This window comes from Beta vulgaris, chromosome 5 (genome assembly GCF_026745355.1).
Source record: "Beta vulgaris subsp. vulgaris cultivar EL10 chromosome 5, EL10.2, whole genome shotgun sequence".
Taxonomy (NCBI): Eukaryota; Viridiplantae; Streptophyta; class Magnoliopsida; order Caryophyllales; family Amaranthaceae; genus Beta; species Beta vulgaris.
The window spans coordinates 11,776,870-11,848,958 of record NC_079206.1 but is presented as its reverse complement, the minus strand read 5'-3'; the positions used below and the strand labels follow the sequence as shown (position 1 = coordinate 11,848,958).

Here is a 72,089-nt window from a genome sequence, read left to right as displayed (position 1 = left end):
AAACTTTTCTTCATCATCCATACCTTTCATAAAATCATAGCTTAGATACATTTGTAATTCAGAAACATCACTTTGAGTTCTTCGGGATGATTCACTACCAGAAAATTTAGACATCATATTAGCAGCTTGTGCAAGATAAACCTTTTGACCGTTTACTTACGCTCTTGGATGATTGAGAAGGAGCAAATCGAGTAACTACCATATTTAATTTCATAAATTCTAAATAGTTCGAAAAATCGAGTGCTCACATTAGTTTTAAAAGCTCCAACATCACTTTCAAGTAGCATGCATTGAAAATAAATATCAAGTAACAAAAAGTACCATCATATTTTTGCCTTGGATCTAAATAGAAGCAAAAACATAAATAATAGGAAGCTCCGTATAATATTTGCGCCATTTCACCTCCATTGCTGGAAGATAGTCATCATAAGTTTCTTCGCCACGATGCTCATAAAAAAGTTGAGCAAGTAAACATGCATTACTAAGAAAAGATTGAGAACATGGATTATAAACAGAAGAAAAGCAATGGGTCATGCTATATAACAATTGTAAGAAGTTCATATACTTTTCACAATTATTCCAATCACTTTCTAATAAAGCCATTTGTGGAAATTTTTGATTGAAGAAAATCGTTATTGGAATTCTATACTCGATTGCCCTACTCAACATGTCATAAGTGGAGTTCCACCTAGTCGGACAATCGGCTTTGAGTTTTACCACTTTTAGCTTTTGCTGACACAGAAATGCTTTCCACTCCTGAAGTCTCATAGAAGAACTGTTAATAGAAAGAATTGCAGTTCTAATTTTCTCATAAAAAGGACCAATAGCAGTAGTTCCATCTCTCACACATAAATTTAAAACATGACAAATGCATCTAATGTGAAGTGCTTCTCCATCTAAAATTAAATCAGGTAATTGTTGTTTGACCATGTTTGCACTATATGTCATAGATGTTGCATTATCAAAAGTCATGGACATAATTCTAGTCCTAAGACCATACTCATCAATAGCTTGCATTAGATGATGAGCAATGTTAAGACAGTGTGGGGTATTCTAACATTCTAAAATGAATAATACGCTTTTGCAACAACCATTCATCATCTATCCAATGACAAGTCACGCACAAGTAATGTAGTCCATAACCACCATCCCATGCATCTGCAGTTAAAGAAACTCTACAAGGAAGATTACTTAATAGTTGAATTAACCTTTCTTTATGCTCTAAATAGTTTCTCATCGCAGATGAAACGACCATTTTTCTAGAAATTGGCTTGTGTTGAGGTTGTAGTGCTTTGTTGATGTAATTATTAAAAGGTTCATTCTCAGCAAAAAGAAAAGGTTGTTCAGCATGCACAAGCATTTGCGCGAGTTCGTCCCTATCCCTCTCATAATTGTAAGTGAAACCGTGTGGATGATACTGAGAGATTTTGGGTTGTGCTGGATCGCTAGAGGTTCACCACATTTTTTGGAGTGTCTAACTAAGTGACCCGTCCCTTGTTTAGATAAAGCAGATAAAATCATGTTACATGTTTTGCACTTAGCTTTGCTTTCATCCTTATTTAATAAAAAGTAGCCCCAAACCTTACTTTTTCGATGTTTCTTAGTTGCCATTTCCTCTTCCGTACACCACTCATCTAATGGATTTGGGATTTGGAGAAGGCCTATCCACTGATTGACCACTAGATCCGGATCCCATGCTAGGCATTGTTGAGAAAATTGAGGTATAGTTTGGTGGAATGGTAAGAACTAGGATCTTGTGGTGTGCCAAATCCGTAATAGGGTTGTATGCGTTTGGTTGAAATCCCGGAGGGGCATTCATATCGAATGCAGAAAACGTTGGTTCATTTGGCTAAACTGATTGAATCCCATGTTTTGAGGTGGCGGCATAGACATGTTTGGGTTTTGTTGGTCACTAGAAGTAGCTATGTGTTTGCCTTTTTTGGAGGAGGTATTTGGTTTTGATGCCATTGCAGAAACAAATTCACAAAAACAAATTATACTCAATTAAAATTAACAAAAATAACACTAATTAATATAAAAGGAATCAATTAACAATAATAATTAATAGCTAATAACGTACTAATAATATAATTGTAAATAGAAAATGATTAGTAATAATAAACAAAAATAATTGAAACAAAGTTGAGTTAGATCTTACAACCAATATAGTAGAAATAGTATTAGGAAATGTGAGAATCGCAACTTCAAAGGTTTCTTGAATGATCTCCAAAAAATCTTCACCCAAAGAACAAGTAATTTTGTAGTAGTACTATTAATTATTTAAGAGCAAAGTGTTAATGTATAATTGAGAGATTTTGTTATTTAGGAATTGAGAACTTTGATAATTCTAAATTGAGGAGATTGAAATAATACAGAAGAATGAATGATAAAATGAGAGTGATGAGTTGTTTGGAAAAAATACTGAAGTTTTGGTGTATTTATAGAGAAAGGAAAAAATTAGCCGTTGTAAATTTAGCTGTTGTGAAATGAACGTTGGAAATTTAGCCGTTGCAAAATTGCATTTCAGCATTTGTGCATTTGTTAGTACTGGACAATTACTGGTACTCTAGTAGTAGGCTAGTAACATTTGTGCATTTGCATAGAGTGAATTGTGACTTTTCATTGTCAAACAATGTCAAGTCACATCACTATTTGCAATGAAAAGCAAAAGGGCCAGAAGGAACTGCTTTCAACGGCTCTTAGTTGCCACTGCCAGCCAACAATTTGCAGCGAAATTGATTAGGCCCACGTGCCAGGTCACGGGCCCAGCCCACGTGCCCAGCCACGGGCCTGAACGGGCCAATTTCACGGGCTCGTGCCGGGCCCGGGCCGAAATCTAAAATCTCCAAACGTGCAAGGCCCACGGCCCATGTTATGGAGAGCGGGCCGTGCCGGGCCCATAGCGGGCTCAGGTCGGGCCGGGCCGAAAATGGGTCGGGCTCGTGCAGCCAGCGGGCCAGCCCGGCCCACGGCCACCTATGGGAGTGAGGGAACGGGTTTTAGGGGGTTTGGTTTGGGACTTTGGGTGAGAAATGCCGACAAACAATTTGGAAGGGGGTTTATTACCTTCTTAAATCGACAATAATAATGGAAGGGAACCCGACTTTGGTTTCTTATATGGGTTGAATACCACCGAACTAATTACACACAAAATTCGAAATATAAAATAAAATAATAATAATCTTATACAGTTAAATAAATAAACACATAAACAGCACATCAATATAATTTCATCTCCAAGTCAAATAAAACAAGAATTTCCGAAGCATAATTAACTTAATACATATATTTAACGTTTAAATAAACGCTTTTAAAAACAGGGTTATTACACCACCACCCATGAAATTTGCCAAAACAATAACCCTAACACCCACGAAATTTGTCCAAACACCAAGCAAGAAAACTGTACAGCCATCCAACGAAGGGTGGCAGGTTTGGGTGTGGGTGGTAGTGGTGGTGGGGGGAGTTCTGAGGGTGGGGGATGGGAGTGGTGGATGCACACTAGAAGAGAGAGAAAATGAAGTTGGGAAAAAGAAAATAGAAAATTTGTATTACTTATCGTAGCAGGTCATTAACATGTTAGGATCAAATTTGGCAAAAATGATGCGTAGTTGGGACTGCTCTAAAATAATCCTTAGTTAGCAATGAAAATGTCATAACGCCCATAATTATGATATTTATACCTTCTATAAGATCGTCCTTTCATAAAGTCAAAATATGGTGTTTCATTTTTCCCTAAAATGAACGTATTAAATCGAAATTCCTTAATAATGACCTCATAAATTGGTGTTTGAAATTAATTTTTAAACAATTTTTTTTAATCAAGTGCTCATTTTTTTAACCCTCTATAAGGCCATGCATTCATTAATTTTTCGTAAAACGAGGGCTCTAAATTGAAATCTCGCAATAATGACCCCATAAAATGGTGCTTGAAATGAGTGCTATAAATCGGAATCTCGTAATATTGACCCCATAACTTGGTGCTCGAAAATGATTTGACCAAGTTTTTTGTCCAAAGTGCTTATTTTTTCACCCTCTATAAGGCTATGCATTCAGAAAATTGAAATAAAGAGTTCTATTTTTCCTTAAATGAGCGCCCTAAATCGAAATCCCGTAATAATTACCCCATAACTTGGTGCTTAGAAATGATTTTTGACCAATTTTTTTTTAAAGTGCTTAATTTTTCACCCTTTATAAGGTGGTGCGGTCAAAAAAGGATAGAGACATTCATTTTTCTTTAAAATGAGCACCCGAAATTAAGATCGCGTAATAATGACCCCATCACTTGGTGCTTGAAAATGATTATTGACCAAATAATTTTTCCAAAGTGATTATTTTTCTACCCTCTATAAGACCATGCATTCAGATATTACAAAAAAAATGATGCTTTTGGTGGACAAGTATTCCAAATTAGAGAAATTTAATATATAGCAATAAAAAAAGAAAAAATCATTTTAAGCCAAATGTATAAATTAAAAAAGATAGAGGAAGTAACATAGAGATTTCATCATTTTTAAAGGGGGAACTAAGTGTAGCGCAGAATTGCCTGAACGAAGGACAATTCAATAAAAGATCATTTTTAGTTTTCTATCATTATCCTTATTTTAACTTTAATCATGTCAGCCCTAATGTGTGTCAAACAATTTGCTTACGGAGTATTAAAAAAATTGCTTATGAGTAAAGTAGGTCAATACAACACGACCCTTTAAAAAGAAAGTCAATTGGATATAAGACTATAAGGCGAGTAAGGTTAAAATTAAATACCCATAATAAATACTTCTGAATTATTAATATGTATACTTGATCATCATCCACTAATCATCCACTAAAACTACGCTCTATTACGAGAACGGACAAAAGTTAACACGACATGTGGATACAAATAAACGTGTTAGTATTGAGAACTTATGACCCATTTAATTAAAATCTACCCGATACATCTTTATTCTTATCAAATGGGCCATATTACTATTGAGGACGTCATTACCAACGGTATTAATTACCCATGCCCTGAAATCACATCCATCTCCCTCTCATCAAGCCCATCCTCTAGCTTCAGCTTCAGCTTTTAATTTGAGCTTCACCACTACTCTACCAATAATATAAAGATCTTCTACAACTTTTTTTTTCCAAATTTAAGACCGTTAAAAACCCCCTCTTTAACGTTGGAAATGTCTCCCAATCGTCACTTCCACACTAACACTTGAAACACTACTACTATAATTATTCATCATATGTTTTATGGGTGATTTTCAGCACTTCCTTCTTAATTTTTGTGCATTTTAGAAGGTTTTCAATTTTAATTATTGAAATTTGGTATAGGGTTATGTGTTTTATGATATTGTGACAAAATTCAAATTTTGTGCTTGTGTTCGAATATCTAATTGGTTGATGCAGGGCCATATTTGGGTATAGGCGAGAGGGGCATATGCCTAGGGCCCTTAAAACACATCGTTCAAGTAAAAGCAAATGAGAGAATAAAAGGAAAAGTAGAGAGAAAAGGAAAAGAAAAAGAAAAGATCACTACAGTACTGCAAATGCGGCTAAGAATTACGCTTACTCTTCAACCTATCACTCCTTCAATCAAATTCAGTTTGTTATTTAACTCTCCCACTTGTTTTCCAATTCAATGCCAAACACTCAAAATTTTTGGGTAAGTTCTCTCTTTTCTCTGCAATACTGCAAACAAAAGTTTGATGTAATATCCATAAAAAGTACTATTCTTAAATTAAATCTTCTACAAAAGTTATGTAAAAGCCAACAAAAAATATTATTCGCGTTTCGGATCGAAAATCAAAGCTTTAAAAAATTAGGACCAAAAAACTACTTATTTTTTCAGTCTGGAACGAAAAATCAAACATTCAAAAAACTTGGACCTAATTAGGGGCCACGATATGTAGGTTCGCCATTGAGCCTCCAAAATATTAGAAACGGGGTTGGGCAGCACAAGGTTCGGAAACTCGCCTTCTATATGTCGTTGCAAATGACTCAGCATAGTCGGAAGCTGCGAAACAGGTTTTTCAAGGCTCATTCTGTAGCGCCACTCATTTTCAGGCTTTTCGAAAAGAGAAAAACCACAACAAAATATTATTAATGAAGAAGGAGAAAATAAAAGAAAAAAAAAACAAATGATTTATAATGAAGTGAAAAAAATAAAATAATGAAGTAAACTCACTGAAGTGGGTTGAGTTGGATCGAAACAAGCGGAGGGTCGAGTTGACATGAAACGGGTGGAGAGTAGTGGACGTGACAAAAGGGGCGAGTAGTCGAGAGTGTTGGTGAAGCGAGTGTGGTTATGGAGGATCTTAAACCTCCCCTCTTGTATGATTGTAAGAGTAGCCTAACCATATATAAACACTGAAGTCTTTTTGGTTTGAAATATTTCTCACTCCCCACCTCAGAAATCAAAACCCCTATGTCGCTAACCCTCTCTCAGCTTTAATGGGTGTTATTTATAGACAAGGTTTGGAACTTGGACAATGAACATGACTGGATGTGACAATGAGGATGTGTTATAGTACAACACATGGTGGGTCACGTGAAGCCTCCCAAATTTTATTAAGATATTGAGCAAAGAGTGTAATATCCATACTATTGTTAAATTAAACGGTTTTTTCACCAAGTACCCTCGAGTTTTAAAAAAATTCACCTGGTACCCTCCATGTTTTTAAAATTCACCAGGTACCCCTAAGTTTCAAACTAATACATGGGGTACCCTTAAATGCCCTTAATGACTAACGGCGTTAACCGCAGGGGTGGTGGGAGGGTGGGGGCTGGGGTGGGGGAGGTTGCAGGGGTGGTGGGAGGGTGGGGGAGTGGGGTTACGGTTAGGGTTTAAGGTTAGGATTAGATGTTAATTAGGGTTAATGACTAACGACGGTTAACGCCGTTAGTCATTAAGGGAATTTGAGGTTACCCCGTGTATTAATTTGAAACTTAGGGGTACGTGGTGAATTTTGAAAACATGGAGGGTACCAGGTGAATTTTTTGAAAACTCGGGGGTACTTGGTGAAAAAATCGTAAATTAAATCTTCTAGAGATGTAATGTAAAAGACAACAAAAAAAAATTATTTGCGGTCCTAATCGAAAATCAAAGCTTCAAAAAATTAGGACCAAACAACTAATTATTTTTTTGGTCTGGACCGTAAAATGAAACATTCAAAAAACTTGGACATAATTAGGGGCCACGATATGTTGGTTCGCCCTTGAGCCTCCAAAATATCAGAAACGGGGTTGGGTTGATGATGTATAAAATATGGGTTGGGTTTGAAGAATTGTTTTTAATCTTTATTAGATCAATTTTATTTAGGTGATGGCAACAATTACTGTATTTCTGTACGGTAGATGTTTTTCTTTTTTGTTCCAAATTGTGTTTTTTTAAATATAAAAGATGGTTGATTTTGGGAAAACAGGGGAAGGGTTGTAGGATTTTGTTTGGTTGATATCTATTTTGGCCTTCTATTAGTTTTAATCTTTAGATTGAATGTGTAAGCTTACGAAGTTGTTCAATCTGTTTTTGTGTTAGGTAACTTCGTATCTGTTTTTTCTTTTTATCTTAAGATTAAAGTTTTGAATTCACCTAGCTGTTGGGTTGAATCTGTTTGGATTTTATGTACCCTGTAGTTAACTTGGGGGTGCTTGAATACCATTAGGGGTTTCAAATGGGAGTCAAATTGAAAGCTTTATTCTATCAGTTGCTCTGGTTTAGGCTGATATATTGAAGTATTATAGGCATTTTAGTATCATGTCCTGAAGTAAATGGGATATTTAAGTTATGTTTAAGCTCCTTGTGAGACTGGTTGATTTCATGATTAGAGTCTAGAGAAACTCAGTCAGAATTATTCTCTATCTCCATATCTTATTTGTTGTATTCAATATTTTCTTGTTTTTTTTTGAAATAAAAATTATTCATGCATCTTCATGTGCTTCTAACAATGATGTAATGATCTAAAAATGATAAATATTAAAAGGTTTATTAGTTTGATTATTGGGCTTCTCTAAATTGGAGAAATTATTGCTTTAAATAATGCTTTGAAAGGTATAGAAGATTTGCATATATAGGCCATTTTGGACTTCTTCAATGAACTTAAAGGTTAGTCTTTCTTCTCCAACTTTATCATTAATTTCATATAAATGCAGATCTTTGTAGCTTGACAAGAAGAGGTACAAGGACAGGAAGCGAGAAAGAATAGGAGGTAATGGGAAAGGAGGAGATACATAGAGGGAGACGAAGAGGGGCAGGGAGAGAGGGGAGGGGGTGAGAAAGGAAAGAGAGCGGGGGAGAAAGGGAAAGAGGGGAGATAGTGAGGGGGAGAGAGGGCGAGGGGGGAGAGATGGGGTAAAGGAGAGATCACGGGAAGGGAAGGAGAGGTGAGAGGGGGCAAGAGGGGTGGGGTGAGAGGAAAGGAGCAATGGGGTGGGGGCGGGGGAAAGAGAAAGGAGGGGCGGCAAGGGGAAGAGGAGCGGGCGGGGAGACAAGATGGGGATGGGGAGGCAGGGAGAGGAGAGGGGGGTTGTTCGTGGAGGTAGAGAGGCGAGTGTGTGGGAAGGGAGGGATAGGGAGGGAGGAGGCAAGGGGGTGAGAGGGGGATGGGAGTAGAGGGATGGGGAGGGAGGGGGCAGGGAGAAAGGGGGTGAGAGGGAGAGAGGACGAGGGGAATGGAGGGATGGGAGGGAGGGGAGAGGAGAGTAGAGGGGTGGGCCGTGGAGGGAGGGAGGCGAGTGTGTGGGAAGGAGAGAAGGGGTGATAGTGAGAGAGAGTGGGGGTGAGAGGGCGAGAGGATGAGGGGGAGTGGAGGGATTGGGAGGGAGGGGGTGGGCCGTGGAGGGAGGGGAGGCGAGGGTGTGTGAAGGGAGGAGGGAAGGGGAGAAAGGGTGAGGGGGGATAGTGAGGGGGGCGTGGGGTTGAGAAGGTGAGGGGGAGTGGAGGGATTGGGAGGGAGGGGTGAGGGAGAGAGAGTTAGGGGAGGTTAAGGAGGGGATGGGGAGGCATGGAGAGGAGAAAAGGTCGAGGAGGGATGGGTAGGGTGCGAGAAGGGAGGAGGGAGGGGAGAGTAGGGGTAGGGAGAGGACGGGGGTCGGGGAGTGAGAAGGGGAAGTTGCAAGGAGGGAGGGAGGGTCGGGGGTGAGAGGGCAAAGGAGTGAGGAGGGAGGGGAGGGAGCGGGCCAAGGAGGGAGGGATCGGAGGGGGAGAGAGCGAGGAGGGGGGTGAGGGGGATGAGGACAGTGGTGATGGGGAGAGGGGCGAGGGAGAGGAGTTGAGGGGTCGGGGAGGGAGAGAGGGGTCGACAAAGTGAGGGGGTCAAGGAGGGAAGTGAGGGTGCGGAAAAGAGAGGGAAGAGACAATTTGGGGGTAAGATAGAGGGTCGAGGGGGAGGGGGGCCTATGAGGGAGAGAGGAAGGGGTGGCCGGTGAGGGTGCGACAAGGGAGGAGGGATGCGAGGTTAGGGGAGGGGAGTGGGCCAGAGAGCGTGAGATTGGAGAGGCGGGTGGGTCGGGGAGGGTAGGGGTCGAGGAAGAGAAGGGGGCCAGGAAGGGAGGAGGAAGGGGGCGATTGAGGGGAAGGAGGGGCCAGGGAGGGTGGAGGAAGGGGGGGTGAGGTGAGAAGGGAGGGGGAAGGTGAGGGGGAGGGGGTCGAGGGAGATAAGGAGGGGGGCCTAGTTGTAAGAGGGGGTGAAGGGAGGAGAGAGCCAGGAAGGGGCAATAAGGGGGTGATAGGGGCGAGTGGGTGAGAGGAGTGGAGGTATATGGAGGGAGGGGATGTTGAGGCGGAGGGTGGGGGAGGTATATGGAGGGAGAGGGGGGTTAAGGCGGAGGGGGTTAGGTGGGTCGGAGAGAGAGGGGGTCGACGGAGATGAGGGGAGCTGAGGGAAGGGAGGAAGGAAAGGAGTAATGGCTAGTGGCGAGAGAGCATGGAGGGGGTGGTGAAGGGGAGGACTTAACCACGAGTATTTGCATGAGATATTGAATGACAAGCCTAAGTAACATTAAATCTATAACTCTGATCTCTATAAGGAGTTCCATTTGTTATTATTCATCTAATTCTAAGAATCTACATACAAATCACTCATAGTATCAATCTCCAAGGGCATCTGCAAGGAGTCCAAGAGAAATATATCAAACGAAGGTTACCTCTATCGTACATTTCTTCAAATTAAATCGATATTTATATGCAGAATCAACCAGTGTCACCTAATTCCTTGTATAAGAATGAAAAAGGGAACACAATTACTACATTGATCACTCAAGAAGCCTGAAGGTATACACCTTCATGCACCCATTGGCCTTTTTCAGTTCAAATTTAGTCGGACGTTTAGTGATTAGTTAGACCAAAGCTTTTAGTTTCACACCATCCTCATCCTCAAGAAACCATGTTAATATTTATATTTTTAGAAAAGTTTTAGTTTTTAAAAAAAGGTTTTATTTACTAAAAAGAATTATTATTTATTAAAAAGACTTTTATAAGAAAGGTTTTGGGTATTTAAAACAAATTTTAGCTCAAATGATTTTTGGGCCTAACTTTCCTAAGTTTTACATTCAAGTAGATGGTTCAAAATAAAATTAAAAATATTTTAAAACCATTCCAAAAAGGTTTGCAAAAAAAAAAAAAAAAAAAGAAAAAAATAGAAAAAGAAAAAAAAAGGAAAAAGATTTTAAAAAGAAAAAAATAAAATAAAAATTTGCGTCGGGACATGTAGTTCTCGACAGTGACTTGTCATGTTTGATAATACTTTTTTGTTTATCTTTTAATTATTTTATCTTTTATAATTATATTTTGTGGGATAAATTATATCTTTTCCTAATCTTAGTTGGATAATCGTAAATATTAGTTAGATCTTAGCTAGATTAGTTTATCCTTTTTCCTATATTTTTATTTTAGTTTCTTAGTCCTATCCTATTCTACTTATCCAACTAGTATAAATAGGGGTCTCTACCCATCATATTTTTCACACCAAATTTGAGAAATAAATCTCTTTTCTCAAGTTTACACTCTCTCTCTCTCTCTTTTAGTCTACCTTTCTCTTTCTCGCTAGTAATTATTGATTTTCAAGGTGCGTGTATTTGTAGATCCTTAATAATTATTTTGCAAGTGTAGTATCATGTTTTTAGAAAAATATTTTCGATTGAAATACATGTTTTTATGAGTTTTATTATGAACTGCATCTGTTTTATATGAACATGTTTGAATGTTTACAAATTTTATTTATGAACTTTGAATTATGTCTTTCGTTTAATATGTTTATAAAGTTTGATCTTTGAATTATGTCTTTCGTTTAATCTGTTTTATATGTTTATATTAAAGCCTTTAACGTTATCACGTGGCGGTAATACTCTCAAGTTTCTCAAGTGTTCTATATTAAAATAAGTTTTCCTAAAGAGAGAAATTTGGGGGTGTTAGACACACTATCCTCAAGAAACCATGTTTCTTGCCTCTTTAATGTTTAAGGGTACCAACAAGAGTTAGCTCAAGCTGCTTACACTTGATGTTGCTTAAGGGAGGTTTTGAGTTTGGCATCACCGTATGCAAAAACTCTTGTTGGGAGACTCGCCTACCCATAGTCCCACCCTGTGTCGGTCCAAAATGGAACTCAACACAGGGCCTCACATATAGTTGGCCCCCCAATTTTTTTTTAAAAAAAATATTATTTCTCTCTCTCCACATTGAATCGCGTTATTGTACTCTGTCTTTCCCTCCTTACTTTTTCTCCCCTAAACCTCTGAACTTTTTATCTCTCTCCTTACCTCTTTATCTCTCTCCTTACTTTTCCTCCCCTAAGCCTGAAGTTTCTATCTCTCTTCTTACCTCTTTCTCTCTCCCCTTACAAGCTATATTATGAAGCTATTAAAAATCACATTGTCTTCATAGAGAGAAGCACTGCAAGAGAGGATGAATTCCGGCGACGAACACCAATTTCCGACGACGAAAATGAAAACGTGTGAATCTGGGTTTTGTCAGACTTCGTATCTCTTGGTCTACCCTGTTGTAAGCTCTTCAATCTCACTGTTAAATTTTATTATTTCGTAAAAGGAATGAAGTTGGATATGTAATTTTTAGTATATTTTTATGTGGATTTTCTTTATGTGAATTTGGGTTTTGTGTGTTTGAAGAATGTTGGTTCTTCTTAATCTGGGTGTAGTGAATTCTATCACATTGAGAAACCTTTGTATACACAAATTTCGAGTCAAACAAATAAGACAAGAAACAAAGTAACAAAGAAATTATATTTCAATAAATGTATTGAGTAGTACAATCTCTGTAAACAGTTTATAATGAAAATAAACTAAGTCCTCTGATTCTGTTCCGTAGCTTGAGAGTGACACGTGTTGTGTCAGCGTGGAGCTAAGTGCAGACTGACGTTTTGTCAATATCAACCTGAATTTGAGTGTGGGATGACGTTTTGTCAATGTCAACCTGAGTTTTAGTTTTGTTTGGGTATATTCGATGAGGGCTGACAAAAGCTTGAATCTCAGTCGAATATGTTTTAGTGTATCTGAACAATCGGCACAGGTTTGATGTGCTTGTTGACTAATTGCAGAGAGAATTCTAAGAGAATTTTATGAGCTCTTGAGAATAATGATTTTCCCGTCCCCTCAACTGAGAGATGTGAGGTCTATTTATAGGAGATGCCTTCATAGACTTGGTAATTTATGGGTTTGAGCCTGTTTATAACTTGGAAGTCTTTTTTACCTTTTTCATATGACCACCATACTCGGACTATTAATATGGGCTAGCCCAAATATTTTAGAACCCAAGTTATATTTTGTTTAATTAAATTTGGATATGTTATTGGAGTGGACTAAATTAATTAAATTGGGCTAATCAAATTTATTTTAGCTCAATAATAATTAATTTATTTTAATGTAAAACACTAATAAATTTTAGTGTCTACAAATTGCCACCTCGAGTCCATGTCATGGACACGACTTATTGTGTTTTGGCATGACGAGGTCTCGATGAGTTTGATTTTGGCTCAGCAACTAGGTGACAATCACTGTGTTGCAAGGATTTGTTGTTGTAGAGAGTGATGAACTTACCTACAACTGTATTAAATCTTGGACTTGTAAAAAGTCATCCTAATCGAATAAGGGTCTATTCTCCCTAGCTTATTTTCAGTTTAGTTCAATTCAGCTCAGCTCAAGTTCAGTTCAGCTCAGCTCAGTTCCGTTTAGTTTAGCTCAGCTCCATTCTTTTATAACCATTTTGTTAATATTATTATTATGTTGGTCTAATTTATTTTACTGTGGTGGTGAGGGAGATAGGAGGGGGTGGAGGAGGGGAGGGAGAGTGGGAGGGGGCAGTGGGACAGAGGAGCAGGGAGCGGAGGGATTGAGGAGCAAGGGGCGGGGGAGGGGAGGGAGAGTGGGAGGGGGCAGTGGGACAGAGGAGCAGGGAGCAGAGGGAGAGTAGGATGGGGCAGAGGGATTGAGGATCAAGGGGCGGGGGAGGGGAGGGAGTGGAGGGGCAGAGGGAGAGAGAAGTAGGGATGGGGAGGGTAGCGAAGGGAGAGGCAGAGAGAGAGGTAGAGGGGGCGGGGCAGAGGAAAGGGGGGAGTGAAAGAGGAGTTGTGGGCAGAGGGGAGGGGATTGAGAGAGGAGGGGGGGTGAAGGGGAGGAGGGAGGAGGGAGGGGAGGAGGGATGTGTCGGAGAGAGAGGGGACACAAGGGAGGTACAGAGGGAGCGGGGGGAAGGAGAGTTTGAGGGGGGAATAGGGGAGAGGCGGGGAGGGGGGGAGAGGAGCGGGGGGCGGGGGAGGAGGGGATGGAGAGAGAAGGGGGCAGAGGGGTGAGGTAGGGCTGCGCTTTTCTTCAAAAGCGCAGCCCTTCTACTATGTAGGGCTGCGCTTTTATAGGGCTGCGCTTTTGAAGAAAAAGCGCAGCCCTTCCTGCGCAGCCCTTCCTTTTTTTTCCCCTAGTGATTAGTTCTACTTGGATTATGTCTTGTAGTAATCAAGGAGTTCTCACGTAGTATCCCAAGGAATAATTGACTGGGAAGCTATTTGTAATTTACTTTTTGATATGGACTTTCGCGGAGAATGGAGCTCTGAAGAAACGGTTGTACTTCAATATCTTGGAAAGACTAACCAGATGTAGCAGCACTTAGCTTTTACAATAACGAAAATCTTCTAAACTCCTGTGTAAAAAAGATAAAGCACATATCTTTCTATTTCATTAGCTTTTTTGGTAGACCACTTTTCGTGCACCATTACAAAATAATTGGTTGACGGACTAATCATATCAAGGATTCATATTTATTGCAACTTTTGTCTTTTTTGCCTTCTTGTTTTTGGATTATGCCTCTATATAACAATAATTAGTTGATAGCCAATAGTTGTTTTAGTAGTTGCTCTCTGGTAGCTGACATACCAACTTGAATATATATATATATATATATATGTGGTAACATTTAGCAAATTTTGGATGGTTGTTAATTAGTTTTCGAATGCATAAAATGACTTTAAGGGTTTCCTCTTAATGGAAGTTCATTTAAGACTACTTGAAGTGGTACTCATATAGTCATATAGTTTCATCATTACCCTTGATAAAATAATTGTCATCAATTTTTAGTAAGAAATTACAAGAATATGATATATTTAGCATGAGAAATTTACATAAGTTAATGCCTTTCGAAACTAATAGTTATCCATTACTTAGTCTAATTGAAGTGGTACTCATATAGTCATAATTTGTTCTTTCTTTTTCCTTTCTTTATAAGTTGTCAGTAGAGGTACTTGAACTTTATTGCATCTGTCCTATGGAGTTCATTTTTTATGAACTACATGTGTTGAACATCCAAGGGGGTAGAGTTGGCCATGGCCTCCCTATCCTTCAATTTTATGTTATCATTTTTCTTTATATGAAATATAGACTTCTATTTTCCTCGTAAAAGAATCGAGAAAGATTTTTTTTCCTCCTACAAAAAAAGAATTGCCTCCCTATATTCACTTATTGTAGGAAAAAATAACATAGATAAGTTAAGTTTTTTTTTTTTTTTTTGAGGGGTCATAGATAAGTTAAGTTGATAGCTAATACATAAGTCATACAAGGCTACTAAGTTCATATAAGTTAAGGCCAATAGTTTAGATAACTTTAGTTGAGGGCTAATAAGAAATACCAAAGTTAAAATTATAACTACAAAAAGTTTTAATAAGCTTAGAATGATTCAAATAAGTTAAGTTCACGGCTAAGAAGTTCGGAAAAGTTAAGTTTAGAGCTCATATATATTTTTGTATCAATATAATAGATGGCAGTCATAAAAAACAGTTTGTAGACAAAGTATGAAAAGGTGCAGGAGTAACTGAGAGTCTGAGACGTAATGTGTAGTTATGGAGATCGAGTTGAACATGACTGAAGGATTGAATTATCAAAATCATTCAATAGATCAGAAGGCCAGTTGCGAAAAGATAGCAATAAAGTCTCTTATGATCATTAATTATAATATAGGTCAGACTTGAGAGTTAGCATATGTGGATTTGTTTCTTAAAGTTGGATTAGCCGCTACTTTTGCGTCTTTGATGCAAACTCGGTCACCTCTTTTATGATTATTTAGATATTATTGGTATGGTTATCTAAGTCGAAGAACATGCGCAAATCATTGTGAGATGCTATATACACAAGACACAACAAGAGCGTTTTAGAGCTAATGCAATCTACGTATCTTATGTTCTTAACTATCAAGTTTAGATGCCTTTGTTTTCCCTAAATGGATTATGCTAATGATAAACATTTAGTTGTCCGCAATAATTTTTGCTACCTTGGGGGGACGCGCACGACAGCAAGCGGTCTAATAACTAGTTTTAGAAAAAGTAAGGTCAAAGTATATAGATAAATGGTACAAAAATCAAAGTGAAACAACAAATTACAAACGAAAGCTGGATGGAGTATCAGATTTTACTAATGCCCTGTTAAGATTGTCTTTTGTCCTTAAGATAATATACATCTCATGTGTATTGTTACTCAAACTTTCTTGCAACTTACGCACTCTCGTCGGATGATGATAATCTAACATAAAAGAAAAAAAACTTAATGCTTAAACACTTTACTTCAGACCAAAACTTGCATACTTTTCATAAATCAGCGGAGTCTATACCTAGATACTCATAAGTCATACCCTACATTACTATAATTGAGTTTGACAACATAGATGGCATGAACACCAAGCTATTGAACCAGTTTAAGTTTCCTTATTCTGTACTAAATTGAATACTTGCACAACATAACATTTGATTTGCACCAAATATGAATCTTCTGAAATTTGAGTGATGAAAATCACAATTCACTCTTGTTCTTTTGGAGGCAAATTGAGGTCATGAAGCAGCATATTCCTCTTAGGATTACTGATCATCTTTTGCAACCTTGTTGTTTTAGGAAACATGAGGGTGTTCAAGTTGGTTATTTCTCTTTTCATAGCTTCTTCTAGAGGTTTAAACCCAAACTTCTCTTGCCACTTTTCTACCATTTCATCTGAAGAAGGTATTATGATGCGTTCCACCCCCATATCTGCTAGTGCCTGAAACAAATTAATAAGCTATGTAAAAAAATTCATTTCTTCCATAAATAATATGTTGTCACATATGCAATTAACGAAACAAATAATAATGAATAATCAACACAAGAATTAACGTGGTTCACTAACAATGTGTTAGCTACGTCCACAGGCAGAGGAGAAACGTTTTATTAGGATTATGAGAGAGTACAAGTATACAGAATAATATGGAGGCAGAAGTTAATAATAGGGTTTATATAGTACCCTACTAATTACCCTAAACTTGAAACTGAAACAGACTTGATATATTAATAGCATACCCCCGTGCTAGTTTATTCCTAACGCCAGATAAATAATTCAAGGCATAATTCAACAAATCTCTACCTTGACTTGAATTCTCTCCCACAGAACAGATATAAATGGTATCGGATGCCACAAAAATAGCCAGATGTACCTAAACTCCCCCTGCCTCAGAATACCCCTAAGACTCCAGATTAACAGCTTAGAACATTTAGCAAGTCCAAACAATGTTAGAACTTGCCATGAGGAACCGGGTTGGTGAACATGTCAGCAGGAATATCAACAATACCTACTTTCATCACCTTAATCCTCTTCTCACTTCTCAGGAAATGATATATCACATCAATGTGCTTAGTTCTCTCATGATGGACTTGATCCTTGGCTAGCCATATTGCACTCTGACTGTCAGACTACACAATAGCCTGATCGTGATGTAGACCAAGATCACTAACTAGCCCGTTTAACCATATCCCCTCTTTAGTAGCTTCTGTCAACGCCATGTACTCTACTCTAGTAGTAGAAAAAGTAATTGTAGCCTACAAAGTTGCCTTCCAACTAACAATAGAACCACCAAGGGTACATAACCAGTCATAAACCTCTTATTGTCAACTTCTCCAGCATAATCAGAATAACCGGTAACTAAACACTAAGTATCATTCCCGTAAATGAGACTAACATCAGACGTACCTCTAAGGTAACGAAAAATCCTCTTCACATCTTGTTAGTGCTCCTTCCCAGGTTACCCCATGAACCTACTAACAACACTAACAGCATGTGCAAGATCCGGTCTAGTGCAGACCATAGCATACATTAAACTTCTAAGTGCACTAGAATATGGGTCTCGAGACATATAGTCCTTCTCATCATCATATTGGGAAGCAAAAATAGAACATAGATGTATATTTACAACACTTGGAGTATCTATAGGTTTAGCTAACGACATGCTAAACCTTGACAATATCTTCTGAATGTAACCACTCTGTGAGAAGAAAGGCTTTCTCTGATCTCTTTCCCTGTAAATCTTCATCCTCATAATCTTTTACGCAACACCCAAATCATTCATCTCAAACTCAGCATTGAGATGACCCTTCAACTTCTGAATATCAAAATTGGACTCTGCAACTATAAGCATATCATCTACATAAAGGACAAGATAAATCATTGATCCATCATCCAACTTGTTGTGATACACATAACAATCATACAGACTTTTGTTGTAGCCCAAGTCAATCATATAGCTATCAAACCTTTTGTACCACTGCTTAGGATACTGCTTTATCCCATACAAGGACTTCTTCGATCTGCAAACATAGTATTCTTTTCTAGGGACTTGGAACCCATATGATTGAGTCATGAAAATCTCCTCTTGTAACTCCCTATGTAGGAAAGCTATTTTCACATCTAGTTGCTCATGTTCAAGATCCTGATGTGCAATTATTGCTAGTAACACCTTGATGGAAGTGTGTCTTGCCACTAGTGAGAAAATCTCATTATAATCAACCCCTTCCCTTTGCGTGAACCCTCTTGCAACAACCCGAGCTTATACTTGACCCCCTCAGCAGGTGAGATTCCTTCCTTCTTCTTGAAAACACATTTCCATGTAACAATCTTTCTCTCCTTAGGACGTTTGGCGACTAGTTCCTAACTCTGATTTCTATCCATAAACTCCATCTTATCTCCCATTGCATCGCAGCGAGCCATTGAGCATACTCACTACCTGAAATAGCTTCTTTATAGGTGGATGGCTCATGAGTGTCCACCTCTTCAATAACTTGCAGTGCATAAGCAACCATACCCACAAAGTCATACCTCCTTGGAGGTCCCACGCCAACTCTTCTAGCTCTATCAAGTGTTATGCTAGGTCGATGTCCTTCAAACGAGGCTGATTGATTACTAGAAGATTTAATATCACCATGTTGATTTTCTCCACCTTGGTGTTGTGATTCACTCTCAACATGAGTGACTTGCATCTCCACCTGTTTATTAACATCACTACTAACTGGTACCACAATGGACTTCACAGTGGGGCTCAGTATAGAATTTATCAAATATTAGACTTCTACTAAGTATAACTCGACTCTCATAAGGTGACTATATTCTATAGCCATTAACTCCACTCCCAAAACCCACAAATACACCATTCTAGCTCTAGTGTATGATTCATGCGTTCTGCTATCCCATTCTGTTGTGGAGTATCTCTGACAGTATGATGGCAAGTAATCCCTTCATTTTTACAGAATTCAATAAACTCGGACCAACAAAATTCTAGACCATCACTCGTTCGCGACCTTTTGATCTTCTTTCCACAGCTTGATTTTCCTCCAAAGCCTTCCACTGCAACTGTTCTTAAAAGCCTCACTTTTATGATTCATCATAATTAACCAAGTCATTCTTGAATAATCATCGATCATCGATACAAAATACCTGTGACCTCTAATAGATTCAACTCGGGAAGGACCCCAACAATCAGAATGGATATAATCAAGTGTGCCCTTTGTCAAATGAACAACCTTTGGAAACTTGTTGCGATGTAGCATCCCAAACATTTAATGCTTGCAGAATTCTAGATCGCGCACCTTGTGCCCACATAGAAGATCCCTTTTCGACAGAATATGCATCCCCCTTTCACCCATATGTCCAAGCCTCATATGACATAGCTTGGTCATATCCTCCTTGTGAATTTCAGATGATGCAACAACAACAGAACCTGTCACAGTAAAACCTTGAAGAAGATACAAGGTACCATTTTTAATACCTTTAAAAACCACCTTCGAACCCTTGCAGACACTCATAACTCCACCTTCACCTTGGAAAGTGAAACCCTTTTTTTCGAGAAGACTCAAAGATATCATATTCTTTGTCATCAGGGGAACATGCCTAACTTCGTTCAAGGTGCAGAATGTACCATCATGAGTCCTCAGTCTGATGGAGTATATTCCAACTACTTTGCAGGCAACATTATTGGTCATAGAAACATTGCCCCCATCTATCTGTTCATAAGTCGAAAAACAACTCCCTACATGGACTAATATGATACGATGCCCCAGAGTCAAGAACTCACACATCCTTATAATGAGATTGGTTATTAGCAACTAGGGACCGAACTTCCTCAGAATCATCAATTTCTACCAAAGCAGTAGATACTTCATTCTTTTCCTGCTACTTCTTTTTTCTTAGGACACATTTTTCCAATGCCATTTCTCCTTACAGTAATTACAGACATCATTAGTTTTAGGACCTTTAGAAATTCGATTTTTTATAGTTTGATTTCTTTTACCAGATGTTCCTTGTCCCTTGCCCCCAGTAACAACTAATCCCGATGCCTGATTTTCTGTACGAGAATCAGATGCCTTGTGACGGGCCTCTCTAGTATGAAGAACTTTCTATCTTTCCCAACAATAAAAAAATCGACAAAATTCTCATACGATAAAGGCAAAGATACTAAAAGAATTAAAGCAGCATCCTCATCATCGCCTTTAACATCAATATAACGAAGATCTAGTAAGATAGTATTTAATTGTTCTAGATGGTCCCTAAGAGGCGTACCTTCCTGCATACGCAGGCTGAATGGACGTTGCTTCAAGAGAAACTTGTAGGCTAGAGAATTCGTCATGTATAGACTTTCTAACTTCAACCACAAACCAATGCCGGTTTCTTCATCAGCGACTTCGATGATGACATTATCAACCAAGCATTGCATGATCGTCGAGTGCGCCTTCTCCTCCAGCCTACTCGATTCTTTATCATCCTCACCTGCCTTCTTCCTTGTCTTAGAAATAGGCACCCACAGCCTCTGTTGTTTCAACAGGGCTCGCATGTTGATCTGCCATAGACCGAAATTATTCCTCCGGGTGAATTTGTCGATCTTCACGTTCAAAGAAGACATCTTTGCAAAACGAATTTTGCAAAATTTCGAACCGTAATAGATACGTCTCTAATACCAGTTTGTTGTGACAGATGTAATTAACGAAACAAACAATAATGAACAATCGACACAAGAATTAATGTGGTCACTAATAATGTGTTAGCTACGTCCCCGGGAAGAGGAGAAACGTTTTATTAGGATTAGGAGAGAGTACAAATAACAGAATGATACGGAGGGAGAGGTTAATAATAGGGTTTATATAGTACCCTACTAATTAAGCTAATCCGATGGGCCAATACCCGAAACTGAAACAGACCCAATATATTAGATAACTTATACCGAAAAGTTCGGGGGTGTGCTAGGTTATTCCTAGCGCCAGATAAATAATTCAAGACATAGTTCAACATAATAGAATAGAAAAAAGAACTGCAACTTTTCATTCTATACTTACTGATTCAATGGCTATCAGTAGGAGCCTGCACATCCCTTTGTTTCTCCACCTTTCACTTGTTGCTATGAAAGGTATCTCTGTTAGTTCAGGTGATGGGATTCTGATGTAACACAACATAGCTAGAAGTCTTAGACAGTGAGACGACGATTCAGCATAGAAAAAAGAAAATTTGAATGGATAAGTGTACGATCCAACTTTAGAGAAAAAACTAACCGCGATAAAACTTTTTAGCCCGTATAGTGTGACCAAGCATTTTTGGTTCGACCATTGAAATTTCTTTATGGCTCCGTTTGGTAGGGCGTAAAACGTTTTCCCGAAAAAAAAGTTTTCTTTCATTTTCAATTTTACATTGTTTGGTTGGCAAAAGAGTATAAAACTATTTTCTCTTGGGATAAAATTACTCTTCCAATGATGAAAAACCATTTTCCTTTCAAAATAAAGGGAAAACTATTTTCCTTATCTCTCTGGTATACTTTTCTCACTACCTCCTTACTTTCCCTTTCATTTTCCTTTCATTTCTTTATTTTCCTTACATGAAACCAAACAACGGAAAGCTAATTTTAGAATTGTGTTTTCCATTGTAAATTGTTTTCCATGAAAATCATTTTACACTGAAAATGTTTTACGCCCTACCAAACGGAGCCTATATGTATATAACAAATCCAGTGTTTTCTATAACTATTGAAACTAGAGTTTTAGGCTAACTTTTTATCTGTTTCTGTTTTAGGAATATCTGGCTATTGATACAAGAATTTGCTGCATATTAATAACTTTTAGCTAGACACAAATGTAAGCTAGTGTAATGTACAAATTTTTTGTTTTTAACTGATAGAATTACCTCAATGATGCCACTGTAATAATCTGCCCTTGAAACTGCAGAACAGCAGTATAGAACCTGCTGAAGTTGGTCCTTGTAAAGTTGGACCTACAAAGACAAACATTTGCATCTTTAATTTTTATTTGTATCCATATCACTCGGACTTATGTGCTCGTATTTAACACAGGTACGTATCAAAGTGTCCAACATAGCTATTTTTACAGAAAATCTCTACAACTTCAGCTAGAATGAAGTGTCGAAATGAGTATCAAACACAAGCTATTAAGGTGAAATGAAAATTCCGAGTAACATAGTTGCTATTATCAGGCATATACGTAGGAAGACTTACCCAGAGTTATAGACCACACTTTGGATCATGTTAGTTCTAGTTTGCCTATCAACTATAAGTTTGAAGCTTTCTTCCATCAACTTTGCTGCTAAAACCACCATAGAATTGCAGTTGGCTTTCAAATACAAATCTTCAGAGTTTTGTCCTGCAAAATCTAGGTCCATCCTCCGAACTATTGTCCATGAAAGTCCACTTCCTATTGGCATAGATTTTCCCAACTTCTCCTCTAATTTTCGGTACACCTTGAAAGCGAAAGGATGAAACATTACAGAAAACAGAACACTTAATAGGTGCCAAATTTTATTTGGTCTAGTACATCTTGCTTTAATTATCAAAAAGGTTGTTAGAAAAACTTACCATCCAGCAGCTCTTTCCACAAAAGGGTATGCTTGGTGATTGAAGAGACATGGGTATATTTTCGATCACCTCTGAGCATTGTCTATGATCTAGGCAATGAACTGGATCATGAGCTTAATTAGTAACTGCTCAAAATGTATAAAACTATAAAATTTTAGGGAAGAAAAGATAAAATTGATAAGAAAAGTTCCAACAATGCCTTGTTATCTTTAAACGGTGTTTCTATTGATCAACTCGGAGATTGCCAACCTTAGGGGTGTCCTCCCTAAGCAATTGCCGATGATTTACAACTTGTTGAACATGTACATAGATGAGGGGGTGATAGCCAAAAAGGAGACAAGCAAGATGCCTTAAAATCAAAGAATTCTTGTACATGTTCTATTACAAGTTACAAATCATACGAGAATATTTTGGCAAAAACACTTCTAAAGTTGGAGCTATAAGTTAATCAATAGTTTGTCTCCAGAAATATAAGACATGAAGAGAGCTTCACATACATTTTTTTAAGCATTGAAAACAAGTTAGGAGAAGATCCTCATAGGTATCTTGATCACAGTATTTACAATGGCAATAAGGACAATGCCACTCATCTTGAGGAACTCCCTGCAGTTAAAAAGACAGGGTACAATGAAACATTATCTTTTATGAGGTACATACAACTCGATTTCTCGATCCTTGTAGAATTTTACTAGCTTAACTAATTGACAACAATTTACTCCAAGAGCGAAAATTTACTAAAGAATCGTAGGACAAAGGCAAACTAACCTTAAAACCCATACAATTAGGGTGGTAAGTAGAAGGGCAATTCTCACAACATATAAGATCACCTCCATCAGCACAAATAACACAAGAATCATCATAGTTATCTCGGACCCTAGGCCGCCTTACAACATGTTGATAGCCACTTCGAGCAGGCACCGAGTGCCTGTTCCATGCTTCGATCTGACAAGTTAACAATGAAACACCCGTTTCTCCAACAAATATGTTTGCATAAGGCTTATGAGCCGAGTGATCTCCTCTATGACGGGGGAAATTAGAGACAGAAAACATTTCCTTACAACAATAACATAAAATCCCTTTTCTAGTCATTATCCCTTCTCCAATCACCTCCTTATTAACCTCATGTAAGCATTTTACCATTGTATTTTCCCTTACAACTTTCATCTCAATAAGCCAAGATAAGATAGTTGGTATACTCATTTCTACCTTATCTTTTTGTTTCTCAACCATAGAAATATCCGCTTTTCGCCTAGGGTGTACTTGTACTCCTAAGGTGCCTTGAGCTTCCTTTGTTTTTAAACATCTTGAAGAAGGTCCTGACCCTCTTTTCTTCTTCGTGACATGATCATAAATTTCATCATCAAAGGCGATATCGATTGCATAAAACGGTTGAATGTCTTTACATCTCCTAGGCAAACGTTGCCTCATTGCCCTGTTTCCTTCTGAGTTTTCATCTTTATCATCATTACTTGATCGCTTCCTATATCTCATTGTGTTTTTTAATATAGGCAAGCTTTTTGGTTGCTGTAAAATGGATCTTTTAGTTTGCATTGTTAAAACAGAAATGAAATTGTTTTATAAAAATATGAAGTTCACATTTAATTTTGAGTGCAAGAAGAGCAACATTTGGACAGCAAAAGGAGTTCATAAACTTGTAAGTTGTAGCAATATCAAGTATTATATCTTGGATTAAAGTAAGTTTTTTTATTTATTACCCAAAACATGTTTGATTTTTTTTCTTTACTGTGGAGTTAATTGAGGTTAGCTAGAGCTTGATGCGATGTAACAAAAGTAGCCTAATTTGAAATATTTCAAGCATTAAACAAGATATTAGCATTTCCCTTATAGCAGAAGTTATGATTTATGACAGTTTAAACAGTTATGATTCTTTGATTTGTCTTTGAGGTTACAACTGATCAAAAAAATTGTAGAGAATTGTAGTCTTGTAGTAACATAACCTAATTGGTGATAGTGTAACAAGAGAGATATTTGGAGATTTTAACCAGAGTGCAACACAGATTTCTTATACAATGGTTTTTATACCATGGTTGTACCATGTGGACAATATGACCTTGTTGCATGTCCTAAAGTAGAATGGTTTTGGAGAATTTAATGAAATCAAAACGTATATAATTGTTTTTTTGTTGATTTGATGATTAGTTGTGCTCTAAGCAAGAGAGGACGTAAAAAGATTGTCTCTATTAAGACTATTTTCATTTGCAAGTACAAAGCGAATCGTTTATGTATTTTATATAAAAAGGTAAGCAGAAATTTTTTGTACTCTATTCAATATCGAGGAAGATTTGATAGTTGTTAATATTGCTATCAAGTATCAAATAAGAAATTGTAATTTAATGTCAAAATATAAGATATTGTTGTTATGTTGTTGGATAAATATTGGACGTGATATGAAGTAGGTAATTCATATTATTATTGATAGCAAAAATATTCTCTTAATTGATACCAAGTAGGAAACATATCATAGGACTTTTATATAATAATTGTATGTAATCATTATTCAAATTGAAATTAAAAATAAAAAATAAAAACTGAACTGTGTTTTCATATCATTATAAAAAAATGGTTATTTGAAATAACTAAATAAGTACATAAACCATATATAGGTCACTGAAAAATTCTTATTCTTCATTTTTTTAGCTCATGATTATAAGGATGAAGTTTATGGAGCTTAGAGAGCGTCATTAAGATAATCATTTTAATTTAATTAACAACCAAATATAATATAAAAGCGAGAGAATATAATACAAGTAGCAAAAAAGTATTGAATTTTAATTTATGAATAGTGTAGAAAGTCAAAATGATAGAACTAAAAAACGAAGGAAGTATTTTATAATTAATATTCTAACATAATTAAGAAACTTAACAACCTACTTTATATTATTTTTTTATCTTTTGCACCACAAAGGTTTTAACTTTTAAGATAGTTCAAATTAGAAGGGATTTGTGGACAAGCTTAATTTAAGATTAGTGTGTACCCTTAAATTATTCTCCTTTGAGGATTAAAATTTGATGAAATGAGTGTATACAATATTATTAAAATGATAAATCTCATCTCCTAGAACTTGTTCTCATAAAAAAGAAATTGTAGCTAAAACTTATGCCAAGACTTAAGAAAGTATTACCCTTGATAGGTGTCTCCCTCATGAGAAAGGGCCACCTAACATATTGTTGATAACTTTCAAATAAGAGAGAAAAAAAAAATCCCAAAATCTAACAAATTCCTTTGAATAAAAATAGATAATGCCTCTTTCATGAGATATATGAGAAAAATAAGGGATAAGGATGAACTCTTGGTGAAAAATTGTAGCAATGTTGTCTTTTTTTTTGCTTGATACTTCCTTTGTTTTATTTTATCTTTCTCATTTTTCTGTGCACAACTTCCAATGCACATTTTTAAACTTAAATATCTTTCTTTATATATTAGTAAAAATTATAACAATTGAATATTAATAATGTACTAATTGAGACGAATCAAACAAGACCCCACATGATTATATTTTTTCTTATAAATTGAAAATTTTGAGAAGGTTCTCTTTAAGAATAAATAGTATCAAGATTCTAAGTGAGAACGATAAAAAAAATAGAGGGAGTACTACTTTGCTAACATTTTTCACCAAGAAAAAAAGGAGTATCAATTTGTATATATTGAAATCTTTGAAAAAATTGCTCTTATATATATAGGATTCCACCCCTATTTTTTTATTAAAAAAAAGTTAATGTTTTTTGTTTTTGAGAAAAAGGTGCTAGAAGAAGAGAAATTATTTCTAGAACCTTTTTTTTTCACATGGAAATGTATTTTCAATAAAAGCAAATCTCACATTTTGTATTTTTTTAATTAAAATATACTATAAAAACTGTTTATAATCAAATCAACAAAACATCTTTATACACAATATAACCATACAACTATTTCCTTTTTATTATTTTTTTACTTAATCCTTTTAAAATGATTTTTACCTTTGTTGGACATTTGATTAAAACGTATCTTTTTCACCACCTTGTTCTTCTTTTTAAAATAAACGCATATCTTATATGTTTTATACACGACTTCACTAATCAAGTATTATTGGTGTTTTAATAAAAGGGAATATATAGGAATCTCATAGCACTTGTGACTTTCCTCACCTTCTAATGAGAGAACAAAAAAAAAATATAATCTTATATATTGATTAGATATAAAACAAACAACTTCATGTGTCATATCAATTAAAAAAATTGCACCATGTTGGTTGTAATTTAAGTAATATTTATATATATTACACAATAGTTTGTAAGCAAATAATACTAATCTAATTCAATTGAGATAATTATTAGTACGTAGGCACAACCTTACTCATAATTCATTAGTAATGTAAAGCATAAAGACATGAGATTCACCTTGGATATTAAAAATTGATTACTTGAATGGTGAATAACCAAGTGCGTCGCAAGAGTTAGCTTTCAGAAAGGCTCACAACATGAATTAAATTGTATAGCTGATTTGATGAGTAAATTCCACCAAGAACTTGTGTGGTGATTGACGGCGCTGATGTTTAGGTTTTCGAGAAGAAGAAGATTTTGCTTGACCTTTTTAATGAATGTGGCTAAATGAAATTCGCTATCACACTCTAATTTATACTCACACTTTCTCTTATAAGGAGTAATATAAAAGATTGTGTTTACACATAAAAAAGCGCCAATATTATGTTGAAGAAAATTTTAAATCTAATCCAGATGGATCTAACCTGTTTATTAATAGCTTATATATTACTCGTTAAACTATAAATTTGTTGTAGCATATAGGAGTATGCTTTTGGCACAATTTTTATGGTGAAAACAAGGATATATTGCAACTAAATCAAATTAAATTGCTATGGATATAGTACAAATTGCATCACTTTTACCATAAGAATATTTGAGTCACAATAGAAATTTTTGAGAGCAAAATATATATTCGCTAGCTTTTTCATACATAGATAATTTTATTTTACATTTATAATGGATGAATTACCTAGTGGATTAATGTAACATCTATCTACTCATACATTATTTCTTTCAAAAAGGAAGTAATTCTCTCATTTGCTTTCCAAACTTATAATGGTTTTTCTATTGCAACAATTGGATTTTTACACTATTCATTCACCATTCTTTTGAATATCTAATGTGATTTTGATGTAAGAAAAAATATAATTATGTGGGATCTTGTTAGATTCGTAACAATATATACTTCCAAGATATTAAATTTTTGTAATTTTTATTACAAAGTAATTAACTATATTTATTATTAAAGTTATGCATTGACAAGCGTGAAAACTTAGAAACAGAAAGGTGGTTGTACAAGACAATGAAGACATAATTTCATAAAACTATAGGTCGATCACATTTATGCTACATTGTTATTACTCATTAGTCATTAGCTAATGAGCCAATGATGTAGTCAAAACATTTATTACATGTTCAATAAATTTCTCAATATAGTCAACTTCAGCAAGTATGAGCCGGTCATGGCACTAGCCTGAAAACAGAAAAAAGAAGGCAAAACTCTTCCCCCCAAAAAAGAAAAACTTAATACCAAAGAAGAATCTCTTGACTCATCACTTCATCTTCATCACTCTTCTCTGATTTTCTCTTATGAAGCTTCTGCGAAATCTCGTACAAAAGCCCTCTCAAACTCCTATATAAATCAACTACTTTCACACCACAATTATAATACTAACCTCATTTGCATTTTGTGCTCAAATTGCGCTATTCCGCAGTTAATTTCGTTTTTTTCAACGCAATTTCTCTGCATGTCTTAGTTTTTTTCCCTAAATCTAAGTTAGAAATATAATTTTCTGTTCATCTTGCCTGATTTCTCACTTGGGTCTGACACACACTCTGTTTTCCTGGTTTTCCCTAAATTTCCCACTAAATTTCCTGCATTTCTTGCTCAAAAACCCTTAATTTGTTACCATGAAAAACTGTGATTTCAATATTTCATCCCTGAAAACCCCAATTCTGCATTTTCTGGAAATTTCTCATCTGGGTTAGGAAAATCAACCACATTTGTGCATTACACTAGAGATTTTCCTCCCGGATTTGGCTCAAATGTGTTAGGATCCACTGAAAAAGACCAACTTAAAGGGTTGGGTGGAAGTAAAGATTTTCACTGGAGGAGAAAAGTTGGGGCTGTGAAAAGTAAGTTGGGAAATGGAGAAAAATGTAATAGACTTATATTAAAGAAAAATCCCATGAAAGTGAAATTGTTTAGGGAAAGGTGTGAAGAAATTTCTAGAAATGCTAAAGAAGGGGTGAGAGTTGATTTGAAAGCAATGAATGAATTGACAAAAGAGGGAAAGATCTCTAAAGGGTGTCCTTCAATTGTTGGTCCTGTGCTTGGAGTTGAAGTTGGGGATAGATTTCGATATCGAGTCGAATTAAGACTTGTTGGATTACACAGGCATTATGAAAGAGGGATTGATTGGATGGAGTTGGGTAGGAAAAGGATTGCTACTTGTATTGTTGCTAATGAAGGATACTTGGATATTATGAGTGATCCTAATGTTTTAACATACATTGGTGAAGGAGGGAAAGCGCGGCCGAAGGAGCTTGATGAGAAGCCTAATGATCAGGAGTTGAAGGGTGGAAATCTTGCTCTATGGGAGAGCATGATGTTAAAAAGTCCTGTAAGGGTTGTGAAGGGGTTTAAAGTGGTTCGTCGTCTTCGTGGTCGTTTGGTTCATAGGTTTGAGTATGTCTATGATGGATTGTATGAGGTTAACAGTGTTGAGAAGAAGAAGGGATTACTACAGAACTTGGTGTTTGAATTTAAGTTGTTAAGGTGCCATGGACAACCTTCTGTTTCTTGCAGAAGAATGAGAAATCTAGTTTAAGAAATTTTATTCTTTAGAAATATATCCATTTGGTATGAATAGTTTATCGGTTTGGGCGTGGATGTTCTTATTTGGACATCTTGTTTGGGCTACGGGATTTATGTTCTTAATTTCGTGGCGTGGATATTGGCATTTGGCAGGAGTTGATTGAAAGTGTTGGTTACTATTCTAGTGGTGTTTAGTAGGGTGTAAGAACCAGGATTAGATAACTTGTAATAGATTGTGCAGCATGAGGATGTTAGAACTCGAAACTTGGAGTTGTGAAATTTTCAAACAGCTAATATCAACTCAACTATAACATAACTAGTTCTTTTGATAGGTATCTGAAGTCATAGGAGGGGCCTTACCATGGCCTAGCGTAGTCTCACCTTGGTTCCGCCACTGGTTTTGAGTCTGATAGTTCTATAATTGAACCTTGTATTGATCTCTAGAACCATGTAATAGTGTAATACATAGTTTTACAAAGTGTAGATGCGTCTTGGTACTTGGTTATGTAATTCCGCTGGATTTTGATGTCAATTGATCTTTAGCAAGAGATATATGGATGACATTTCCAGCTAAAATTGAGCATTTTCTTTTCACTTTTTCTTTATATTCTGCTAGTTCAAATGTGTTGCTGTTATTGAAGGATTTTACGAAGTATTATTGATACTAATATTATCAAGATAGGGATCCTATAGGATCGTAAGGTTGGTAGGATCGGATCGGTAGGGTCGAATCGTAAGATCGTAAGATATTGCAATATAGGGTAAATTGGTGATAATTATGCTATTACGTGATCAAAAGGCTTATGTTAGAACTTTACACACATCAATAATGACGTTTTTCATCCTCAAATAGTGATAATAGTTCGATACTATAAGATTGAAGTAACATGCGACCAAAGCTAAAAGAAGAAGATAATATTTGGAATTATTTTGTGAAATTTTATGATAGAATTGGATCGTGAAACCTCAGGATTGTATAATCGTGCTATGATTCTATCATGTGAAATTTGGTAGTTGGATAGGATTGAAAGATCCTATTAAATTAAAATAATATATAGGATTGGGATCGAAAAAGTCATTGTGGATCATAGAATCGTAGGATCGTAAGATTCGATTCGGAATTTTAATAACAATGATTTATACTGTTGATTTTAGATACTGGACTTGATTCTTGTTTTGCTCTAGTTTACAAGTTGTTATATATCTTTAGCTGATGTCAACCTCTAAATTTTGAATTAACTAAAGGACTTTCTTCATTTTTATCAACTTTGCTTAGTTTTACCCACGGGGCTAGAGGCTGATCTTTTAGAGCATAATCAATGATTGCCCTATAGTTTGGGGTCATTGATTATTCTATTACTTTCTCACTCTTCCACCTACTCCACCATATTTTCTCTTTCCTCCAATTCCTTCTTTGCTCCTCTTTTTCTTGGTCCATCATTAAGAGCTGGGCATCAATTTTTTGCCCAACTTTTTTCTCTCTCCTAATAAACTAATAATACTTTTACACTCTCTCTCCTCATAACCCACAAGGAGGGCAACCACTGGGAGTACTCTTAGCATGAATGCATGATGGGTGCTATCTACTTCTATTATATTAGCACTTAGCTCCCATGGTGGTGGTGTGACCGTGTTCTTATGGATGTAATAAGGAGATCAGGAGAGTAGATAGAGTCATAGAGACATACCGAGGGTTCGTTGTGATTCAGCTTGGTGCGTTTTGATTCCATCTAAACTTATTTAAATTTATTAGAACTTGTTGAAAATTGTTATTGTCATATTTTTACAAGAAAAAATTAAATAATATTTTTTCCATTCTGAAATAAATGAAACACTTATTTTTTTTTTGTGAAAAAGCTTTTTAAGATAAGCATTACACTTCCTCCATTTTTTTAATTGCACCATTTTATTTTTGGCATTAGCCATCAACCAAGGGTCTGTTCTCCCCAACTTATTTTCAGTTCAGTTCAATTTAGTTCAATTCAGTTCAATTCAGTTCAATTCATTTCAGTTCGACTCTAGACAACACTTTTACTCTCACATATCACTATTCATTTCAGTTCAGTTCAATTCAGTTCACTTCAATTCAGCTATTTTATGCCGAAGAGAACAGGCCCTAGCTTTTCCGCATCTGAAATGTTAAACATCGCCCAAAAATTACTTAACAACGCCCCGATCTCACCAAATATTTCCAACTTTACCCTTCACTCTTTTTCTTTTCTTTTCCCAAACCACCACCTCCATTCCCACGACCACCACCAAAACCACGCAAACCACCACCGAGGCCACGCACACCACCAAATAAACCACACACACCACCATGAGCAAGCCGCATAAACCAAAAAAAAATTGGGGTGATCCGTCGCAGAAACGTCCGGCTTGGACGTCTCCTCTATGGTGGAAATGTCCGAAAATTTTATGTAACTTTACGTGTTTATTGCTGAAGATATTAATAGTCAATGTTATGTATTGACAAATGTAAAAGTCAAATGGTAGAAATTAAAAAAGACAAATATTGTTCATAACATATCATAGAGACATTACCAAGTAGTACTTGGTCTAGTGGTAAGGAGAGCACCCTTCCAACCACAAGGTTGGGGGTTTAGTCCCCATTAGAGACACTTTGAGGGTAGGGACTCCCCTTATCCTTCCCCCTCACTCTCAAGTGTGTGGTCCATTAAGATCCGAGCGGGGTCCCGACCACTTCTTCTTACCAAAATAAAAAAAATATCATAGAGGCATTATCATTCTATTTCTAGACGCAACTTTTAACCCGAAAAATCCAAAGTTTATCCACCTATGTCCAAATTTGCACATGTGACAAAGAATAAAATAAAAACTTTCAAGTATTGAACATTTCTTAATCTTTATTATATAAGTCAAGGGAGGAGGTGTGGTGTCCGCTTTTGAAATGACTAAAATCCTCTAATAATTTAAAACAATATTTTTCTTTTTATAAAAAATTGAAAAATGAGAATCAATGAAAACTTGCCATATGAGTAGGTCAAAAATGGAATACGCAATACCATTAATAACTTGAAAAACTAGACTGACACAATCAATTCACGAAATCAATTAGAATATTCAACCAAAAAAAAGTTTAGTAATATATCGTGATAACATGCTATTTCATATTTACAAAGTTCAAATTATATGGTTTATTAACATTTATAATTGTTAAAGAACTATACTAAAGTCGCTGAAAAGAAAATATTAATTCATCGACCAAATTTCACAGTGACGGTATTGAACAGTTAAAAATCATTCACCTTTAATTTAAAAAGATAATGACATCTACAAAATAACCTTAATAATTTACATCACTATCAAAATAATTTTAGATTAAAAAAAAACATGTCCATTTGTATATAACTATATAAGATTGTCGACGCACGCATCGCATGCATATGCAACTAGTTATACCATAAATAAATTCCGACGAGTTTAGATTAGTTATTTCAAAAATAAGTTTCAATAAATTTAAAAAGGATCGAGCTATCCCCATCAAAAATCTGAAAGTCCAAAAAGTCTGTTATTTTCATTTGGGCTTAGATCTATTTTTCTATTAGGCAATGCCATTTTACAAATGATGAAAAGCACAAATAAGATGGATCGACCCTGGCTAACCACTCGAGTCGAGGCTCGATGGTCTCTGTTGGACCTGTATCATGGATTGATAATTTAAAACTCCTAACATCAATAGAGATTATTTTTCTAATCTACTTACAATTTGGATTCCTCAAGTCCATTTAAATTTATTTTCCAAATTCAATTAGTATTTCAAATATTTTTCAAAGCATACCTAAACAAAAATATTTTAGTTTACTTGTATCCTTAAAATAATTCCTTTAACTTTCAAAATAGTCAACCTTCTTTAAATAAATAAATTATTTTAAAATAATTATGTTTAAATATAAATATATAAGGGATGTGCTATATACAGCAAAAAAAAAGCTAAATACAATAAAATCTATTAAAAGACTAACCTATCTTTGAGGGGGTCATCTATAACAAATGACCCCCTTAAGGGCGGTCATTTATGACAAATGACTTCCATAAGGGGGGTCATCTATGATAAATGACCCCATTTCCATAATCGTAGCCCGGAAAATATAAAATATGACTTATGCGGTAAAGGAAAAAGTATTTGTGGGGAGTGAAATTATATTTTCAAATTTGCTATGGGGTGAGTAATAATTGTGCAATTATATTATTAAAAAAAAAATTAAATTAACTATGGTTAAAGTTTGATATAATTTTAAATGTTGTATTTAGCTTTTTTTGTTGTATATAACACTTATGATATATAAATATTAAAATATATCTATAAAATTTATAAAATTACGAGAAATTACAAACCATTATTTGCATTTGAGCATTATTTGAGGGAAAAAATTCAAATATTTCTTGTTAATTTTTTTTTTTTTATGAAAAATTGGGTTGTGCGCCTGAAGCGAGTAGTATTTATTTCTCTGTCTTCTGTCCTCGGTTCCTGCTTTTTCAACTTTTGTCAATGGAGGTCACTTTGACAACTTTCTTCCTGACAACCCCAGAACCCTGCTAAAATCTAAACTTTTCTGAAAAGTTAAAAAAGGTAATTCTATGTGTACGTATTACTAATTTGAAGACCCAAAAACCCAGAAACTCAAACAAAACTTAACTCGCCTCACATTTCCACTTTTATTACTGAATTCCTTTTTCCTTAGGTATGATCGTCGTTTTTTTTCTTCTTTTTGCTGTAATACTTTGTTCTTTACCAATTTATATCACTGAAATCTCCAACCTTCTCATAATTTGACCTGCATTTCACTTGAATTATAACCATTTTGCCCCTTCCCCTGTTTTCAGAAACCTCAAAACCTAACTATGGAAGTTGAAAATCATGGAATTAAGAACCCTAAAGTTGTATTTTCCCGGGATTTTCCACCTGATTGTGGGATTTCAAACTCATCTTTCAAGGGTTTCTCTGCTAAGAAGTCTTTTCATCATTATACAAGAGATTTTCCAACTGGGTGTGGTCCAAATGCTTTAAAAATCACCCAAATTTTCACAGAAAAACTTTCAAGAAGTGGGAAAGATTCTGATTCTCTTACATGGAGGCGCTATGTTACTGCTATGAAAAGTAAAGTGGGTAATGAAGTAGTTACAAGAAACCCTCAAACTTTGAAGGGAAAAGAACTTGTTTTCAACAACAATTACGATGAGAAAAGATTAGGAGAGAAGAAAAAGGTGGTTGAAATCAAACAAACCCAGAAATTAAAGGTTAAAGAACCAGTTTTGAGCAATTCTAAGGAGAGAGAAAAAGTGCTTGAAATGCTGGCATTGTTTAGGAAGAGGCTTGATGAAATCTCACAAAGTGGGAGGGGAATTAGGAGGGTTGATACAACAGCATATGGTGAATTGAAAAATGAAGGAAAGATTATGAATAGGTCTGCATTGATGATTGGGTCTGTGCCTGGGGTAGAAGTTGGGGATAAGTTTCATTATAGGATAGAGTTGTTGCTTGTTGGGTTGCATAAGCAAACTCAAGGTGGGATTGATAGTATGGAGTGGCGCGGGAGTCGATTGGCTACTTGTATTGTTGCTAATGAAAGGCATTTAGACAAGATGAATGATCCTAATGCCTTGACTTACATTGGGGAAGGCGGGGTTCTTAAGCGCCACGAAGTTGGGGTTCCTCCTGATCAGGAGCTTAAGGGTGGGAATCTTGCTTTGTCGAATAGCATGAAGGAGAAAAGGCCTGTTAGAGTAGTTAGGGGGCTCAGTTCCGAGAAGAGTTATGGTCAGAGGGTATTGTATGTGTATGATGGGTTGTATGAAGTGAGGGACTGTGAGAAGAAGAAAGGGCCACAAGGGAATATGATCTACCAGTTTCATCTGATACGATGCACCGGACAGCCTGCAGTTCCGTGGCTAGATTGTAGACGATATCGTTTTTGAGGTTTCAGATTATGCTTTTTTGTCTGTGCAGATAGGGGAATGCAGTGCTTGAGCTCTTTGCATTGTATGAAGATGTTAGTTCTTTTGTTCTAGCTTAACTTGCATTATATTGCCTAGCATCATAGCATGTATGTGATTGAAGAGATATCATTATACTGATGAGCGAGCTGTCACACTTTTTAAAAAAAAATTGAAGATAGTTTGTAGGAGCATATGTAGGTCTATATGAAGCTAAAAGGGTATTTAGAGACTTAAAAGTGATTTTGTCAAACTTTTGTTAAACAGTGAATGAATATATGGTGTTCTTTCTTCATTGTGGTTGTATTCTTCACTTCTGACTTATGAGATCTTCTATTTTTTTGTTCGAAAGCTTTGGATCCTGTTGCAGTACTTCCACCAGATAATTTTCTATTAACTATATTTGGCTGCTAGGGTGGGGAAAGGGTGTGGAGACAGGGAGGTCTTATAAATTGCTGTTGCTTGAATATGTTCGAAGGTAATGGTGCTACTTGAAGCATAAGAGCAGCTGATATTTTGGCCATCATCTTTTGTGGTGTTGCACATGGAAGATAAATGTACCATTTCCCTTGATCAAAGATAATAAGAATGATGGAGGTGTTTTTATTCTTCTAACCTGCCTATAATATAAAAACTTGCAAGTTCTACCCATGCTTTCCTTTTTTTTCCAGGGAAGGGTGGGTTGCGGGTGGAGGGGAGATCAGGAGATATTCCATGGAGAGAAGGGTTGGACAACCAAATTATACATCAAAATATGTGTTTTCTGGCAACTACATGCCTCAGGTTGATTAAATAGGTTTAGATCCAGGTGCTTCTTTCTGACACTGACCAATATCAGCATCATAATGATCAGGGGCTTATGTTTCTGATCATCCCGTTTATCTGGAGAGCAAGACTTTCTCTTCCTCTCAGTATTGCACCTTCAGCATTTATCATTTCTTTGAGAGGAGATTCCAGTGGCTGGAAAAACTGCTACCACTACCATCATTTCTTTACTCCATTTTTTAGGCCTCTCCATTAGACTCTGTTTGTTTAAGGGTACTTCATACATGTAACAGAACAAAGTGAGTAGCCAACACCCCGGATCAGATCTACTTATTCTAGGCGCCAAGTTAGGGGCTAATCTGACTTTGCACTTTAGATTTGTGGTATGGTGTCAGTATCTCACGTTATTTTACTTTTTTGGGGGGAGAATCTGCTTGATGCTTAATATTTCTTGGTTTGTATCTGTTGTATAGTTTCTGTCTGATATGATATACTTCTTTGTTACAGTAAAGTTATTGGTTATATGGTTTTCCACCACCATGTTGACTATGGTACTAGCCATTCCTATCAGGCTCATGCTTGAAAAGTAAGTTCTTGTCTTCTCCAGATTTTCTTCTCTATATTGGCCTTTTTCTGTCACTTTATGATAGAATAATTGATTGGGATTCAACAAGCACTGAAAACTATTATAGTATAAAGCTTTCATCTGTTAGTACAAGTGTTCGTTAAGTGTTAACTATTCTCTGCTGTATGTTTTCCATGTTGTCTCTGAGTTCACAGATTATTCTGATGCTTATCTTTTCCAGTATGCCCTAGAAAATTATGATTACAGCGTTTTAAGGCAGATCATACTCATATTCTATGCACTAGGTGAGAGAGTGAATGGTAAATGCTATATCTGGAGCAATGATATTCCATACCGGGTATGTACCAATACCATGGCATTTATGTAATTTTTATGACAAAAGTAGTATTAAAAAATTATAAAAAAAAATATTTTCACATTTTTTTGGGAGCTTGTTAGTTGAAATCTTAAATCATATCTGGGCTACATCAAATCATATCAGTTCGCTATTAAACATATCTAAGCTACATCTAATCATATCAAGTAACTGATATGGGAAAAGTTGTCCCATACCGGGTATGGGACTATACTTTCTCCTATATCTGAGCGTTCTCTCCAGCTGTGATTTTAGTTGAAATTTCATTCCGGTTACCTTCCCAAAAAAGAATCAATCTGTACAGTATTTACGAAACTGTATGATGTTGATTGTGGAAAGCATTTGACGGACTTGAGTCTTGAGTTTTTATATTCCATGAGGGGAAAAAAGGTTCCTGGAGGCCAGTTCTGAGAATTCCTAGAATGTGTCTACATTTGTCCAGTTATGATGGTCAACGTGGCCAAATTCATTTTTTTATTGGGGGGACGTGCCCAAATTCATAAATGTGATAGTTCTGTGTGAATCTTTTAATAAATGGAGATGAGACGACATTGAGATTCCCAGATTTGGTACATCTTGTTTGGTATTCATGGTTCTGTGTGCTTGTCTTCTCGTCTTTGTAATTGTAGTGACGATTAATTATGGTTTCAGAAGACTAATTATAGTTTCAGGTTTTGGAATTATAGGGACCGTAAGCAAATACAAATTTATATCGGTTCAAGAACTATCTGCTTCCATATATTGTTACGGAAGGTGTATGCTTTTTAATCAGATTTATGGTGGCCATCTCTTTTAAGGCTACTGTCTTTGCACAATTGCACTTTGGTTGTTTCTAGACAGTTGTTCCTTAGGGATCTCTTTAGTACCAGTACTTCGGTCTGTTGGTGCATTGTGTAAGTGGTTATTGTGGCATTCTGTTGGTCTCTTCTATGTGGACCTGCCCAGATCCTTCCATCTTTGGTGCAGTTGATTATAGTGGCATATTGACATTCATTTTGTGAGCTTCATTTTCATATGGTTCCTCCTTCAACGAATAAACGCTTCCAATGGTGTCATTATGCATTGTTTTTGTTGTTCATTACTGCTATCTGTTTGTCAATCCCAGCATCTAACATCCTTCTTTTTTTGTTCGCATACTGTTAATGCTTCTAGGTAGAACAAGATGAACAAGGGGCAAAAAAGGTTTTTTGTTTCTTTGATAGCTGAAAGCTTTTCAAAATTAGCAAATTCTGGCTTCAAAGGGATGTTTATGGCAAGATACTGATAATAGTGGTTCAATCACACTTTGAGGAGCTCAAAGCTGGTTTTAAAAGATCTGGCTTATATCTTAAAGATACAGATCAGAACGTGATCCGACGGATGTGGTAATAATTTAGCTGTTATGAAGTCTCTTTGTCGCATACTAACCATACTCACTGAACCTTCTTTTGTTCATTGCTGTTTGATATTTTTGTTACTTTTCTTGCTCTTGGGTTGTTGCACTCTGTTGACATTAGTAGGTTATGAATCTTCTTTGCTAGTAATTGTTCCTTCCTTTCAGATCTGGTAATGTATGTTATCTTGGGAAAAGACGCACAATATGGTAATCTTGTGCTATCCTGCTGACCTCTTTTTGCGAGTTGGTCCTTGACTGAATAGACAAGTAAAAGTTGGAATATTATAGTAAACACTGATAAGTGTAATACTGTCTGTAAAGATAAGAACAAGATGATTGTTCTGATTTGAGAAAGAAAATCTCACAGTTTGTGAGAGAAGAATGTTTTGAAATCTTCTATCTGAATTACAAACTAACTATCACCCTTTATAAAAGAGGGAAGGAATGGCAGCTGTACAAAAGCTAAACAGAATGTTTAACCAACTATAACAAACTTCTAACCACCATAACAGAAAATATCTATTATATATATAATGACATCATATTTACTTTATTTCTGATAAATATGACCTGTTTTAAGACTTAAGACTAAGAATCTAGTATCTACTCTTCAATTTTAGTTTGGATGAGTAGTATTCTAAGATTAGAGCCTGTAATTGATGGTGATGTAGTATCACTTTACCCCTAATATTAATTTATTTCCCAACTCTAAAATCTCAATGCATGTGCTACTTACACGACAAGCATCCATATGAAGAGTCACTTGGCATAAATTCTGAATCTATCATCACCCTTGTATTTGTGAATTCATTACTGCTTACTGTTGACAGAATTCTTGTTTTCTTTTAGGAACTAGATTTCAAGCTCCATTAGATTCCACTTGACAATATTAGGCATTTCATGTTAAATCTTATTTTGTGGTAAGATTCTGATTATATGATGTAATCCTGTGCTTCTATAGTCCATTTGATGCATATTTTCATTTTACAGTAAGTGTATCTTTGCAAAGCTGTTAAGTCTATATTATGCCTTTGTTATTGTCAAAGTCTTGGATAAGACAAGTTCTTTGTAGATGGTTTCCTTAGCTGGTGCCTTTAATCGTCGAACACGTGTTGGACAGATTGAATGGACAAAGAAAGTAAGAAATTTGAGACTTCCCAAATGCGTCGTCTTAATCAGAAATATCGAACACTTTCTATTGATTGAGATGTTTTACTTAAAGAGTCAAATCGTTTTCAAACCTTATTTTGTATTAATAAGAAGAGCCTGCACTTCTATTTGGAGCAATTGTCAATCTTCTCCTAGCCTTATTCTTACCCTCTTCTCCTAATTCTCTCACCTCAATCACTTTAGGTTGTTCAGCCGTCATGGAAGAAGGCCAGGCTCAAATATTCAGAGGAGTAGTTCCAAAGAAAAATGGAAATTGGGGTGCTCAAGTCAGCGTGAACAGGAAGCCATTGTGGCTTGGAACTTATGAAACTGTGGTAGAAGCTGCTAATGCTTATGATAGAGCCAATCTGAAGCTTCGTAGACTTTCAGCTCTTAATATTCCATGGTATGATAGACCTCAAGAGATAGAGTTTCAAAGTATGTATCCTTTTGCAACCGTCATATCCATGATAAAAAATGGAACGTATACGCAGAATTATGCATATTTCATGACAGATGAGGCTATTCTGGCCAGAAATCAATGTCTTGCTGGTGCTAGGAACAGACAACAGAGTTCTGGGGAAACTGGAATTAGTGGTGTCACAGAGGTGCATAACCCAGTTAAGCTGTTCAGTGTACGAATTGGTTAAGATCTAGAACTGATCCTTGCTCCAATTGTGATCCTCTAAATCTATGTTATCTCTTTTCGTCAATGCTGTTATATGGATCTCTCGTGTTTTGTGTGTTAGTTTATCAAATAAGGTTTTCCATGTATGAATGTTTGCATTCTTAAAAAATATACGAATATAAAAAATCGAATGTAGAACGCCAGGTTAATATTTATTATCATCACATTTTTCTTGAAGGGTACATGTGAAGTCCAAACTAAGTGCACAGATGCTGCTGAGGCTGATAGGCAAAGTCCCTTTATCCATCAGTGGTGTTTAAATCACTTTTTCAGTCAATGCAGTAAGAATAGTTCTAACTTCTTTAGTGATTTTTTTCTATCACAGGTGCTGTAGATTGTAGCTTGAAGTTCTGATCTCAGCTTTGACCTATTTATAATACCTTGCGTTGTTGGTTACAATATGAGCACGGAAACCTCTAGGACACAAGATTTCCCCTTTTGTAGAACGTTTACGTTCTCGAAACCCCAACTTTTTTCGTGCTACTGAAGCCCAGAAATAAATGGAACATAAGGCTTTCCTATTCCCAAACCATGTCCCTCAAAACCCTGTCATCTCTGTGCTTTCTATAGATTGGTTTTTTCCCGAAATTGGTCTATCAAACAAGATTTATCTTTTGATCTTTGCTGGGGTTCTGTCAAAATAAAATAAAAATATGTACTGGGAATGAGATGTTCTTGCCGATTTCCTTATCTGTATTGCAGAGTACCTACTCCCAACTTTTGGAGTAATCTTTTTGATATCCAGGTATGCTTACTTGCACAATTGCACTCATTGTCTTTTGATTATGTTGTGCTATTTTCTTTATGCTATATATAGCTTAATTCTCTGTATGCCTATTTTTACATACTCATTTGCTAAACGACGTCCTAGAATTTCCTACTAACGCCCTAAATACAGTATTTTTATATTGTAGTTATATAGTTGTAGGCTTGTAGCCATAAGAGAACTCGCCTTTTTTTTTTCATTAATAAATAAATATGCTTTCCCATTTTGAACAAAAATATTATTAACCATCATACTAGAATAATAATCTAGCTAGTATACATAACATAAGATTGAACTACTGAACCTATCCACAAACTATTGTTAAATTCGATCACATCACTACAATCCACTATTTCACTATTATTCAAACTTTCCAGTATGATTCCAGATTCATTAACTCTAATGGGTCCAGTTGGATTTTGTGCTACCCAAAAATCTCCATTACCATTTCGATTAATGTTATCTGGTTGTCCAGTAAGTTTAATAAACTCCTCAGAAGTTCCAGCACCAGGACCTGTGAGCCAATACCTTTGCACTCGATGCAATGTAGTTTCAGCAACCAGAACAAAATCTCTGTTCTTGCTTAATGCTACTCCATTTGCAAATGATAGGCCTTTAAGCAAAACGATCGTTCGTCCTGTTTTTGGATTATATCTCATCAATCTTCCGCTTCGATCAGTTGAATCTATTGCTGTATACTCCCTGTAATGTACAATTCATTGCAAAACATGTGAATTAATTTGGGTTATTAGGAAATAACAATATGCTACATATCATTGAATTGTAATTAGTGATGGCCATTGGTGCGGGCTGGACGGGCCGGACCATGGGCCGTAGTGGGCTGGGTTGAGATTTCACAGCCCAGGACCGGACCATGAAATCCATGGGCTGGGCGGCTTGGTCCGTGTGCTGAAAAATCTAGGCCCACACCGGTCTGTTACCGGTTTTCACGGTTGGTGGGTTTGGTGGGCTGAACCGGGCTGACGAGCCGACATGAGAATTTTTTTAAAAAATTATTTAATCATTGAAATTATTCATTATTGTTATATAAAATCTTTAAAATGAATTAAAAATATATACAAATATTAATATTAATGAATAATTTCATTATTTTTAAATTTTATTGAATTATAATATATGCAATTTGATTAGAATATATACAATATGATTAAAATATACACAATTTGGTTCAATATTTACTTGGATTGGGCTGGTTTGGTTCATGGGTCGGGTTGGACCGGATTCATGGTCCGGGCTGGGCAGTTTTAGTAATGGGCTTTAGTGGGCTGGGCTCAAGAAATCTGGCCCCACCCCCCACCAATTTCACGATTCGATCTGCACTGGACCAGACTTTTTGCTGGCCCGGCCCACACGGCCCACGAGGTGGGCTGGGCTGGATGGGCCGGATTGGCCCGCACTGTTGGCTATCACTAATTGTAATATAGACTATAGTTATGTACCATCGATGATGATGAGAACTACTATCTGTAAAGTAAACATCACCGCTCTCAGAGTCGATATCCAAGGCATTTAGAAATCGAAATAAGATTCCTTCGGCAATGGTGGCAACTGAAGTTGCGATACCGCCATTGCTACCAACCTTCACTAAGCCAAAGCTTGAATCAGCAATGTATAATTCACTAGTTACCATGTTGAACTTTAGGCCTAGTGGTCTGCCACAATATTGCTCTGCTGGGGAGTCGTTAAGCCCATCACACGAATTCGACCTAAAATCAACTCAAAATTAATAGATTAGCAAATTATCCGGTAGAATAGTAGAAGCTTGGAGTTTGTCTTGTAACTTGTAAGAGATCGCCTATTTTTTAATTAAAATTAGACAATGATAAGCCCAATATTAAAAAGAGAATTAGCTCAACAGTAATTATGTTAATTATTTCTATGACTAATTTAATTCTTTTATTTACTAGGTCTACTTTTATATTAAAATTAGATCGTCTCTTTTAATAATTTTTGAGAAGGTTGAAGATAACAGGTTGGATATATAAACCAAAGTTCCAAATACACTACTTTTGTTTTGAAAAGTAAGAATTTATCCACCAATCCTATAAAATCTTACATCTTGATTGATTGATTTATTTGTTAATTATTCTCTTTAAAAACTATTATATCTTCATACAATTTACTATTAAAAATTAAAAATTGCTTGAGATAAACCCACACTGACTGGAATATAACAAAATAATATCATTTCAAAGGATGGTATCCCGTAATAGCAAAGATACTGGGAGAATATAAACACAAAAACACAAAGGATAGGAGCTAGCTCAAGTGGGTAGAGCGTAGAGGTGATCATTTTGGCCCGGCCCGACCCGTTTTTGGGCCGGGTTTTGGGCAGAATTTTCCGGGCCGCGGGTCGGGGCCGGCCGTATTTTTTTGGCTTTGGGCAAGCCAAAAACGACTTTTTAGCCTATTTTTTGGATCGACCCGTTTTGGCCCACAAAAGCCCGCTAATTTAGGCCCGAAATAACGAGCTTTGGACACAAAAATTCGGCCCGAATTTAGGCCCGGCCCGACCCGACCAATGGGTAAATTTTTTTGCCCCGGCCCGGCCATGATCACCTCTAGTAGAGCGCTTCCCCTTGGCCCTAAAGTTAGGGATTCGATCCTTACCCCCAACATTATACTTACCAGCCAATGTGTTGGGTTAGCCTTTGGGGTTTGGGCTGACTTAATTAGCTAATTAAAAATAAATAAATAAATAAACAAATAAACACAAAAACACAAACGGAATACGACATCTAAATCAAGTTTATGTTAATAAAATATTTATTAAAATTGCAAACCATAAAACAACATATCATTACATAAACATACATACTTACTCCGTTTCGTTTTAAATGTAACAAAAGTGTATTTTATAAACAAAAAATACCCCTAAACGGAGGAAGTATATGGATATATGCACTCTAGAGACCCCATAAAAACGTAAAAAGTCCGTCAAAACGAAATAAAAAAACTCTCTCCTTTTCTCTCTCTAAAACCCTAGCCTCCCTTACCCCTTCTTCATCAATTAGGGGGCTGCCATGGATGTTTTCATCCATGGTAAACCCCTTTTTCCCTTTTATTTTCAGTTTTTAGTTCATTTTCTTGTTTTTGTTCAATAAATTAGTATCTCTTTATGAGATTTTCTCAAACCCTTTTATGGGGTTTTTAGTTTTTGTTTTGGAAATCTCCTTCTCCCCTATGGGAGTTGTGAATATGGTTCTTTTATTTTTAGGTATGAGAAATTATTCTCATTGGTTGAAGTTCGAGACTCAATATGAAGAATTAGGGTTTCACAACTTCTATAAAACTATGGAAGACTATTGGAGTACGTTCATCCCAAAATTTCCGCATCTGCAGATCGTATGCCGAACCAGAGCGAACTCACAGATTGCATTGCTTCAGATGAAGTTTTTATTAAGGCAAAATTAAGTCAAATATGCAATGTTTACATTTCTCGGGTGATATGTATTTCTATTAGAGTTTTATGTTTTTCAGAAATGACTTGTAAGTGTCGTTTGGCGAAATATTAATGAAATCTCTTTTTTTTTTAAAAAAAAAAACGTAAAAAGTCCCAACTTTGATAATATCAAGTTTGCACATAAAAATAAACATGTAAAGAACTTCGGATAAAATCTATTCTTTCACAAAAGTCAAGATTAGTAGAAAAGTACAAGTATTGTACCTATATGGACTGATTACTGCAAAGACTGTCCAACCAAGTAAAGGACCTTGCCACTTGAGTATCCGACCATCGGAAACTCCAACGTACGGACCACCTCCTTGGCAATCGAATGCTATAGACTCCGGTGCAACCGCGTTGAGTCCAAGAGGAAGGTGATGATATTGTCTTACATGAGGTTGAGATGGAAGTCTAGGTTGATCAATTACAGGTCGATATAATATAGATTCATATGGTGCTTGAGTTTGAAGGGAGAGTTTGGTAGAAAGAAATAACAATGATAAGAGGAACATAACTTTCTGCATCTTTGCTATTTACTATTTAGGGAGAGAGCATGTGAGAGTTCCAAGAGATCTAATGCGATGATGTATAATTGTATGGTATTTGAAGTCGTGGGTTGATTGATTGAGAAAAGAGTTCCCAAGGGGAGTATGTAACATTTATAGATGAACGTTCAGATGGACTTGTAATAAGAGTGCAGGAGTAACCCAACTAGAAGTAGTAAACCATGTAGTGTGTGGGAGTGGGACGGATGTTATTAATGGATTTATATCACATGATTCCTATCTCGCATATGAAAAAGGACTAGTAACTATCTTTTTTTTTTTTTCATAAAAAAAACACAAAGGACTCCATTTGTGTCGTAATATCAATGTAAAAGTTTGATCATGTAGGATTGTTAATTGAGCGAGTTGATCGAGATCAGGACTGTGCTCGACTTAGTTCAAAAACCAATTTACTCTCGTGAATTGGTTGTTGTTACTCGTGAAACTCATCATAGCCTTACCCGACTTGTGATTGACTAATTGTTGAGTTATACTTGTAGTTCGACTTGAGTTGTAATTGCCTAATTGGCTTAACCATGTAATTTTTTTTTGTGATAGAATAAAATATTTTTTGGGTATACGTTGCAAATGGATATTTTATCTTTAATACGTTTAATGCAATTAGGACTATCAGCTTGTAACCTGCATATATATTGAATTATGGAAATCACTCCAAACAAAAACAAAATTCCATATTCTAGGCTATGCGCCCCACCCCTTTGCTTCCACCCTGCTCATATAGCACCATTAGCGCCCCCTGTCCTAGTCGCAAATTACCAAACGCTTCACCATGACACTCGATGCTGCACAACCTCTGATTAACCATATATAAAAATCCATTTCCTTTGATTGTTGATTGTGAAAAGGTGCAATATTCGAATTGAATTGAGTTATTTGAGTGTAATGCTCACATAAATCGTCCTAAAGCTCCTCGTCCAACTGATCGATATATCTAATGACTATGCAAACATCTTGATTCTATTAGACACAATGGATCGATAGTACTATGTCTTCAAATCTTCTTTAGACAATACTAAACTTAAGGGGATTTTTCAAGATAACACAGCAACTCGAATCGTCTATCTTATCTTAATACTCTTTCTCTTAATTTTCTGATGTTCCTCCTACGACCAACAATTGAAGAATCTCTCTTTTTTTTCGTGACAACTGGAAACATACAAAATCAGATAAGGCTACCATTGAAGCGAGGAACATTAACCTGTTACGTAGAGCCGCTTTCGCTAGGAGATGTGCCGGTGCAACCCCATCCCTGCTAACTTTCTGCATTTTGCAGCAGTCAAAACAACTTCCTAAGAGCTTGAAGTCTGAATGAGTGCATTGAACCATAATATCTAAAACTTTCCGAGATCTGAGGTTACAAACCAGGAGCTCCGAGTCAGTATTAACTAGAATTGAAGGAAAGGAAATAGCATTAGCCCATCGCAAAGCTAGGAGACAGGCTGTTGCTTCCACTTGGAGAGCCGAGGTAGCATATAATCGGTGGTAATGAGAAGCCACAGCCAGGTCGTCACTATCATAAGCAACCCATGCTGCATAGGCCGCCAGCGAGCGCTTTTCCCATGCACCGTCAACTACTATAGTGATCGACGGGGTAGTTAGTACTTATTAGTAGACCCGACCCCAAAGTCGCATAGTTAAAACCCGACGGAAGGCTAGGCCCACTTATATGATTATGATGTTGTAGATCGCGTCGGAGAAACACCTGGTGTTGTTCTCGACTTAGAGAAATTTGAGTTTGTAGGCTTGGATAGTAGCACACGTTTGTTACGAAAAACTTGTTCATTGCGAGTCATCCATATAGCCCACAGAGTACCTATGAAGTCGGGTAGTAGAGTACCGTCAATACCATCCTCCGCTCGAAGCTAAATGATGCGCTTCTTTAACCATTTGCGGAATGAAAAAGGGGGGTTAGATGGAAACGGGATCCCCAAGTGACTGCCATCCTAAGCAGCAGTGCAAGGGGGCAATCATAGAAAAGATGTGTTAAATATGACTTGAAATCTTGTGAATGGCATAAGGCTAACTTTGAATGCACATATCTCTAAATCTATAAATGATTTTGATGTGATTCAAATTGGAGGTGATAGCTTGTTCAAAGAGCTTTCCAACGATAGGTCATATGCCCAATTTCGATGAGAAACGAGAAAGTTATGACTGTTTTACGAAAAACTGACGAAGCTGTTTCGTCCCGGGCCCGACCGGGCGGATTTCGCCCGACCGTCGGGCGGTGCGCAGTTTTGAACGCTGAACGCGTTTTTCGATATATTTTTCGTTTTAAGTTATCTTTTAGGGTTTGTACGGGTTCCTTATGATTATAAAAGGGCTCTTAGTGTTCATTATTATTAACACAACTTATGAAACACTTTTAGCCTCTAGATTTAGGACTCTTGTATTATTCTCTCTGATTTTCTCCATTATAGTGAAGAAGCTCTAATCCCCCACCTGTGGATGTAGGTCAAATTTGACTGAACCACGTAAATCCTTGTGTTTTTGTTTGTTCATCTTTATAGTTTTCTCACCTTCATTATTTCATTGATTTTATGTTCCGCATTAATCAAACTACAACACATCCGTTATAACAAACTAGTATCAAGAGCTTGGTTGTTTTAAGATCTTAAGTGTTTAGAAAAAGTTTGATTTTTTCATTATGTCAATGAAGTACAATATTGAGAAATTTGATAGGCAAGTAAATTTTGGCCTATGGCAATTAAAGATGAAAGCCATCCTGGTTCAAAGTGGTTGTTACAAGGCTTTGGTAGGTGCATCCAAAAAGCCTTCGGATATGACGGATGATGAGTGGGAGGATATGGATTTGAAGGCACTCTCAGCAATTCATTTAAGTCTATCTAATGAAGTTTGAGAGAGGTTGCCAAAGAGACGACTGCTGCGAGTTTGTGGTTGAAGTTGGAGTCACTTTATATGACAAAATCTGTGACCAACCGTCTACTACTAAAATCTAGACTTCATGATCTCAGTCTAGAAGAAGGTAAACCGCTTGAGTCTCATTTAGATGAATTCTTCTCTATAATTATGGATTTGCAAAATACGATGTTGAGATCGATGATGAGGATATGGCTATTAGGTTGTTGTGTTCTTTACCACCTTCGTATAAGCACTTTCGAGATACCTTATTATATGGTAAAGATGATTTGAGTTTGCAGGATGTTAAGGAGGCCTTAACTCAGAGAGATTTAATTGACAATAAATTAGTTAATAAATCTAATAATTCTGCTAACACAAATGCTTTTGCTGCTCATGGTGGAAAGAATTCGGAAAAATCTGTAACTATTGTCATGTGAAGGGTCATATTAAATCTGAGTGTTGGAAATTAAAGAAGAAAATGGAGAAAGGTCCAATGAGGGTCAATCTGCAAATATTGCCGACGCTGTTTTTGATGATGATCTTGCACTTAGGGTTACAAGATTTGGGGCTGCGGTTTCTACGATCTCTTTATGTTTGGTGCCCTTTTGAGATCTCTTGGTAAAACGAGAAACCGTGTGGATTTTGCTATGGAGTCTATGATAGATTGTTTTGAGTTTATAATAAATTAGCAATCTTGGTTATGCATTAGATTTTGTTCTAGTTATGCTATTTCTTATCTCAAATTTGGTACTTTTGTGATTATAAGTACAATTGCAATTTAGAAATTATGTTGTTGCATTCAGTTTCTAGAATTGCCTTTGATTTGTTGTTGAGATGAAGAAGTGTTTGAAGAGAGTTTGGTCAATTTAATGAAGCATGCTAGCGTTGTGTGACTTTATACTCTCGATCTAGGCCATGTGATGGTTTTGTATACGGATTTTGTGTTCGAAGACGCATCGGTACACAATTATAGAAGATGTCCGTTTTCTGGATTGCCTACAATGGGTAGGTTTATGGAATTTTGCTTAAGGTGGAGGTTCTATGGTGTTTTTTGGTTGAGCATCATCTTTTGGTTTAAGGTGGAGTTACCTTGTTTGATCGGTTTCAAGTCAAGGTGGAGATTTGTTAAATATGACTTGAAATCTTGTGAATGGCATAAGGCTAACTTTGAATGCACATATCTCTAAATCTATAAATGATTTTGATGTGATTCAAATTGGAGGTGATAGCTTGTTCAAAGAGCTTTCCAACGATAGGTCATATGCCAATTTCGATGAGAAACGAGAAAGTTATGACTGTTTTACGAAAAACTGACGAAGCTGTTTCGTCCCGGGCCCGACCGGGCGGATTTCGCCCGACCGGTCGGGCGGTGCGCAGTTTTGAACGCTGAACGCGTTTTTCGATATATTTTTCGTTTTAAGTTATCTTTTAGGGTTTGTACGGGTTCCTTATGATTATAAAAGGGCTCTTAGTGTTCATTATTATTAACACAACTTATGAAACACTTTTAGCCTCTAGATTTAGGACTCTTGTATTATTCTCTCTGATTTTCTCCATTATAGTGAAGAAGCTCTAATCCCCCACCTGTGGATGTAGGTCAAATTTGACTGAACCACGTAAATCCTTGTGTTTTTGTTTGTTCATCTTTATAGTTTTCTCACCTTCATTATTTCATTGATTTTATGTTCCGCATTAATCAAACTACAACACATCCGTTATAACAAGATGATGGCATGTTTTCACCTCCCCCAGGCATATAGAGCAATCAGAATTCTGCCCGATGTGCCATTTATTCAGATTAGCCTGCGTGGCTAGGCTGTTATGGAAAAGCTTCCATATGAAGAGTTTTCATTTTGGCATGATGTTCGAATTAAAGAATCTCAAGGATCAATTGGCTCATGTTGATCATCCAAGTTCTGAGCAAAAAAATTAGTGCTGCGACTTGTTTTCGACCTCCTCAATTACATAATTTGATGTGTTGTTGCTACGATGATCCAACAGACAGAGCCATTATCATCCTTTGAATCTGCCATCGCTTGATTCTCGAAGAACCGCAATGTGCACAAGACTATAGCCGGCAAAATAGACTTGTACATGTTGACCCGAAATACCCGACCTCCAACCGAAAACAATGACCTGAAATAGAACTGAAGCCTGATAACCCGACCCGAAAGTAATATAGTACCGACCCGAAATCGACCCAATAATGAAGACCCAAATCCCGAAACTGACCCGAAAAATTGCCATATTAGTTACTTTTTAAACAAATTTAAGGAAATATTGTCATCAAATACTATACTTCCTTCGGGTTTTTTTTTTTTTTACATGTTACACTTTCTATTTTAAGAAGTTTCAAATTAGATGTTACACTTTTATTTTGGGTAATAACTTGTCTCAATCTCTCTCTCCTATCACATGTTTACATAGGACTCTTTTGTTTTCTTTCTCTCTATCTCTTTCTTCTTCAAAAATTGCCGAGGAGTCCGTGATTTGAAAAGTGTAACATGTGGAAAAAAAAGGAGGAAGTATATGATTTAGCCACTTTCCATTAATTATTTAAACTACGTCATTAGTCTTATATGTGTTTTATTTATTTGCGAGATTGAAAACCCAATTTAACCAGACCTGATCTAACCTGACCAAATATCTCATGGACCTGTATCCGATCGAACCCGACCCGCCTCAAACGTAAACCGAACAAAAAGTTGACCCAACTCGTATGACCCGTTTGTCACCTCTACACAATACCAGTAGTATTGAAGAATCACGACCTGCACAAGACCAAGGGTCGTCTCGAAATTCCTCCTTCCTTAATTTATGTTATTAAAGTAAATTAATTCAAAATTTTGTTTGAAAAAATATGTTATAAAATTAATAATGAAACAATTATCGTATTGGTCACAAGTTTATATTGAGTCCTCTACTCGTGTGAAGCTTTTTCTTTTTTAAAACTTCAAACATAAAATTACCGACAAAGAAATTTGTTCAAACTAAGGGTAAGTTTATCCCTCATATTCAATACTACACTTCAGACTCTGCCACATCAGTTTTTCACTAATTCAAATTCACTTCAAACTCTTTATATTATTATACTTTATCCCCATACTCTAATCAAAACTCATTTATTCATCAAAACATAATCTGATTTTTTTTTTATATATAATTGGTTTGATATTTTTTAAAAAACTCACCCAATCAATATTTGACATTTGGCAAGGATGAGTCTTAAGTTGAGTCTTGGAAAACAAAACTCAACTCAAGACTCTCCCTAGTCTTGCATTAATTTATCCCTAAGACCCATGAAAATCTTGTTTCAAGACTCTCTCAAGACTCCCCCTAAGACTAGGGATATTCACACCCTAAAGTCAATAAGTTAAAATGAAAGAGATGTTTTTAGAATTTTAGTCCAAAAAAGTGTATATGTTTGTAATTTGAGCTATACGGAATAGTCTTTCTTCCCCTGCTTAAGACGCCAGGATTGACTTTAAGACCTACTCGTGTAATCTGACCAAGACTGATGGGTGTCTCTGTTTTTTGGTCTTATTTGTGTGATATTTGAAAATCTTGGTTGTTAAAATTTAATTTAATACTTCGAAACAAAGGAAAAGTATGCAACAGAGCTAGAAAACAAACATTTATTTAATTATTGCGAAACTGATCCAAAACAACAATAATTCTATAGGATAAAACTCAATTACTTGGAAATAGTACATAATTGATGATTTTGTTTAATTTCATGATTAAATTTAATCAGCTGTGGAAGAAGGAAGCCAAACACTGGATCATAAGCTTAGCATTCTCACAAGTAGGATTAAAAACCTGAAATGAATGACCTTCATCTTTAACCTCAAACAATTCAACATTTCCACCATATCCACTTTCTTTCAACCCATTATAATACAAAACACCCCAATCTACAATATCATCATTTTCACCAGTAATCACCAGCACTTTTTCACACCCTAAATCCTTCAAACTTGGAGCATCTTTCACTGATGGATTAATCATATAATGATTAGGTCCAGCACCTGGATAAGCAAGCTCCCAAGTATCATATGCCCTCTCCTTATTAAAACCCATGTCGTGTTTCGGGTCCCGTGTTCCGACCCGTTTAGGCCCTAGGAAGTATGGATGACAAAGATATATCCCACGTAGTTTGATACCATTGTTTAAAGTCTCTGATCCTGCTCTCATGGCTAAGTTATGAGCTATGTTGGCTCCTGCACTGTCGCCTCCTACGAAGATTGTGTTGAGATCGCCGTGGTTGGTGATCCATGGCTCGTCGACGGACGCTAGAGAGTTTAGGGCGGTCCATCCGTCGTCGTAGGCTGCAGGGAGAGGGTGTTCGGGTGCGAGACGATATTCGACGTTGACGATGAGTGCATGAGCTTCGGTGGCTAAGAAGTTCATGTAGCGGTGCTCGGTGGAAGAAAAGGCGGACTTGAGGCAGAAGCCGCCTCCGTGGAAGTACACTACGATGGGGAGTTTTTGGTTTTGTTGGGTGAGTTTAGGAAGGTGGAGTCTGGCAATGAGGTTAGTTGTTGGCGAGAGTGTGATGTCTTTGGAGGCGACGCCGGTTTCGGGGTCTTCTAGGGTGGCGGGGACGGTAGGGGGACCCCAGAGGCGCTCGACGGAGCCGTCGGTGTACACTCGGATGAGGGGGGAGAGATCAGTTTTTAGTTCTTTGGTGGTGGTGGTGGAAGACATTTTGGGTTGAGTAGTGATGACTGATGAGTTTGTGTTTGATTGATATGTGGTGGAAATGTAATGTTGTGTCATTGTTTGTATTTTTATAGTCCTAAACTATAGGAGGTCATTCTTTGCTTATCGACGCCAAGATTGACTTTATAGAGAAAGACACTGATTTATCGTTTATTGGCCTATGGGTGTTGAAACTAGATAGTTTGTAGGAAGATCTTCTAGACTTCGTTGCCAAACAAACAAATACATGAAAAAAGTTTTTAGATATTTAGGGTGCATTCTTTTCACCTTAATAAATCAAGTTTTAGGTCTAATAAGTTCAGATAAGTTCAGATAAGTTCAGATAAGTTTCCCCCTCAAAAAAAAAAAAAAAAAAGTTCAGATAAGTTTCAATCAGGTTCAATCAGGGCAATAAGTTTCAATCAGGTTTAAGAAGGTCCAATAAGTTCCAATCAGGTCTAATAAGATCCAATAAGTTCCAATCAGGTGCAATAAGTTCCAATCAGGTCTAATAAGGTCCAATAAGTTCCAATTGCTACGAGTTAATAAGGTCTAATAAGTTTCAATCAGGTCCAATAAGGTTTAATAAGTTCCAATCAGGTCAATAAGTTTCAATCAGGTCCAATAAGGTTCAATCAGGTCCAATAAGTTGAACCAGGTCTAATAAGGGTGCATTCTCTTCAATTTCAGGTCCAATAAGTTCAGATAAGTTCAGATCAGTTTCAATAAGGTCCAATCAGGGCATTAAGTTCCAATCAGGTGCAATAAGTTCCAATCAGGTGTAATAAGTTCCAATCAGGTCTAATAAGGTCCAATAAGTTTCAATTAGGTCTAATCAGGTCCAATAAGTTTCAATAAGGTCCAAATAGTCAGTGATCAATAAATATTTGTATATTGTCCATTATTTTATTATTCATATTACTATTAGTTGATTATGTTATTATTAAAATTTTTGAATTAAAGTAGCATAATGTATAATATTATACTTGTATTATTGTCTATTATTTTATTATTCATATTACTATTAACAAGACTATTAGATATATTAATGGTGAAAGTTTAGATAGGTAAGTATACTATGTGGTTGCCATATACTTCTATCATACAACCATTCATCCAAAATAATGTTCAAATTATACAAATGTATAATGCTTGAGATATCAAGCAAGATTGAATATTTCTTAAAAAAACTGTGATCATCTTTTATTTTAATTTTTTAAAAGGTACTCCCTCTATTTGTTTTTTTTATCTTTCTCACTTGGAATCTTGACACTATTCATGCATAGAGAGAATCTTCTCAAATGTTCTCAATTTATAAGAAAAAACATAGTCATGTGGGGTCTTGTTTGATTCGTCTCAATTAGTACTTTATTAATATTCAATTGTTATAATTTTTACTAATATATAATGAAAGTTATTTAAGTTTTAAAATGTGCATTGGAAGACGCGTACAAAAAAGTAGGAATGATAAAAAAATAGAGGGGGTACAAATTTACTTAGATCGATCTTATCTAAAGTATCAAGTCTAGGTTCAACACATTAACTTCCCCAACACTAGGAATTACATTATTTAATTTTCTTTCGTGTTGGTTGGTAGATTAAGGCTTTCAAGAAGAGTTTCCCAAGTATTGCACAAAGATCACTAGAAGCCTAATACTATGTATGAGAATGAGATGGCATGAGCCATCATAAAACGCTAGCAGTTATAGACACTTTTGTCTATAGCAACTAACCTCTTTTTGCTAACATTTATGTGGCAACAAATAATTAGCACACATGTCACAATATTGTTTATCCAAAACAAATTACTTTTTGCAATTTTTAAACTTGTATATCTCAAGAAATATATTTTAGAAAAAAGTAAAAAATATACCAATATTCATATATTTTTATTCTCTACAAATAGACATCTATTTTGATAAAATTTCATCATATATCAGTTTTAAAATTTATATCAGTTTTAATTATCTTACGTCAAACAAGTGTATTGTTATAAGAAACAAGTGTATTTTAACAAGAAACAAGTGTATTGTATGGGGAAACAAGTGTATGTTAACATGAAACAAGTGTATGTTAACGAGAAACAGGTGTATTGTAATAATAAGAAACAAGTGTGTTATAAGAAACAATTGTATTTTAACAAGAAACAAGTGTATTGTATTAAGAAGCAAGTGTATGGTTATAAGAAACAAGTGTATGTTAACATAAAACATGTGTATTGTAATAAATATATGATCATACAAGTGTGTTATAAGGATAAGAGTAAAATAAACATATGATGAAATTATATCAAATGGATGTCTATTTGTAGAGAATAAAAATATATGAATATTGGTATATATTTTATTTTTTTCTAAAATATATTTCTTGAGATATACAAGTTTAGAAATTGCAAAAAGTAATTTGTTAATATTGTGACATGTGTGCTAATTATATGTTGTCATATGAATGTTAGCCAAAAAAAAAAGAGAGGTTAGTTGCTATAGACAAAAGTGTTTTATCATTTCTCGAGATGTCATAGTCCATGTTGTACTTGTCCTTGCCAAACCAACAACCTATAGTCTATCTAAAATTAAAGTAGTTTGATACTCACGTCAAGCCAAGAATTTGAGACATGAAAGTCCTGAATTCGAAATGCACTAAACTTAAAGAACAGATTATATTCTTGTAGATCAAGAATTAGGCATTGAGAATTCAATTCTCTCTCATTAAGTAGAAGCAATTTCCGCACTTTGTGTTCCTCTCCAATCTCTTGGGGATTTTTCTCAGATGCTTCTTACTTGACAAAATCCATGGCATGTATTGCTTAAGGGTTAGACTCAATTCAACTTCAAATTCTTAACCAATTCCTAGTGCAAAAATTGAATAAATTATCTCATAACTAATAATGCTGGTAAAGTAAAGTGAGCACATGGGTCTCTGAGGACAGCGTCATGAAAGTCCATAGTATAGTGCATTTAGGTAATTGGGACCTATCTCCTTTAACTATTCTCCTACCAAACCATATTGTCAGTCATATCCTTAGTATGCCCCAACCTACCCAAAACTCTTCGGAGGATCTTCTCGTCTCAAAGTTTGCCAACAATAAAGGTTTTGTACTAAAATCTGCCTATGCTTCCTTCCTCCCCCAAAATCAGGATGTGGCGGACCTATCCTGGATTTAAAGAGGGAATATAGAGCCAACAATCAAATTTTTCATGTGGCTATTATGGCATTATCGTATAATCGTATTCCTCATAGACACCTCCTTGTTGTTAGGGGAACTGTTCAGGATTCTGCTTGCCCTAGGTGTTAGGACCAACCGAGCATGGAGCTCATATCATTCGGGATTGTGCGAAGAGTAGTGAGATTTGGAGTTGTCCTAGGATGCCAATATTTCTCAGTAGGGATTTTCAAGTCTGGATTCATGAGAATATGTCGTCGCTGGAAACATATAGAGAGATTTCCTGGGGAGTGTCTTCCCTTATATGTGTCATGAGATTTGGAAGGATAGGAATAACCAGGTCTTCCATGTCCGAGAACCTTCGCCTGTAATTAGTGTTGTCAGTTTGGTTGAAAATTGATGGTTAAACTGGAAATTGTGATCAAATAGACTGAATGAACTGAACTGAATTGACCTATAACTGAAAAATAAAAAACCAATAAGTCAATCGGATTAAAATAAATTGCAATCAATTGAAATGAAACTCAACCGAAAACATACCAAACTGAAATTAACTTCACGAAAAATCGATTTAAACCGAACTGAACGGAAAATGAACTGAATTTAATTGAAAATTATTTCAAACTGTTTTTTAACTGAACTGAATCAAACTGTTTTTAACTGAACTGCATAAAACTCAATAAAACTATTTTAAATTAAATCGAATCAAACTGAATAAAAAAGTTTTGAACTATATAATATATAATTTTCTAAAAGACTCAAACTGAACTGTTTCAAAATGTAACACTTAATTTCGTAATTTTTTAATTTACCTAAATTATTGACGTACAATGACATGACAACTTAATAACTAGACAAAGATAAAAACACGTGATTTCAATTTTCAATTTCTATTTGCATTAAAAAGTTAAATTCTCAATATATAAGACCTTTGCATATTTTAATAAAGAAAAATACTTGCATACTTGTATCACTTGTATGGGTTATTGAGTTATGATTATTTATAAATTCATCTAAATAATTTCAATAAATCAAAAACATCATATGTTATGATTCTTCAAATATAATTCATGAAATCCCTCCTTGTTAATAAAAGTTAATCTATTTGCCATAACTCACCCCATTTTGATTGCTGGTTATTTTGTTTTTGATCACTTCCACTCGGTGTTGCTTTTACTATTTTGATTACTTGCAAAAGCAAATTATTTGCCAAATACTAGTAGAAAAAAGTGGATTTGCATCTCCTAAATTGCGTCGCACAATAGGTAAAACGACGCAAAAACATCATTTGCGTCGGAAATTCATGACGTTCGACGCAAATCATGATTCATATGCATCGGATGTGTCTCGAATTCGACGCAAAAAATTCATATGCGTCGGATCTCGATCAATGTTCGACGCATATCACGAAAGATAATTTTTGTGTATCCAACGTTTTGCGTCGGACCTTAGTGTCCATGCGACGCAGATAGGCTTAAACGTGCGTCGGATCTTATGGCCCATGCGACGCACCTTCATTTTTGAAGCCTGCTTCCTTTTAAACCCTAACCCTTCACAAAATCATTTCCCAGCCGTCATATTAACTACACTCTCTCTCCCCCCCCCTCTCTCCATCTCTCTATATCTCCCTCTCTCTTCAACCTCTTCTGCTTCTCTATTTTTTCGGTTCCAATTTCGTTTATATCAGTTTGTTCATGATTTCTGCTTCTCTCTCTATTATCGATGCGATTTTGATACTTTCTCTCTATCCACTTTCTTCGTTTTTATCACTTTGTTCATGATTTATGCTTCTTTCTTTTAATAAATTTATTTTTGACATGATTAACGCGTCTGTAGATTTTCTTCATCAGTTGTCCCGTATCAATTGGATTATTTTTTCGCAAGTTACCACCACTTCTTCGCTTTCTTCATCAACTCAACAAAAAAAAGGTCGGCATTTCCCAGTTCGAGTTTCCAGAAAATTTGAGAAAGAACAACTGAAGAAGAGCGAGAAGAATAATTGAAGAAGAGCGAGGAGTTCGAACAAAATGACAGAGAATTTGGTGATTTAGATCTGATTTTGTTTTTTTAGGTTCAATTTTTTATCTTCGTTTTGTATTTTTTAGATCTAACAAAGACAAAATTGAAGAAGAATAATATTTTATTTTCGTTCAATTTTTAGGTTCAATTTTGTTTTATTTTCGTTCAATTTTTAGGTTCAATTTCGTTCAGTTTTTAGATCTGATTTCGTTTTATTTCATTCATGTGTTTCATTCTGTTCTGACATTTTGTATTTTATTCATGTAGGGTTCGATTCTAGTATAATATGAATTTTAATTATATGAAGAAGCTAGTGAGTTAATGGTGAATTGATTTCATTTTTTTGAAATGACCCATTTACGTCGAATGTTTCCCTCAATCCGATGCAAATCCTACTTTAAAAAATGAAACATATGCGTTGCACATGCCTCTTAATGCGACACAAATGACTAACTTAGATGTGGTTTTTTGGTGTTAGCTAGGTGCCTTGTGCGTCGGACTTTGCTTTGCATCCGACGCAAATAACTTAAAATCTACGTCGTACCCTTGTCCGACGCAGATCATGTCTCTCATATTTGCGTCGAGACCTGTGCCGTCGGACCAAAGTCCGACGCATATAGGGGTCATAGGTCCGTCGTAAATCGACCTTTCTCTACTAGTGAAAGCCATTTAATAATTTAGGAATGTTTAAAGTACTATTGTAAAAACAATATTGAGCCAAAGAAAAAAAAATAGTACTCAAATCTCATGGATCAAATGTAAAATATCAAATATAAATTTTACTTTATATCAAAATGTAATTAACAAATTACAACTAAGCAACAAACATAAGAACAAAAAACCTAATAAATATTTCACTTCAGTTTACAATATATTAAAATCCTAAACCTCATATCTGCCCCCACTTTGCACCTTACAAGACAAAAAACAAAGTTAACATGAATAACGAATAATGAAAAAAAAGGATGAAACAGTTTATGTAATAAGTAACTTACCAAATACCAAACATACCAAATGTTATATTTTGAAAAAGATAAGAAGATCAAATTTGGGCTCTCAGAGTATCATCATCATCGAGCACATAGCCCAAAAACATTTACCCGGCCAAATTGTCAAATACAATTACTTGAATCCATCAAGAAACTATGGGCATCATCTCACTAAAGTAATCCAAAAACATCCAATAATTATACAACATAATTACAAAATGAGACAACGTGTACTCTAGTGAGAGTTCCCAACATAGTAACTTGAGTTTCAATCATTATAATCAACAAAATGGAACATGTTTTGAGACATTATTTCTGAAAGGGGCATTTATCAAGCTCAACAACAACCAACAATATAACATGCTCAACAAAATCGAACCATAATGATATTATGGTAAAAAAAGTAGATCTTTAAGATTCGCTCTCGAAGAACTTTTGTCATCGAACACTTGGCCTCAAAACTTTTAACAAATTGGCTGAATATTATAACTTGAATCCAACAAAGAACTATTGGCGTCACCTCACTATAGTTTACCAAAAAGATACAACCATTATATATATAACTTAATTCCAAAGAGGGACAAACGTAGACTATAGTGAGAGTTTCCAACATAGTTACTTGGGTTAAGTCATTATATTCAACAATTTAGATAAATGATTTGAAGCCTTATTCCAAAAAAGGGTAAATATCAAGCTCAACAGAATCCAACGGCAATAATATCAAGCTCAACATAATCCAACCAGCAACAATATCAAGCTCAACAGAATTTAACAGTACCTAAAAAGGCACTAACCAATCCCAAAGATTGGACAACCAACAAAACAGAACTATACCGAGCTCAACTAATCTCACAAGAAAACACCATATCCAACACATGAATACCAAAATCAACAGTTTTCAGCCTAACAAAGAATTCCAAACTCAATGTATCAAACTTGCCACCAGCTAGAAAATAAATACAGCAACCAATGGTTGCAAAACCAGCTCAAAACTGGAAATCTCACTAAACAGCAACAAAAACTCGATGTTCAGCGACAACGAGATACAACCGGCAGCAGCAACACAAGGTGGTTATTCCACCTAAAAAATACTTAAATTAGCAATTTGATTTAAAACCAATAAGAAAAATTGTTAAACTAACACACCAAACACACAACCTATCGTAGGAAGCGAGAGAACATCAATATCATCTTCCACACAATCTGTCTCATCCATGGCATTTAAACAACTCTCTAATTCTTCTTCTTTAAGATACCCAAACAACCAGTTTTGCGTAGTGACAAAAGCCTCCACATTCTTAGGAAATAAAGATGACTTACATTTGGTCAAAACCTGCCCACCCATGCTGAATGAAGATTAAAAAACAACATAAGTGATTGGAATAGCAAAAATATCCTTGGCTATTCTAGAAATAACAGGATATGCAAATCATTGAGACTATTAATATTTGAGCACATCAAAATCAAAACTACGCTGAATAAAGGGGGAATTAAGATAAGCATCAACATTAGATTGTGCTCCCCCAACAGATGAATTATTGGCCTTAAATTGCTATGACAAGAATTAAAATAAAATACCAATTAATAACACTAAAGTATTTAATTATAAGTAAGCTAGGATAAAGACAAGTAGAAATAACAACCTCAAACATGTCCAACAACGAAAACTGGGTCGATAGAAGAAGATGAAGCACGATGGGTAGAAGAAGAAAGAGAGGAAGCAGAGCATGGAGTGGAAGACGTGCTATAAAATGCATACATCTCAACAAAAGCTTCATATACGTTTTGCACCATTTCCTCCACATCACTAAAAACATAGAGTAAGTTGTACAAGTTCCTTACAAACCGTAGTTTATAACGAGGATCAAGTACAACATCCACTTAGAGAATAATAGAATGATCCATCATGTCCTTACACATAATACGGATATTATAAACAGAATGATTATGAGCAACAACCAGCAACTTCTCAAATGCAGCAATGTTAGCAAAGTACAAATTTGCAATGGGATAATCAGAACCAGAAAACATATTGGTAACCTCATGAAAATAAAGGTTCAAGATATTTGCAAACAAACTCAATTATTTCCCACTCAGATAGAGTAAGACCATGCTCAAAATCCATCTCCCTAGTTATAAAAAGATATAAATCATGTCTAGCTGTTAATGCACGATTCAACATATAATAGTTGGAATTCCACCGTGTACACATGTCATATTTCAGCTTATCAACATAATTAGACCTTGCATCATTCACACATTGTTCAAATTTACATTTCATAAGATCAGAACCTTTAATGTAATTTACTGCTTCACGCAACTTAACCACACTCGCATCAACATTTTTCATGCCACATTGAACAATAAAATTCAAAATATGCGCAGAACAACGAATATGAAAGAATCTACCATACATGGCAAAAGACAAGATGAATTCAAATAAGATTTTAATCGAACAACCATAACATCAACGCACCAACATTATCAACAGTCTTACACAACGCTTTATCCTCCAAACCCCATTCTTTAATCAATCCCAAAATGAATGCATATATATCAGGACCTCTATGGGGTAGGCGAAAATACTTAAAGTTCAAAAGGTGAGACTTCAACACCCAATCATTATCAATATAATGTGCAGTACGAGTCAAGTATATCCACGATTACTAATGGCAGACCAACAATCGTAAGTAAAACAAATACAACTACTAATTCCAGAAAGTTTATCACGCAATTTCAACTTAAGTTTTTGACGTTCGAAAGTACAATACCTAAGTATTGTATACCTAGAAATGTGTCTTACTTTAGGATTAAGATATGAATGCATTTGCAATTTTTCATGTTCAACAAAACGTCGATGATATGCATGACAAAAAACACCTTCAGCGAACAATAATTGACAATAGACCTTCTGATCAAAAGCAGAGTCACATTCTGGATTTTCAAAAACAAAAGACTTAGCATTAGAGGTACCACGTTTCATCCTATTATAGGTGGAATTCCACCTTGTACACATGTCATTTTTCAACTTACCAACAAAATTAGGCATTGCATCATTCACACATTGTTCAAATTTACATTTCCTAAAATCAGAACCTTCAATGTAATTTATTGTTTCACGCAACTTAACCACACTCGCATCAACAATTTTCATGCCACATTAACCAATAAGATTCAAAATATGCAACAATAAATATGAAAGAACCTACTATACATGGCAAAAGAACACATGAATTCAAATAAGATTTTAATCGAGCAACCATAACATCCATAGCACTAGCATTATCAACAGTCATAGACAACGCTTTACCCTCGAAACCCCATTCTTAAATCAACCCCAAAACGAATGCATATATATCAGAACCTCTATAGGGTGGGGGGAAGTACCTAAAGTTCAAAATGTGAGACTTCAACACCGAATGATTATCAATATAATGTGATGTAAGAGTCAAGTATGCACGATTAGTAATGGAAGACCAACAATCACAAGTAAAAAAATACAATACTAATTCCAGCAAGTTTATCACGCAATTTCAACATAAGTTTTTGATGTTCCAAAGTACAATACCTAAGTATTGTATTCCTAGACATGTGTCTTACTTTAGGATTATGATGTGAATGCAATTTTTGCAACTTTTCATGTTCAACGAAACGTAGAGGTTATGCATAACATAAAACAGCTTCAACAAACAATTGACAATAGATCTTCAGATCAAAAGCAGAACCACATTCTGGACTTACAGAAAGAAAAGACTTGTATGCAGTACAAGACTTAATGTGACTAGTAGCATTAGAGGTACCACGTTTCATCATATTTAGGTGGAATTCCACCTTGTACACATGTCATATTTCAGCTTACCGACAAATTTAGACCTTGCATCATTCCAACATTGTTCAAATTTAAATTTCCTAAGATCAGAACCTTCAATATAATTTACTGTTTCACGTAACTTTACCACACTCGCATCAACAGTTTCATGCTACATTGAACATCAAGATTCTAAATATGCGCACAACAACGAATATGAAAGAATCTACCATACATGGCAAAAGAATAAACGAATTCAAATAAGATTTTAATCGAGAAACCATAACATCCATAGCACCAACATTATCAACAGTCTTAGACAACGCTTTACTCTCCTAACCCCATTCTTAATCAACCCCAAAATGAATGCATATATATCAATATGTATGTATGTATGTATGTATGTATGTATATATGTATGTATATGTATGTATGTATATATGTATGTATTTGTATGTATGTAAATATGTATGTATATGTATGTATGTAAATATGTATGTATATGTATGTATATATATATATATATATATATATATATATGTATATATATATATATATATGTATATATATATATATATAGTATATATATATATATATGTATATATATATATATATATGTATATATATATTATATATGTATATATATATATATATATGTATATATATATGTATGTATATGTATGTATGTAAATATGTATGTATATGTATGTATGTAAATATGTATGTATATGTATGTATGTAAATATGTATGTATATGTATGTATACATATATATATATATATATGTATACATATATATATATATATGTATACATATATATATATATATGTATACATATATATATATATATGTATATATATATATAATATATGTATACATATATATATATATATGTATACATATATATTATATATGTATACATATATAATATATGTATATGTATACATATATATATATATATATATATATATATATATATATATGTATATGTATACATATATATATATGTATATATATACATACATATACATACATACATAGACCTCTATGGGGTGGGAGGAAATACCTAAAGTTCAAAATGTAAGATTTCAACACCCAATCATTATCAATATATGTGCAGTAAAAGTCAAGTATCCACGATTAGTAATGGCAGACCAACAATCACAAGTAAAAAAAATACAACTACTAATTCCACCAAGTTTATCACACAATTTTAACTTAAGTTTTTGATGTTCCAAAGTACAATACCCAAGTGTTGTATTCCTAGACATGTGTCTTACTTTACGATTTAGATATGAATGCAATTATTGCAATTTTTCATGTTCAACAAAACGTAGAGGATATGTATGACATAACACATCTTCAACAAACAATTGACAATAGACCTTTTTATCAAAAGTATAACCACAATCTGGATTTTCAGAAAAGAAAAGACTTCTATGCAGCATATGACTTAATATGAGAAGTAGCATTAGAGGTAGCACGTTTCATCATATAAAAGGTGGAATTCCACCTTGTACACATGTCATGTTTCAGCTTACCAACAAAATTAGACCTTGCATCATTCATATATTGTTCAAATTTACGTTTTCTAATATCATAACCTTCAATGTAATTTACTGCTTCATGAAACTTAACAACACTCGCATCAACAATTTTCATGCCACATTAAACAATAAGATTCAAAATATGCAACAACGAATATGAAAGAACTTACCATACATGGCAAAAGACAAGATGAATTTAAATAAGATTTTAAACGAGCAACCATAACATCCATAGCACCAGTATTATTAACAGTCATAGACAACGCTTTACCCTCCAAACCCCATTCTTAAATCAACCCCAAAATTGAATACATATATATCAGGAACTCCATATGGTGGGGGGAAATACCTAAAGTTCAAAATATGAGACTTCAACACCCAATGATTATCAATATAATGTGCAATAAGAGTCAAGTATCCACGATCAGTAATAGTAGACCAACAATCACAAGTAAAACAAATACAACTAGTAATTCCAACAAGTTTATCACCCAATTTCAACTTAACTTTTTGATGTTCCAAAGTACAATACCTAAGTATTGTATTCCTAGACATGTGTCTTACTTTATAATTTAGATATGAATGCATTTTTTGCAATTTTTCATGTTTAATAAAATGTAGAGGATATGCATAATATAACACGGCTTCAGCAAACAAGTGACAACATACCTTCTAATGAAAAGCAGAACCACATTCTGGATTTTCTGAAAGAAAAGACTTGTATGCAACACAATACTTAATGTGACTATTAGCATTAGAGCTACCACCTTTCATCATATTATTGGTGGAATTCCACCTCGTACACATGTCATATTTCAGCTTACCAACAAAATTAGACCTTGTATCATTCATTCATTATTCAAATTTACATTTCCTAAGATCAAAACCTTCAATGTAATTTACTGTTTCACGCAGCTTAACCACACTCGCATAAACAGTTTTCATGCCATGTTGAACAATAAGATTCAAAGTATCCGCACAACAACGAATATGAAAAAATCTACAATACAAGGCAAAACACAAGATGAATTCAAATAAGATTTTAATCGAGCAACCATAACATCCATGGCACCAGCATTAACAACATTCATAGACAATGCTTTACCATCCAAACCCCATTATTCAATCAACCCCAAAACGAATGCATATCTATTAGGACCTCTATGGGGTTGAGGGAAATACCTAAAGTTCAAAATGTGAGATTTCAACACCCAATCATTATCAATATAATGTACAGTTAGAGTCAAGTATCCACGATTAGTAATGGCAGACCAACAATCACAAGTAAAACAAATACAACTACTAATTCCAGCAAGTTTATCGCGCAATTTCAACTTAAGTTTCTGATGTTCCAAATTACAATACCTTAGTATTGTATTCCTAGACATGTGTCTTATTTTACGATTTAGATATGAATGCAATTTTTGCAATTTTTCATATTCAACAAAACATAAAGGATATGCATGACATAACACAACTTCAACAAACAATTGACAATAGACCTTCAGATATAAAGTAGAACCATTCTGGATTTTCAGAAAGAAAAGGCTTGTATGCAGCAGAAGACTTAATGTGACTAGTAGCATTAGAGGTACCACGTTTCATCATATTATAGGTGGAATTCCACCTTGTACACATGTCATATTTTAGCTTACCAACAAAATTAGACCTTGCATCATTCACATATTGTTGAAATTTACATTTCCTATGATCAAAACCTTTAATGTTATTTACTTTTTCACGCAACTTAACCACACTCGCATCAACATTTTTCATGCCACATTAAACAATAAGATTCAAAATATGCAACAACGAATATGAAAGAACTTACCATATATGGCAAAAGACAAGATGAATTCAAATAAGATTTTAAATGAGCAACCATCACATCCATAGCACCAGTATTATCAACAGTCATAGACAACGTTTTACCCTCGAAACCCCATTCTTAAATCAACCCCAAAACGAATGCATATATATATATCAGGTGCTCTATATGGTGGGGGGAAATACCTAAAGTTCAAAATGTGAGACTTCAACCCCTAATCATTATCAATATAATGTGCTGTAAGAGTCAAGTATCTCTATTAGAGGTAAACTTGATTTGTTGAAATTACTCAATGAAATAAATCCAATAAGATCTGATACATGGAAAAATGTGACTAAAACATTATCGTTATGACTGCTAAAAAAGGACATAGAATGTATTGAATAATTGTTAGTGTTGACAATTGACAAATTGATTGGAGAGCCAATACTTTCTCTAATAGAGGAATAAAGCAAAAATATTGCATCTAATTCCTTGGCCTCCCACGCCTCTTCCAGGCCCTTTTATTACTTCATCTTGATGTAGTTTTAGCAAAAGGTGAAACAATATATTGAGATAGACAAGGAAAAGCCATTATGTTCTTATTTTCTTTGCATCATCATCTTCAGTTTCCTAAGTCTTCAATTATCAGGAAAAATTTGTTTACAAATAGCTAATAACTAGCTTTGGAGTCCGGGCATTTCACGAGTTTGTTACTTATTTTACTTTTTGTAAACTTTATTTACATTGTTGATTTTGTGATGTTGTAAAATTAGACTTTTCAACACCATTGCATCCATATACTTCCTCCGTTCTTTTTATATTGCAACAATTAGTTGAAGATCTATATAATATTCTAGGGTGGTTGTTTTTAAAATCAAACTCTACTTTTTCATCATCCAAACTCTAATATATATGTAACTTTATCGATATATAGATTTTAGTTATTATTGCAATACTAAATTGTTTTGGTTCGTTGCGTAAGACTGAAGTTTTGAAAAATAATATATTTGATCCTGTAAATCAGACCTATGATCAAAGACTATAAACACACACACGTATATATATATATATATATATAATATATATAATATATTATATAATATATATATATATATATATATATATATATATATATATATATATATATTACTATACTTATAGTAATTATTATATTTATTTAAAAAAAGACTAATATGTCTTACAATTCATCTAAATAAATATATGTTCATGAGTTGTAAAACTATACATTGTAAATGGGTCTTATTTTGAAGCATATTACAAACACTGTCCAATGGTAAAAGAAATATAATATTTTGAGTTAGGTAGCAAAAGTTATCTTTAATTACATAATATAATAGTTTAGGTTATTTGTTCAAAACGAAACACTAGTTCTCCCGGTCCAAAACTCCTTTTATGTATTTAACTATATGTAGAACTATATTTTTTTAAAATATTTAAAATAAAAATTAATGACATGGCAATCCTATGCAACGCTCTTTATTTCATAAGTTAGAACTATATTGTAAATGGATCTTATACCGAAGCATATTTCAGCACAATCCAATGGTACAAAAATTATATTATTTTAAATTACATAGGAAAATTTATATACAATTTACATAATATATTTCATAAGTTATCGAACTACTCCCTCCGTTTCCTAAAGATCTTCCTTGTTACTGTTCCTACAGATACCAAGGAAGATCCATTTATATGGGGTGTGGGGTTGGTAAAGTAGGAGAGAGCAAGAGGTTAAGATAAATAAACAAATAAAAAGGGGTTAAAGTATGAGAGAGAAAGGGAGTAAAATTGAATTAATAATGTAATGGTGGACCATATGATAGGGATATGAGAGGGTAAAAAGGGAAAAACATCCAAATAAAGAATAAAGTAAAAAAGGGAAGATCTTTTGGAAACGCACTTAAACGGAAAGAGGGAAGATCTTTAGGAAACGGAGGAAGTATATTGGAAATTGATCTTATTTCAAAGCATATTTCGAATGTTCTCCATCGGTATAAAAATCATAATATTATGAATTACCTAGCTACATTTATACATAATTTACCTAATTTGATAAAGCAGGTTGTTGATTCAAAACAAAACTCTAATTTTCGATTATATAAATTTTCATATATGTATTTAAATCTATGTAGAACTCTATTTTGTAAAAAGTAAAAATATAAATTGACAATCTTACATGCCGCGCTCTATGAGCTCGAAATCTTGAGGAGCTCTCTATGCTCCCAAAAAGTTCCTCCTTTATATATATATATATTTATATATATATTATATATATATTATATATATATTATATATATATATATATATATATATATATGATAACCCGACCTGAAACTGACCTGAAAATTCCGGGTTTGGGTTGAGATTTTCGACCTGAAAAAAAATGGGTCGACCCAACCCGATCTGAAAATATAATGGGTTAGGTTTAGGTTGACCTTTTCAACCTGAAAATAACCCGAAATGACCTGATTTAAAAATAACTTATATTATGTTAGGTTAACCCTTAGCCGGTTAGGTTATAATATTGGGCCAAGCCCAACTCACTTCAACCTGAAAATTTCGGCTTTGAATGTTGAAACTTAAACATGTTACATGTACATTAGCTTTTTGAATTAAGTTGGCAGTTTTTTTATCATTGGATATTTAGATTTTTATTTCAGGTCATTTTGGGTCGGTTTCGGGTCAACCCGAAAAATATAAGGTCGGGTTTGAGTTGAGATTTTCAACCTGAAATATAAATCACGTCGGGTTTGGGTCAGAGGTAAGTGACCTGAAATACAAATCAGGTCAACCTGAAACTGACCCAACCCGACCTGATTGCCAGCCCTATATATAATATATATAATATATATATATAATTATATATATATATATAGAGAGAGAGAGAGAGAGAGAGAGAGAGAGAGAGAGTAGTAGTTTTGAATCCTATGTGTTGCATGAGTTATTGTTTATATTTTTTTTTTCAAATTTTTTGTTAACGACATTGTTGATTTTGTGATGCTGTACAATGAGATCATCACCATTTTATTTACATACTTCCTTTGTTCTTTTTCTATTACAATATCACCACTTTGGGTAGTTTTTATGTATTTGGACCACTCTACTTCTAGTAAAAAAATTAACTATAATTGACAATATTGTCTTTACTTTATGTTAATAAAATTATCATTAATTACTCATCAAATTGCCCTATAAAGTTGCATCTACTCTATTAAGGATTTTACTTATCCCCTACACTAGTTAATTAAAGGGGTACCTCTTGCTAAACTACCCATTTTTTCATTTCCTTAAAAATCATGTCCAAAACCATTTAAATTATGTAGCAAAAGTTATATTCAATTTACATAATATAATAATTTAGGGTTTATATTCAAAACTAAACGTAAATTTGTCCTTATTCAAAACTCCTTATATATATTTAAATATGTGTAGAACTCTATTTTTTATTATATTTAAAATAAAAATGAATGACATGACAATCCTACTTGGTCCTCTCTACTGATAACTTGTAGAACTATATTATATATAGATCTTATTTCGAAGCATATTTCGAGCACTATCCAATGGTACAAAAATTATAATATTCTGAATTACGTAGCAAAAGTTATACACAAATTACATAACATAATAATTTAAGTTGTTCATTCAACACGAAACTCTATTTCGCTTATCCTAAACTCTCTATATGTATTTAAATCTATGCAGAACTCTATTTTTGTAAAAAAATAAAAATAAAAATTAATGACATGACAATCCTACGTGGCGCGCTCTATACATAAGTTTTCGAGCACTATTTAATGGTACAAAAATTATAATATTTCGAATTACGTAGCAAAAGTTATACACAAATTACATAATATAATAATTTAAGTTCATTATTCAACACGAAACTCTAATTATCGCTTATCCAAACTTGTTGTATGTATATAACTCTATGTAGAACTCTATTTAACAGACACACACACACACACACACACACACGCACACACACACGCACACACGCACACACGCACACACGCACACACGCACACACGCGCACGCGCGCACGCGCGCGCACACACACACACACACACACACACACACACACACACACACACACACACACACACACACACACACACACACACACACACACACACACACACACACACACATCTTTCAATTCATCTAAAAAGTATATGTTCATGAGTTGTAAAACTATACTCCCTCTGTTTTTTTTATTGTTCTCACTTAGAATTTTGGCACTATTCATACTTAGAGAGAATCTTCTCAATTTTTTCCAATTTATAAGAAAAAATATAGTCATGTGGGATCTTGTTTGATTCGTCTCAATTAGTAAATTATTAATATTCAATCGTTATAATTTTTACTAAAATATAATGAAAGATATTTAAGTTCAAAAATGTGCATTGGGAGATGTGCACAGGAAAGTGAAAAAGATAAAAAAAAACAGAGGGAGTACATTGTAAATTGATCTTATTTTGAAGCATATTCATTGTCCAATGGTAAAAGAAACATAATATTTTGAATTAGGTAGCAAAAGTTACCTTTAATTACATAATATAATAGTTTAGGTTATTTGTTCAAAACGAAACACTAATTTCTCCTAGTCCAAAACTCCTTTTATGTATTTAACTATATGTAGAACTCTTTTTTTATTAAAAAAAATATGCAAAATAGAAATTAATGACATGACAATCCTATGTGGCGCTCTTTATTTCATAAGTTAGAACTATATTGTAAATGGATCTTAAACCAAAGCATATTTCAGCACAATCCAATAGTACAAAAATTATATTATTTTAAATTACATAGCAAAATTTATATACAATTTACATAATATAATAATTTAGATTGTTCATTCAAAACCAAACACTAATTTCCATTATGTACAAGTCATTATATGTATTTAAATCTATGTAGAACTCTATTTTATTAAAAGCTAAAAGTAAAAATGCATGACATGACAATTCGATGTGGCGCTCTCCATTTCATAAGTTATCAAACTATATTGCAAATGAATCTTATTTCAAAGCATATTTCGAGTGCTCTCCAACGATATAAAAATCATAATATTCTGAATTACGTAGCCACAACTATACACAATTTACCTAATTTGATAAATTAGGTTGTTGATTCAAAACAAAATTCTAATTTTCGCTTATATTAAATTTCATATATGTATTTAAATCTATACAGAACTCTATTTTTGTAAAAAGTAAAAATATATATTGACGCTCTTACATGCCGCGCTCTATGAGCTAGAAATCTTAAGGAGCTCTCTATGCTCCCAAAAAGTTCATCCTTTTTTTTATGTGGATATTAAGTCAGCCCGAGGGCTAACCCCTACAAGTAGGGGTGTTCATGGGTGGTTAACCGTCCTGAAATAATATTTTGGTTCGGTAACCGGAAGTTTCAGTATGCTCTTTTTGCGAACCGTAACCGTTTAAACCGGTTACCGCCTAAGCGGTTAATCGTTTTTTCGATACGGTTTTTCGGTTAACCATTAACCGTTGTTTAAGTTATACTATTATGTTTTACTTAATGTAAATATATATTTTCAATTTTTTTGTGCATATATTTTAATATTATATATACTCTAATATAAAATGTATTATAAAGTGGATAATAAATCAATTGGAAAACATAACTAACACTAAGAACTCACTTCATTTCCTAATTACAATGTTTATTATTTATATTAGTACTAGAGTTTCTAAATAATTACATACTTCCTCTAATTGTTGTAACTTACCAACAAATATTAGAATTGATGTAATTGTTTGAAAATGTTTCACAACAATTAAATAGAGAAAAAAAGATTTCGGTATTTCGGTTAACCGTTTACTCAAAAATCATAACCGTAACCGTACCGTTTAACCGCTAATTTTTTCGGTTCAGTAACCGTACCGTTCAAACTTTTTTTTGTCGGTACGGTAACCACCCATTTAGACTGGTTTTTCGGTATTTCGGTACGGTATTTCGGTTTAAGGCTACTAGCCTGTAGGAAACAC

The 72,089-nt window shown here is 35.0% G+C and overlaps 5 protein-coding genes across 6 annotated transcripts; 3 read left to right on the top strand and 2 right to left on the bottom strand.

The window, feature by feature from the left end:
* Positions 1-28,852: 28,852 nt before the first annotated feature.
* LOC109134864 (histone-lysine N-methyltransferase, H3 lysine-9 specific SUVH5) lies at positions 28,853-29,494 on the top strand. Its single transcript, XM_019249250.2, has one exon. It carries the CDS (start codon positions 28,853-28,855, stop codon positions 29,492-29,494), a length of 642 nt encoding a protein of 213 aa, XP_019104795.2.
* A 4,412-nt stretch (positions 29,495-33,906) lies between these two features.
* LOC104892801 (histone-lysine N-methyltransferase, H3 lysine-9 specific SUVH6) lies at positions 33,907-40,488 on the top strand. 2 transcript variants are annotated; one of them, XM_019249500.3, is made up of 4 exons: positions 33,907-34,187; positions 34,330-35,495; positions 38,298-38,509; positions 39,874-40,488. In XM_019249500.3, exon 2 carries the CDS (start codon positions 34,348-34,350, stop codon positions 35,419-35,421), a length of 1,074 nt encoding a protein of 357 aa, XP_019105045.2. In that variant the 5' UTR covers positions 33,907-34,187; positions 34,330-34,347; the 3' UTR covers positions 35,422-35,495; positions 38,298-38,509; positions 39,874-40,488. The 2 variants fall into 2 exon arrangements, with proteins under 2 accessions (XP_019105045.2, XP_048500872.1); XM_048644915.2 differs by adding an exon at positions 36,712-36,790 and having other exon boundaries at positions 33,907-35,495.
* On the top strand, positions 39,888-40,319 carry LOC104892802 (AP2/ERF and B3 domain-containing transcription factor At1g51120). Its single transcript, XM_010678808.3, has one exon. It carries the CDS (start codon positions 39,888-39,890, stop codon positions 40,317-40,319), a length of 432 nt encoding a protein of 143 aa, XP_010677110.2.
* Positions 40,489-41,333: 845 nt separating the features above from the next.
* On the bottom strand, positions 41,334-46,739 carry LOC104892800 (protein STRICTOSIDINE SYNTHASE-LIKE 10). The gene is made up of 3 exons (XM_010678806.4): positions 44,812-46,739; positions 42,584-42,850; positions 41,334-41,825 (listed from the first exon to the last, which is right to left on the bottom strand). The coding sequence occupies exons 1-3, from the start codon at positions 45,111-45,113 to the stop codon at positions 41,390-41,392; spliced, it is 1,005 nt and encodes a 334-aa protein (XP_010677108.2). The 5' UTR covers positions 45,114-46,739; the 3' UTR covers positions 41,334-41,389.
* A 4,899-nt stretch (positions 46,740-51,638) lies between these two features.
* LOC104892799 (2-hydroxyisoflavanone dehydratase) lies at positions 51,639-52,821 on the bottom strand. Its single transcript, XM_010678805.4, has one exon. It carries the CDS (start codon positions 52,794-52,796, stop codon positions 51,768-51,770), a length of 1,029 nt encoding a protein of 342 aa, XP_010677107.3. The 5' UTR covers positions 52,797-52,821; the 3' UTR covers positions 51,639-51,767.
* Between the last annotated feature and the right edge of the window lie 19,268 nt (positions 52,822-72,089).

Coding starts and splice junctions, on each gene's coding strand:
- LOC104892802 (XM_010678808.3), top strand. CDS start 39,888: ATGGAAGAAGGCCAGGCTCAAATATTCAGAGGAGTAGTTCCAAAGAAA.
- LOC104892800 (XM_010678806.4), bottom strand. CDS start 45,113: ATGCAGAAAGTTATGTTCCTCTTATCATTGTTATTTCTTTCTACCAAA. Junction 42,851..44,811: donor GCAGTAATCAGTCCATATAG/GTACAATACTTG, acceptor AGTTGATTTTAG/GTCGAATTCGTGTGATGGGC. Junction 41,826..42,583: donor AGTTCTCATCATCATCGATG/GTACATAACTAT, acceptor TGTACATTACAG/GGAGTATACAGCAATAGATT.
- LOC104892801 (XM_019249500.3), top strand. CDS start 34,348: ATGGAAGTTGAAAATCATGGAATTAAGAACCCTAAAGTTGTATTTTCC.
- LOC104892799 (XM_010678805.4), bottom strand. CDS start 52,796: ATGACACAACATTACATTTCCACCACATATCAATCAAACACAAACTCA.
- LOC109134864 (XM_019249250.2), top strand. CDS start 28,853: ATGAAAGTGAAATTGTTTAGGGAAAGGTGTGAAGAAATTTCTAGAAAT.